Genomic DNA, 71151 nt, shown 5'->3' with positions numbered 1-71151 from the left:
TTTCTGAAATGCTAACAATAAGGTAGCCAGGTACAGGGGTGAGAAAGGGTCGACCGCTGACAGCTGAGACATCCACACAGTGAGGCCAACGCCTGGAAAACAGCAGGCTCATGTCACAAAGACTGTCTCCAAAGTGCTGAAAATACATCCAGGTTTATATAAGGAAAATGTGGGGCAAAGGTTGGTGGGTACATGCAGGTGGGCAGTGAAGGTCAGGTTGATCATTGTCTTGGGGGCAGTCACATGGGGTCTTGCTGGTGTCAGGGCAGTTGTTACTGCTTGAGGGGGTAGTCTGGGTTCCCATCACGGGATGCTTTGCACACAAGGTCATTCCTGAATTAAGAAATAAGCAGGAATGAAGAACTTCGTCAATTAGAAAGTATAGACTGTGAGGGGAGCCTGGCTGGCTCAGTCATTAAGAGTCTGCCTTCAGCTCAGGTCATCATGATCCCAGGACCCTGGGATGGAGTCCCCCGCCTCTGGCTCCCTGCTCAGTGGGAAGTCTGCTTCTCCCTCTCCCACCCTCCCTGCTTGTGTTCCTGCTCTCACTGTCTCTCTCTCTGTCACATAAATAAAGTCTTAAAAAAAAAAAAGTATAGGTTAACACAGAGGTAGCTGTCCTCTTTCAGAAATAAATATCATTCCTGTCACCTTGCCTAAGAAAAAGAGATTTACTGGGTGTCTCCAATGGAAAACCAGCCACATTTAGAGCACACTCTTATGAATTATCTGTCTTCAGAGTTTCATTGCTGTAGGGGAGGAAAACTGTTAGGTTCTGTGTCTATGCCTGTGAATTGCATGACCAATAACAGGAGAAAATCATACACATTTTATTTAATAATCTTTTGTGCACCAATGGGAGTCTTCATGAGGAAAATGAAGACCAGAGGAAGCAGTCAGGAATATACTTTTTAAATATAGAAATTATAAACTTGTGAAGAAGTGGAAAGACAAAAGGGTTTGATGTAGGGGCAGTAAATTGTGGGAAAGTCACTAGGAAATGTGTGGAGGAAACTACTAGAAGACCACGGTTATTTTTGGTAAATCTGTGTATATCCACCATTTCAACATCAGCTCCAGTCTGTGGTGACAAGAAGTCTTGCTGGTAAGGGAGGGCACCTTTCTCATGGGAAATGTTTTGACCAGCTTTTAAGTAGAAGGGGGAGTTCAGAGAGCATTTCCTGTATCTGCAGTTTCTCAAGCTTCTTCAGCTCAAAATAATCAATAGAGCAAAGCAGCTCATTTTAGGATGGCATGTTCTGAACCCCTCATTGCCCTAGAGCTACTTTGCAATTTTGTAAATTGCAAATAACTCCTAGAAATGCAAAACAATTCATTCCTATAGACATGCAAATTGACCCTGTCAAGTAGAGATTCAATTTGCTTCCCACCTCCCTGAACCTTGGAAAAAAAAGTCAGCTTATCATCCATTTGTAAATTCATTTTGACATTCCTTTACTCCATATAAATTTGTGTTTCTTTGCCTTCTCCTTTAAACTGGTTGTACTGTTCTACTGAGTCCCACATTAATAATTGGTTAAATTTTTAGCGTATGTTGTTGTTTTTTAATCTGTGGAAAAAATTTGTCTTTTTTTTTTTTTTGGATTTGTCTTTTTTTTCTTTTTTAAAAGTTAGCTTGGGGTGCCTGGGTGGCTCAGTCGTTAAGCATCTATCTTTGGCTCAAGACATGATCCCAGAGTCCTGGGATTGAGCCCCATATCCGGGTCCCTGCTCAGCAGGAAGCCTGCTTCTCCCTCTCCCGCTCCCCCTGCTTATGTTCCCTCTCTCACTATGTCTTTCTCTGTCAAATAAATAAATAAAATCTTTAAAAAATAATAATAATAGGGCGCCTGGGTGGCTCAGTGGGTTAAAGTCTCTGCCTTCGGCTCAGGTCGTGGTCTCAGGGTCCTGGGATCGAGCCCCGCAATGGGCTCTCTGCTCGGCGAGGAGCCTGCTTCCCTCTCTCTCTCTGCCTGCCTCTCTGCTTACTTGTGATCTCTGTCTGTCAAATAAATAAATAAAATCTTAAAATAATAATAATAATAATAATAATTAATAATAAATAAATAAATAAAAATAAAAGTAAGGTCTTCTCCCAAGGTGGGAGTTGAACTCACAACCCAGAGATCAAGGGTCACATGTTCTACTGACTGAGCCAGCCAGGAGCCCCAAAGTTTGTCCTTTTAAACACTTTTGCCTTTCTGTTTCTGGTTGGGCCTTTTCCCAGTGCATCACAAAACTTCCCAGCAAACTGAGAGGGTAAGCATTTACTGTTCTAAAGATTTCATCATAACATTCTTTATTTTTTAGCGATTCCTCGGTAATCACATCAAAACGAATTTGTCTAGGGATCCTAAGAGCTGACATTTACTGAGTACTGAGCCAGGCACTGTTTTAAGTACTTTACTTGCATTATCCCTATGAGCTAAGTACTAAGAACCAAAACCCTCTACTCCTATACTCAGCCTGAGCACAGAGAACCAAAACCTTCCCTTACCAGTTAGCATCACAAGACTGCAATTTCACTGTCTTTGTTGGCATTACTTACTGGGGCAGTCCTAGACTGTCCAAGCAAATGGCTCAATTGTACATCACATGAATTTCCTATCAACCCTTCGGTGGAAAGCATTGATGATGATTTGTGCACTATAATTCTTTTGAATCACATTAGTTTCCAATCAAAAGAAATTATGCACTTTTATTTCTTTGTGACAACATGGGTGGACCTGAAAACATTTTGCTAAATAAGAAAAAAAAAAACATTCCAAACGGATCACATATTATATGATTCCATTTATACGAAACAGCATGGTTATGGAGACCCACTTCAAGACCTTGGAGTTCACTTAAAGATTATTTTAAACTAAAGACTTTGAGATACAGCAGATGCAGAAAGAAGCCTTTTCAAAGGTTCCCTTATCTAACTAAAAGAAAAAGACTTCCAACAGTGAAACTGCCATAAATATCCCCCCGGGGTGCTTCACTTCTAGGAAGAAGACCGGCCACTCACAAGGGGAAACGAAATTGCATAAACAAAGTTTATTACAAACTGTCATACTTGCCCTTTGCTTCCCTAAAAGCCCATTTGTCTTTCCTGAGAACAAACAAAAAACCCCACCGCACCATTTGTTCTTCCCATAGAAACCCTTTGCCTCCCCCCATACCTCTCCCCTATTAAACTTATAGACAAACCCCTATCTCTAGCTGTTCAGAGACCCTCTTCAGCTGAATGGTCCCACATGCCTACATATAAAACTTGTTTTCTTCTGTTCCGTCTATCTATTGTTATTTCAAAGGCCCCCATTACTGAATTGAACTTGGTAGAGGAAAAGCTTTCGCTTTCAACACAGGCAAAGAGAATAGGTAAACCTATGTAGAGACAGAAAGTGCATCTGCATCTGCCTAGTGGAGGTGGGCTGGGGTGGGAACTGGGGGAAAATGGGGAACAACTGCTAATGTGCAGGGGGTTTATTTTACAGGTTGTGAAAATGTTTTAAAATTGATTGTGATGATGGTTGCAAAAACTACGCTAAAAGCCACTGAATTGTACACTGTAAACGGGCGGACTGTATAAGGTGGGAATTATATCTCAATATAGTTGTTGCATATTTTTTTAATTCTCTAAATCCTTCCTCTCATATTCTCGCCTTGCTTTTTGCACTAGTCCTAGACTGTTGTATCATGATCCTTACTCAATCTTATCTTCAATCAAGTCCCCGGTATTAACACTGAGCCAGCCAGGCACCCCCATCCAAATGTTTTAATGTAAAAGTAAAGAAATGGCAGTGTGTGGCTGAATCTTTTAGTTTTTCCGAAAATTAAAAAATCAGAAGATTTCACATGGAAATCCTTATTTCTGGCCTCTCGAAGAATTTTATCATCTAGCAACATTTTCTGCATTGCCACCAGAGAGCAGCAACTCCCCAGGGCCAAGTAAAAACTTCTTCTACCCCATCCTTACTGCTCAGTCGGCTTCTGGGGGCTTCTAGACATCTGACTTTACAAGCCATATTCGAACGGTTCCTCTGGGTCTACAGGAAAAAGTCAAGACATCCATGGGGCACCTGGGTGACTCAGTTGTTTTGTTTTGTTTTGTTTTGTTAAGATTTTATTTATTTATTTGACAGAGAGAGAGATCACAAATAGGCAGAAAGGCAGGCAGAGAGAGGGAAGGGGAAGCAGGCTCCCTGCTGAGCAGAGAGCCGGACATGGGCTCTCTGAGAGCACAACCCTGAGATCATGACCTGAGCCGAAGGCAGAGGCTTTAACCCACTGAGTGGCTCAGTTGTTGAGTGTCTGCCTTAAGCTTGGGTCATGATCCCAGCATCCTGGGATCGAGCCCCACATCGGGCTCCCTGCTTGGTGGACAGCCTGTTTCACCCTCACGCATTCCCCCTGCTTGTGTTCTCTCTTTCACTGTCTCTCTCTCTGTCAAATAAATAAATAAAATCTGAAAAAAATTAGCTAAAAAAAAGAAAAGAATCAGATGTACATATCACCTTGGTGCAATCCTCAAAAACAATGCTGAGTGAAAAAAAAAAATTAGAAGCAGGCTGCCATCTATCGCACATCATTTCTGTAAATTAAAATTATGGACATATAAAGTGATTCAGGTTTTACAAGAACATAGTCAAATAAAATGATATCAAACACACAGAATATCCGTGTAGGAAAGGATGGTGAGAGGGGAGTGGAGCTTGGTGATACAGGGGAATGCAGAAATGTAAACAAACAAGCAAGGCCTTGTTCAGACCAATGATGGCAGTGAACTGAGACGTACAATGAACTCAATTAGCTGTAACTGATTTAAAAAAAAAAAAAAGTAAAAACAAAAGTGAAAATTCCTTAGCAGTTTATTTATTTATATCTTTTCAAAGATTTTATTCATTTGTCAGAGGGAGAGAGAGAGAGTACAAGCAGGGGGAGCAGAAGAGGGAGAGGGAGACGCAAACTCTCCAGAGGAAGGAGCCTAATATGGGACTCGATCCTAGCACCCTGGGATCATGACCTGAACTGAAGGCAATGCTTAACCAACTGAGCCACCCAGGCGTCCCTGTTTATTTATTTATTTTTAAGATTTTATTTATTTATTTGTCAGAGAGAGAGATAGAGCACAAGCATGGGGAGCAGCAGGCAGAGGGAGCAGCAGGCTCCCTGCTGAGCAAGGAGCTCAATCCAGAACTCAATCCCAAAACCCTGGGATCATGACCTGAGCTGAAGACAGACCCTTAACTGAACCACCCAGGGGTCCCTCTGCTCCTCTTCCCTCTCCAGTCGTTCACTCTCTCCTGCAAATAAATAAAATCTTTTATAAAAAAGAATTTATTTTGTTCAAGTGAATAAAGTTTCTACTATTTCATTTGTAAGTTGCTGCCTGACAGGACATTATAATCTTTTATTCATAACATCTTTCAATGGCTGAAATACATACTCACTGACTTATTTGTGCAGAGAATTTTTGCCAACTGAATTTGGACTCCTTCTTATGACTATCTATGGACCCTGTGGCCAAGACTCCTAGAATACCAGATTCCAACGATGGCCAAAGTAGCATTTTTCTCATTAGATTCATACATTTAATTGGAGTGTTTAGACCATTTACACTTAATGGAATTATTGATATGACTAGATTTTAATCTAACATCTTATTTTTTATTTGTCTCCTCTGTCTCTACCCCCTCCTTCTACCTTCCTTTCAATTAATTGAATCTCTTTAATATTCCATCTTATACCCTTTGTTGGCTTGTTAACTATAATTCTTATTCCTGATTTTACAGGTTGTTTTAGGGTTTCTAGTCTACATCTTTAACTTACCACATTCAACCTTTAAGTAATATTGTATTTATGTATGTTTTAAGAAGTTTTTTTTTTTTTAAAGATTTTTATTTATTTATTTGACAGAGATCACAAGCAGGCAGAGAGGCAGACAGAGAGAGAGAGAGGAAGGGAAGCAGACTCTCTGCCGAGCAGAGAGCCCGATGCAGGGCTCGATCCCACGACCCTGAGATCATGACCTGAGCCAAAGTCTGAGGCTTTAACCCACTGGGCCATCCAGGCGCCCTGTTTTAAGAAGTTTTAAAGAATATATGTTCATTCGTCTTTTCCTGGGCTTTGTAATATTGTTATACATTTTGCTTCTATGCATGGTATGAACCTCCATTATATTATTATTTTTGCTTTAAACAGCTCATTATATTTGAAAGACAGCTAAAAAAAAATTGCGTTAAGTCTTTTGTACACATATATGCCATTCTTAGAGCTCTTCATTCCTCTGTGTAAATCTGAGTTTCTATCTGGTATAGTTTTCCTTCTTCTTAAAGAGCTTCCTTTAGAGGCACCTGGGTGGCTCAGTGGGTTAAAGCCTCTGCCTTCGGCTCAGGTCATGATTCCAGGGTCCTGGGATCGAGCCCAGCAACAGGCTCTTTGCTCAGCAGAGAGTCTGCTTCCCTTCCTCTCTCTCTTGGCCTACCTGTCTGCCCACTTGTGATCTCTGTCTGTCAAATAAATAAAATCTTCAAAAAAAAAAAACAAAACACTTCCTTTAATATTTCTTGAGTGCAGGTCTTCTGGTGATCAATCTTATACCTATTCCATCTCTGAAAAAGTTTTTATTTCACCTTTAAAAAAATGTATTGAGGTGAAATTTCCATAGCATAAAAATCATTTTTTTTTAAGATTTTATTTATTTATTTGACAGACAGAGATCACAAGTAGGCAGAGAGGCAGGCAGAGAGAGAGGGAGAAGCGGGCTCCCCGCCGAGCAGAGAGCCCGATGCGGGGCTCGATCCCAGGACCCTGAGATCATGACCTGAGCAGAAGGCAGAGGCTTTAACCCACTGAGCCACCCAGGCGCCCCCATAGCATAAAAATCATTTTAAAACAAACAGTTAAGTGACATACAATTAAGTGCACATTCACAATGTGGCATGACTACTACCTCTATATAGCTCTAAAACATTTTCATCTCTCCAAAATAAAAGACTGTACCCATAAAGTAGCTTCCCCTCATTCTCCCTTTCTCCAGCTCCTGGCAACCACCAATCTGTATTCTGTCTTTATGGATATTTCATATAAAGAGAATTATTGCAATATGTGACCTGTTGTAACTATCTTTTTTCACTTATCATAATGCTTTTGAAGTTCATCCAATTTAACATGTATCCATACTTCATTCTGTCTTATGACTGAATACATTGTATGTATATATCACACTATCTATTCATCCATTCATGCATGTTTAATCTGTTTCCACCTTTTGACTATCTTGAATAGTGCTGCTCTGAACATTTTTGTACCTGTATTTCTTTGAGTCCCTGTATCAGTTCTTTTATATCACATTTATTTCAAAATGTATTTTGCTGGGGACACCTGGGGGGCTCAGTCGGTTACGTGTCTGCCTTCTGCTCAGGTCATGATCCCAGGGTCCTAGGATTGAGCCCCGCATCGGGACTCCCTGCTCAGCCGGGAGCCTGCTTCTCCCTCTCCCTCTGCCTGCTGCTCCCTCTGCTTGTGCTCTCTCTCTCTCTGACAAATAAATAAAATAAAATCTTTTTTTTTTTTAAAGTATTTTGCTGGGCATAGAATTTCAGTTTGACAACTATTTCCTTTGAATATGTTAAAGATGTTGTTCCATTCTCATATGGCTTGCATTGTTTCTGTCATTCTTATTTTTGATCCTCTAAACATAATATTTCTTTTCTCTCTGACAGCCTTTAAGACTTTCTCTTTATCACTGGTTTTAAGCAATTGGATTATGATGCGCCTTGGTGTACGTAGTGTTCTTCCTGTTTCTTGTGATTGTCTTAGATCTGCGTGTTTATAGTTCTCATCAAATGCGGACATTTTTCAGCCGTTCTTCCCCTCCTCACTTCAGTCTCCTTTAATACTCTTTAGATCCCTTGAACATGTCCCCTGGCCCACTGATTCACATTTTCTCTCTGTTTCATTTTGGACATTCTCTATTTTTTTAAAAAAAGATTTTATTTATTTATTTGACAGAGAGGGACACAGCGAGAGAGGGAACACAAGCAGGGGAAGTAGGGGAGGGAGAAGCAGGCTTCCTGCTGAGCAGGGAGCCTGATGTGGGGCTCAATCCCAGAACCCCGGGATCAGGACCTGAGCTAAAGGCAGATGCTCAACAGATTGAGCCACCCACGTGCCCCTGGACATTTTCTATTCTTGTGTCGTTAAACTCATCATTTTTTCTTTTGTAGTGCCTAATCTGCTGTGTAATCCTATAAAATGTATTTTTCCTCTCAGACATTGTAGTTTAAATCTCTAGAAGTTTGATCTGGTTCTTTTTTAATATGTTCGTGCTGCTCTGAACATTTATGCATCTACTTGACTTGCTCCGTTTCTTCTCTACCTTCTTTTTTTTAAAGATTTTATTTATTTATTTATTTGAGAGAGAGAGTGTGTGAGTGAGCAGGGGGAGGGGCAGAAGGAGAGAGAGATTCCCAAGCAGACTCCTTGCTGAACATGGAGCCCAATGGGGAGCTTGATATCTGGACCTCGAGATCATGACCTGAGCTGAAATCAAGGGTCAGATGCTTAACCGACTGGACCATCCTGGTGTCCAAACTACCTTCTTGAATATATGGAATACAATCACAATATCTCTTTTTGGTGTTCTTATTTATTCTATCATTTGTGTCATTTAAGGATCTATTGCTATTGATTGGTTATTCTCCTCAAGATGCATTATATTTTTCTGCATCTTGGCATGCCTGGTCATTTTTTTTTTTTTTTTTAGATTTTATTTATTTATTTGTCAAAGAGAGAGAGAGCACAAGCAGGCAGGGGGGACATCAGGCAGAGGGAGAGGCAAGCAGAGGGAGAAGCAGGCTCCCTACTGAGCAAGGAGCCCAATGTGGGGCTCGATCCCAGGACCCTGGGACCATAACCTGAACAGAAGGCAGACGCTTAACCAGCTGAGCCACGCAGACATCCATGCCTGGTCATTTTTTATAAATATCAAACATTATGAATGTTTCCTTGTAGGGAGTTGGATATTTTTCTACTCTTGAGCTTTTTTCTGGGATAGAGTAAACTTACTTGGGACACATTGGTACTTTCAAGGATGAGCATCACTTTTTAAACTTTGTTAAGTGGGACTAGTGCAGCCTTTAGTAAGGGCTGGTTTTCCCCCCACTCCTGAGACAATATCTTTCCGGGCATTGTTCTACCTTATGTCCTTTAATTATCAACAATGAATCTTGGAACACTGAAAAAATAAAATAAAATAATTATCAAGTTCTTTCCCCTCTGGCTGGTGAGAACAAAGTATTCCTGGCTCTTTGTGAGGTTCAGGGATTACTTCCTTAAATCCTTTCAGGAAGCTTTTTCTCCTATTTGTGGGCTGCTGTGTGTTCAGCTGAACCCGGGAGGAGCGTCTCTACAACTCCCTAGAGCCTCTGCCCCTCTCTCTGTTCTCTTCCCTCTCTAGAGCTCTGCCCTGTGAACTCTAGTCACCTGCCTCCCAGGACCCCCAACTCCAGCTCAGGGAGACTGCTGGGTTCAACGGAGTGTCTAGTCTCTGTGTTGTTACAGCATTCATCTAGTAAGATGAATCAATAGTAGGCTCATCTCATTCATTTCCCTCGCTCTCAGGGATTACTGTCCTGCTTTGCCTGATGTCCAATATCAGAAAACCATTGTTGTGTGTATATTGTCTGTTTCTGTAACGGTTTCATATGGGAGGGTTCCTGTTACTACTTCTTGGCGAGAAGAGGAATTCTCCCTTCCACATAATTTAATTCAATTCTTAATTACTCTGCAGTAGATAATATCATTACAGATGAGGCATCTGAAGCTCACAGAAATGGAATAACCTTGCCCAGGGCTGGGACGCCTGGGTGGCTCAGTTAGCTAAGGATCTGGGTCATGATCCCAGTGTCGTGGGATGGAGCCCCAAGTCCAGCTCTCTGCTCAGCGGGGAGTCTGTTCCTCTCTCTCCCTCTCCCTCTGTCTGCTGGTCTGCCTGCTTGTGCTCTTTGTCTCTGTCAAATAAATAACAGAGATCACAAATAGGTAGAGAGGCAGGCAGAGAGAGAGTGAGTGTGGGAAGCAGGCTCCTTGCTGAGCAGAGAGCCCAATGTGGGGCTCGATCCCAGGACACTGGGATCATGACCTGACCCGAAGGCAGAGCCACCCAGGCACCCAACTGTCAAATAAATAAAATTTTTTAAAAAGAAAAAAAAAAAAAGCAAAACAACTCAGCAACTCTTTAAAAACAAAAACAAAAACCCTTGCCCAGAGGTTTGCATGGTGTATGACCTGAGGACACTAAAAACAAACAAGCAAAAGATACAAATCTCTCCCGACTGAAGGTAAAGTAGCAAATCAAGAAACCTGCAAAAATCCTCTGATCCCCTGTACTGTGCCCTTTCTGCTCTTATCCTCACCTCTGGGCAGTGATTCTCTGGGTTAAGTCCAACAAATCCTGAGCTACAAACAGCGGGAGGGCTGGTTTACATGCAAGTTTTTGGATTTTATCCCTGATACACTGAATCAAAATCTCTCATGTGACTCCTTAGAATGTATATTTCTAGTGGAATTTCTCACATCTTGCCTTAAGAAATAGACGAGACTCCACAAGAACTTTTGATTTTATCATCTCTCAAATCTCTTCAAAAATCTTTCTCTAGGGGCGCCTGGGTGGCTCAGTCAGTTAAGAGCCTGACTTCAGCTCAGCTCTTGACCATGGAGTCACAGGGTCAGGTTTGGCTCCCTGCTCAGTGGGGAGTCTACTTCTCCCTCTCCCTCCACCCCTCCTCCCCACTGCTCATGCTCACTCTCTCAAATAAACAAAACCTTATATTAAAAAAAAAAAAAAAAAAAAAAAACTTTGTGGGGCACCTGGGTGGCTTAGTGGGTTAAAGCCTCTGCCTTCAGCTCAGGTCATGATCCCAGGGTCCTGGGATCGAGCCCCACTTCGGGCTCTCTGCTCAGCAGGAAGCCTGCTTCCCCCTCTGTCTCTCTGCCTGCCTCTCTGCTTACTCGTGATCTCTGTCAAATAAACAAATAAAATCTTTAAAAAAAAAATCTTTCTATAGCTTCTCCTTCAGGTTTCTTCAACTTTCCTTTGTATCTGGCTCTTTCTCCTTATAAAAAATACTCAATTTTCTCCCAGCTTAAAAAAAAAGGCTTTTTTAGCTTTTTTTTTTTTTTTTTTAAGATTTTATCTATTTACTTGACAGAGAGAGATCACAAGTAAGCAGAGAGGCAGGCAGAGAGAGGGAGAAGCAGGCTCCCCGCTGAGTAGAGAGCCTGATGCGGGGCTTGATCCCAGGACCCCGAGATCACTACCTGAGCTGAAGGCAGAAACTTTAACCCACTGAGCCACCCAGACACTCCAGCTTTTTTAGTTCTAATTACCTGATTCTCTTTCACATTTAAGCTTTTTTAATGAAAAAAAAATTTTTTTTTTAGATTTTATTTATTTATTTGACAGACAGAGATCACAAGTAAGCAGAGAGAGAGAGGGGAAAGCAGGCTTCCTGCCGAGCAGAGAGCCCAATTCCGGGCTTGATCCCAGGACCCTGGGATCATGACCTGAGCCGAAGGCAGAGGCTTCAACCCACTGAGCCACCCAGGGACCCCTTTAATGAAAATTTTTAAACTGAAGTGTAAAATACATACAGAAAAAGCACAAATTAAGTGGGGAGCTCAATAAGTTTTCTAAGTGAACCCATCCAGGTAACTCCTGCCCAGATCAGTAAATAGAACATGACCAGCAACCCAGACATCCTCCTCCTATCCCTTCCCCACCTTCTTCCCAAATACAAGCATTAAGATGATTTCTATCACTTTGCTTAGCTTTATTTGCCTTTTGCCTTTAGATAAGTAGAACTATACAGTAGTCATCCTCTTGAGTTTGGGTTCTTCTGCCTAATTTAATATTATGAGATTGATCCATTTTCATTCATACATATAAATATGCTAAAATTTTTCATACATATAAATATGCTAAATTTTTTTTTTAATTTGACACAGAGAGAGAGAGAGAGAGATCACAAGTAGGCAGAGAGGCAGACGGGGGGGGGGGGGGGGGGCGGAGCAGGCTCTCCGCCGAGCAGAGAACCTAATGCAGGACTCAATCCCAGGACCCTGAGCTCATGACCTGAGCGGAAGGCAGAGGCTTAACCCACTGAGCCACCCAGTCACCCAATATGCTAAAATTTTTTAATCCATTTACTGTTGATGCCTGTTTTGGTTGTTTCCAGAATTTGGCAGTTGGGAACAGTGCCACTATAGAAATTCCTGTGTATGCCTTTCATTTTCACATTGGTTAACTGAAGTTACAGGGACCACAGTATATAAGAGCACCCTTATTTCTGACACCACTTTCAAGTTCAGGAGTCCCCAGGACCTCTCCTAGTTTCAATAATTTTCTAGAAGGACTTATAGAACTAATTAAAAGTTACTATACTCACAGTTTTCGTTTATGCTACTTCATTTTCTTTCTTTCTTTTTTTTTTTTTTTTAATTTTATTTTTCAGGGGATGCCTGGGGGACTCATTGGGTTGGGCATCTGCCTTTGGCTCAGGTCACGATCCCAGGGTCCTGGGATTGAATCCCTCATCAGGCTGCTTGCTCAACAGGGAGCCACCTTCTCCCTCTGCCTGCTGCTTCCCCTGTTTGTGTGAGTGCTCATGCTCTCTCTCTCTTTCTCCCCCAAACCGACAAGTAAATAAATTAAATCTTTTTTTTAATAAATAAAATCTTTTAAAAAATTTATTTTGGGGACACCTGTTTGGTTGGGTTGGGCGTCTGCGTCTGCCTTGGGCTAAGGTCGTGATCTCCAGGTCCTGGGATGGAGCCCCGCATAGGGCTTCCTTCTCAGGGGGGAGTTTGTTTCTCCCTCTCCTGCCTCTCCCCCTGCTTGCCCTCTTTCTCTCTCTCAAATGAATAATTAAAATCTTAAAAAAAAAAAAAAGATTTTAGGGGCACCTGGGCGGCTCAGTTGTTAAGCATCTGCCTTCAGCTCAAGTCATGATCCCAGGGTCCTGGGCTCAAGCCCTGCCATCAGGTTCCCTGCTCCACAGGAGGTGTGCTTCTCCCTCTCCCAATCCCCCTGCTTGTATTTCCTCTCTCACTATCTCGCTCTCTGTGAAATAAATAAATAAAATCTTTTTAAAAATAAAAATAAATAAAAGATTTTATTTTTTAAGTAATCTCTAAGACCCAACGTGGGGCTTGAACTCACAACTCAGAGACCAAGACTCACATGCTCCGCTGACTGAGCCAGCCGGGCGTCCCAGTGCTGCTTCGTTTCTGTGCATTTCCCCAGTTGATCTCTTCTGCTTCCATCACTTCAACTATCCCCTGCATGCCAAAGACTCCCAAATCTGGATTGTTACCCAGATCTCTTTTGTGAGCCCAGATCCAGTTACCTACTGAAATATCTCCACGTGTGGGTGTGGGAGGCACCTGGAATCCAACATGCATAAAACTGAATTTATCTTCCTCCATGATTCCTACCTCTCCTGCATTTCCAATTTCAGGTCATGACCTTTCTTACCCATCAGATGAGTCCCTCTAGAAACGTAAAAGCCGTTCCTGAGCCCTTCTCTCCACCTCCTGGCCCAATCACCAAGTCCTTAAGGTGCTTTTCTCTTGTCTCCAAACTGTTTTCTGCAGATTCAGGCTTTCATCATTCTGCCCTTGAATAATGGAAACAACCAGCCTCCCACCTCCCCATTCACTACTGCTAGTTTTGTTCGCTTCAAAAATCCATGTGTCGGGACGCCTGGGTGGCTCAGTTGGTTAAGCAGCTGCCTTCGGCTCAGGTCATGATCCCAGCGTTCTGGGATCGAGTCCCACATCGGGCTCCTTGCTTGGCGGGGAGCCTGCTTCTCCCTCTGCCTCTGCCTGTGCTCGCTCTCTCTCTCTCCCTCTCTCTCTGTGACAAATAAATAAATAAATAAATAAAATCTTTAAAAAAAAAAAATCCATGTGTCTTCTTGTCACCAGAGTGGTCTTTCATAAATGCCACTATGATCATTTCATCTTCCTTCAAGTTCCTCACTGGCTCCTTGCTGCCATCAAGATAGTGTCCAAAGCTCATGGGCTGACATAGAAAGCTACGATCGAACCATTTATTTTAACTTCTATTCGTTGGCTCACTTGTTCTTTCAACAAATAGTTGAGTACCTACTCCAGTGCTAGACACTGTGCTAGGCATTGGGGATTATGAAAAAGGACAAATCAATAATGGTTTTCCCCTAGTTTAATGGGGGAGACCAATAATTACATAAGTAATTATAATTTAGCAGGGTGAGTACTTTGATAAGGGAAGTCCCTGGAGTTCCTGAAGCTCAGAGGAAGAATTGGTTTCGCAGAGGATGTGATGGTGAGGAGGACTGCCTGAGGAAAGTGTGTATGCACGGAGGGTGCTGAGGGAGGCAGACAGAATGCCATATGAAGGCCTGGAAGAGAGAGAAACATTGGTGTGTTTTAGGTATTATGACTGAAATACAGAGTACAGAGAGACATGTGGTAAAAGAGATATGCAGGCACAGGTCCCCCGAGTCTTTATAAACCATAATAAAGATAAATAGTTTAGACTCTGTCCTGATGGGTATAGGAGCCCCTGAAGGGCTTTAGGCAGGAAGAAGAATAATCAGATTTCCATTTTCTAAAAGCTCTATCTGCTATGTGAGGAATGGGTTGAGGGAACTGACTAGAGGCAGGAAGACTTTTATAAGAATTTAAGTGAAAAGCAATGGTGGTGGTAGAGATACATTCAGGGGTGGATTTGAGAGATTTTTAGGGGGTAGAATCAAAACTACGGTTGACCCTTGAGCCATGTGGGTCCACTTATGTGTGGATTTTCTTTGATAAATACAGTATGTTACTGTAAATGTATTTTCTCTTCATTACTCAATGTACTTCATTACATTCTCTTCATTCTTAGAATTTTCTTTTCTCCAGCTTACTTTACTATGACGCAGTATAGAATACACATAACAAAATATGTATTAATAGACTATTCATGTGATTAGTAAGATTGCCAGTCAACAGGAGGCTATTAGGGTTAAATTCTGGGAGAATCAAAGGTTTTATGGGGATTTTGGACTGTGTGCAGGGGTGGGGTGTGCAGGGGTGGGGGAGGGCAGCAGCCTTAATGCCTGCATTGTTCAAGGTCAACTGTACTTGATGATTGATGGAATGTGGGAGGTAAAGAAGAAGAAGCCAAGTATGAGTTTGTCATATTTGCAGCCACACTGTTTTGTTTTTGTTCCTGGAACATACCACCCAAGTTTTTGCCATGAGGCTGTGTATTTGGTTTCCCTTGTTTACCCCAGATCCTTACATGGCTGTCTCCTCTGCATTCAGACCCCAACACAAAGTCAGCTCCTTAACATGCCTTCCCTTGCTACCCTTCTCATAGCCAGGAGGAGACCGCCTGCCAGCCCTCTTGAGGATGTTTCTGTGTTTTTTGTTTTGTTTTGCTTTGTTTTGTTTTTTTTTAAAATTTATTTGACAGATACAGATCAGATCAGATCAGTAGGCAGAGAGGCAGGCAGAGAGAGAGAGAGAGAGAGAGAGAGAGAGAGGAGGAAGCAGGCTCCCCGCTGAGCAGAGAGCCCGATATGGGGATCGATCCCAGGACGCTGGGATCTATGGCCTGAGCCGAAGGCAGAGGCTTTAACCAACTGAGCCACCCAGGCACCCCAAGTGTTGGGGTTTTTTTCCCATCATTTATCACAATTATCTTATTCTGTTTTATACCACCCCGTCTATTTACTCAACCCCATTAATGCAGACATCTTGTCTGTCTTGCTTATCACTAAATCCTATTATTTGAAAAGACTCTGGCAAACAGAAACCACTTGATAGGTATCAGAATATCTCTTCCATTTCTCCTCCCGTTCTAAGTTCCAGCCTTAATGAACAAATTACACCGCTCTAAATAAGCTGCTTCCTTGGTGTAGAATTCCTTCCTCATCCTTTCTTTGCTAACTCCCCATTGCCCCTCAAGACTTGCTTTTTATCACATTGCATTACTTCATCTGTTTTCCAGCTGGAGAGAAGCATGTTGAGAACAGGATATATTCCAAACACGTAGTCAAGATAGGTAGGTAGATAACAGGCACTTGATAAATGGGTGTCAAGATCACCCAGAAGCTTCTTAGAAATGCAGACTCCCAGCCCGCACCTCGAATGGACTGAATGACCATCTCTATTTAGCAAGGTCTCTAGGTGATTCCTTTTCACATTAAAATTTGAAGAACACTGCTTTAGTGATGATAATACACAGCCTAAATTTAACTAGGAGGCCTTGTAGTGATTCACAAAGGCAGGTATTGTGAAGAAAAGGGATGGCACACTGGGAATCCCGCAAACTGGCTTGGTTTTGTTTATTTGTTTGTTTTAATTTTATTAGTTACCTCACTTAAGTGGTTGCTGTGAAATAGTAAGTTTGAAAGGGTTGGTACGTGTTTGATGCTTAATAAATCACAGTATCTCTCTCCCCCAGAAGATTCTAAGACTGGTGACTGGGAGATCTAGCCTCTAGATCTGATATTGTTACCATTTCACTAAATCATGGTACATAGAGTTAGAAGGAATCTTTACATAGATACCATTTATTTTAGCAACCTTGTGAAACAGATACAGAAACTAAGGCTCACAGCTAGACTGGAAGTCAAGTTGTCCGAGTTTAGTGTTCTGCCATACAGCTTCCTCATTTGTAAAATTAGGAAAATAACACCCTCTCCTATTTGTCTCATAGGTTGCATCTAATCTTTCGTGAGTTTGTGAGAGCTCTTCAAAAGTGCAAAGTACAATTATTATCGTTTTAAAATTCTAGATCGTATTATACATGTTGGGACTTGTAAGATTTGCTTCCATCAAGCAAATTAGGGATTAATGTGTATTAAATTCTTTTTTTTTTAAATGTGTATTAAATTCTAACTTCACACTTTTGAGAAAGGATAGAGTTCAGAAGAATGGCTACTATTGTTACTGATAGTTACAATACTCAGTCTACCATTAAACCACTTCCATCTCTTTATAACATATCTAAATTTCAGAGGATGGATTGCTTACTTTAATCAAAATAAAATTCCAAAGGAAAAAAAAAGCTGTTTTATGTCATAAACAGTTTTTTTTAAGATTTTTATTTATTTATTTTGAGAGAGACACGGAATGAGAGAGAGTATGAGAGGGGAGGTCAGAGGGAGAAGCAGACTCCCCATGGAGCTGGGAGCCCAATGTGGGACTCAATCCCAGGACTCTGGGACCATGACCTGAGACAAAGGTGGTTAGTTGCTTAACCAACTGAGCCACCCAGGCGCCCTGTAATCAACAGTTTAAGATTTTTACTTGAATAGGAGCAAAAGGAGCACATAGGTATGTCTCCTCTTTGTAGGACTTCAGTGCTGGAGTAAACAAAGCAATAGGGTTGCAGGATTTCCTTTCCTTTGGTGCCTGCTGTTCTCGGTCACCACTTTGAAGAATGAAGAGGTGGGCCAGACCGAGTAGTGGGCAGCAAAGCAAAGTGTATTGAGTGATAGTACAGCGACAGCACCAAGCTCTAGAAGACGGAGGGGACCTGGGACGGTGGCCATCAGCTTTCTAAGTCTACAGGTTTTCATGGGCTTGTTGGAGGGCTGTTTTAATCTGATTAACCCTTACGATGCCTGTCATCCAACTGGGTTTTTGTCGTCTATCACATGGGATAGGGGTGGAGGGCTCCTACAAGGGGTGTAAAATCGTTTTAGGGGTGGTTTCCTCTTAGGGCCTTAGGGCCAGGGTAGCTTGCCCCTGTCCCCCTCCCCTGCCAAACCTCTCCAGGAGTTTACATATAAATCCTAGGTTGTCCCTTTACTTCAGGGCTTCTATTCTGAATGCTTCATTCCCTTCTTTGATCTTAATCATTTCTACTGATCCTCTTCCTCTAAGGGAAGGGAAGGAAGGTTTCTGCAGGCTCAAGGTTGGGGGCTGGTTTATTTTGGCTTGGGGCTGGATGTTGGGCCAGGGAGAAGAGGTCAACAACTCCTAGCCCACTTAACTGGAAGAGTCAGGAGGCCTGGACATTTGCTCTGCTAATGACCTTGAGTGAGTCACTTGACACATGGGCTTCCTGTCCCACAAATAGGAGGTTGCTCTAAGCAGCTTCTCGTGGTAAAAATCTGATCCTATAGGTGGTCCTAGCACTAGCAGTTCTAAACACAGAGGTAAAGGAAAATAGGAAGTGAAAAGTAAAGGACTGGTAAATGAGATATAAGAGCCTGGGAATAGAAAAGAAAAAGTTCTAGGGGAGACTTAATGTGGATGCTAAGGAGTTGCCATTCCTGGGCTGAAATGGATTGGTGGGGATGGAGATTAAAAGGCTTTATTTCTATTCATTTTTAGAATTTTAATCTCAACCATCACTTCGCCGGCAGAGTGCACACCTACTGCAGCCGAACTGTATGGCGGTGTATCCTGTTCTTCATGATCTTGACTTAAGCCTGTCGTTGCATAGTTCCCTTTGGTTACAGAAAATCTCCAGCCAGATAAAGCAAGGTGACCTCTGTATTTTGTTCTCCTGTTAGACTTCCTAGGGTTTTAGAAGGACATGTAATTGCAGAAGTAAACCGGCAGTGCAAACAACTGGACGAGGGCGCGGGCAAGACTAAATGAGGAAGGCGATCCGGGAAGCGCGCGGAGCGGTCCTGGGCGTCCTTGGACACGGCGTGGGAAGGGCGGGGTCGGAGCACGGACTGCATTTCCCAGGTTCCGCCGCCACTCCTGGCCCCGCCCCCTCCGCCGCTGCGATCCCGCCCCCTCCACCCCACCCAGGGCTGCGCGGCGCGCCTCGGCTCGGCTCCTCTCGGCTCGGCGCCCGCCCGACTTCCCAGCGGCCCCGTGCGGCCCGGGCATGCCCAGTGCGGGCGCAGCGGCCCCGGCCCTGGGAGCGCCCGGGCGGGAGCTGGCGGCCGGGCGCGGAGGGTCCAAGAGGAGCCCAGTGGGTCCGCGGTGGGCGAGGGGGCCGGTCGGGCCGGAGCCGCGGCGGTGGAGCGGCCGGGTAGGTGCAGGCTGGCCGAACCAAGGCCACTGGCGCCGCGCAGCCGGCGCGCGGCTGGGGCCCTGCGAGGCAGGGACGGCGAGGGCGTGCGAGGGAAGGGAGGGCCCGAGCGCGGGGGTGCGTGGTTCCGGGCAGGGTCCTCGGGAGGGGACCCCTAGCAGGAAGGTTCTGGCCCGATCCGGGCCAGGCCAGGGCGCGGGACGCAGCCCGCCGCCCCACGCGAGACGCTGCCCCAGGTGCGGCGCGTCTATGTTTAGCTCTGCGTGTGACCGGAGGTGAGCGTGCTCAGTACCTCGTGCACGGCTGGGTTGCGAGGGAGACTATATTTCCGGTCGAAATTGGCAAGGAGCTACGGCGGAGACGGGTCCCAGCTGACCCGTGGACTTGAAGCAATCCGTGAAACCCTCGAGAGAAGCGAGGATGCTCAGCCTTTCTGCACCTGGTGTGGGCTAGAACAGCTTCTTGCTTTCCGGACTTGGGTTGGGTGGCTTAGAAATGAAAGGACAGGATTGTGCCTCAGAAGATTCTTCGCGAGTTCTGATGACTATTAGGGATCTAAAGTCCACCTGTATTTCCAGGTTCAAGAGAAGTTGTCCATGGGGTGCTCGGGTTAAACAAACTCATTGCAAAGCTTGAGTAAGAAGTAGTCCTTACTGAGGGTTGGAACGCCAGGGTTTTTGAAGTTCGCAGTAGCCATTCATTTGCTGTCATCTTGGGCAAGCATTTAACTTCGGAGACTCAGTTCCTCCATCTGTAAAGTGCTGAGAACCAGATGCATCTTGTTTCCTTCCAGTTCAATAGTAAAGTTCCCCCTGTGTGGTCTTAAATGGTGGCAGGTCCTATTTTTCTCCATGCCTCAGCTCTTTGTGAAACCGGGCAATTCACCAAGTATCCGTGAAGGAAGGGTCTCTGTATAGAATTGAAGTGACTTCTCCTTAGACAGCCGCTTTAGGTCAGTAGGTAACCTGTCCCTTGTACGTTGGGAAGCCAGGTGTTAGTGGCCACGGTTCGGATAACACAGCTGTTCTCCTGGACTAGAGCTGCAGAGCGACTTGTCAGAGTCCTGTGAGAAATCCAGACCGAGTGATTGGCTTCCTCCAACTCCCAAGCTAGCTCAGTCTTTAGTGGGATTGGGTTTATATAGAAGTTACTATTTTTCAGTTATAACACCTTCTATTCAAAAGACCTGTGAAGAATTTTAATATCCTTAATTTACAGAGGAGGCAGTAGCTGGTTAAGAGTGAATCCATGATAATCTTCAGAAACTAGTGTGGTGTATTGAGTAGTTACTAGTCGCCTGATAGTGAGTTACCCTGTCACCCTGAGGTGTTTTTAAGTGGGAGTATTTACAGAAGTTTCTGAACCCTAGAAACTTCTGTATCTGAAGTAATGGGTTTTGACCTTAGGAGCAGATGGTACATAAGTGTTGTGCAAGTTGCTTTCCTACTGCTTTAGTCCCTGCTCTTCTGGTTCTGGGTGGCAGTAGTCCAGTTGGGTCAAGGTACAGTTTGAAGTGGTTAAATGTGTGAGGGAAAAGGTGCTTATGTTTTGAAATTGGGAGTTTTATACAAGATGCTTGTGAAACTCTGTCATAATTTTTGGAGCTGGGTTTCTTGTTTACCTGAGAATTACTTGAAATGAGAAAGCTGTAGTGTTTGAAGGAATGTTTATACATGAACTTTTTGGACCCAGTTTATATTCCACTGTTTTTGTATGCTTATTAAAATAGTGTGTATATGTATGTATATATTTAAAGTTGGAAAACGCGGGGAGGCCTATTTGATAGTCTAGGTGGGGTGGTTTCACATTGTACCTTAAGCTTACTTGTGTGCCAGAGGGCCCTGTGTGTGAAGTGCGTATTTAGTAATTTTTGCCAGAACTTTTGTCTTGCTCTTATATTTTCATTCAGGCGTTTGAGGTTCTACATCAAGTATAACTACCGCTTACGAGGATACTGAAATGTAATTATCACTCATTTCCAAATCCTCAAATATTTGGAATGTGTAGGAGGGATAGTTAGGGACATCAGGCCCAGAGAGCAGACTCCTGGTTCGAGAGCACATTTACCCCCATGTAAAAGTGAAACAGGGTGGGAAGTGACTTAAAAAGTGTATTGCTTTCAGGTTTCAGCAGTTATAGCTATACCTTCACTTAGTTACCTGGGTTAGTATCTGTGGAAGTGCCCGAATCTGTACCCCCCGTAGAGATGTAAGTATGTGGAAAAGGTCCTTATGTAGACATGCACGTGAAGTAACTTACCTGTGAGATACCTATTCGTTGCCCCATTATGCTCCATTTGTTTCCAGGTCCTTCATGATGAAAGATTCTGAGATGCTTCTCTCTCTGTGTAGTTGGTAGTTGGGGTGGTGAAGAGATGGCTGACAGTGTCAAAACCTTTCTCCAGGACCTTGCCAGGGTGAGTACCTCAATGTATCATCTCTTGATCTTTTTGTTGCAGGAACTGACCAGGAAATCCTTTAGGTTTTGGGGGGGAATTTTTGTTACATTTGTTGGGTCCCTCACCTACAGGTTTTCATTCTCATCCACACTACTCAGGAGATTAAGTATTTATCTTGCGTCTTCCAGAAGCTTGGGAAGGCTATCTAGTGAGTGTCTCTAGTATTGGAACGTTGGTTAGTTTGACTCCAGAGCCTTTTTTCAAAACGCTTTCTATTTTGGAATAATTTGAGACTTACAGAAAAGTTGCAGAATAGTTCAAAAGAGTTGCCCTATATCCTTCACCAGCATTATTTTATGTAACCATGACCACTAGTCAAAATTAAACAGTGAACATTGATAGACTACTATTACTTGAACTACTTTATTCCTGTTTACATTACAGAACCTACTTTCCCTCCATTCTACGTGGTGCAAATGACGATGCACTAGGAAAATGTCCCATAAAGATCTATTTAGGACCTTGTAACCCAAATTAACCAATAGCAGAAAATTCCATCATAGTGGGTGTCTGAGGCTTATGGCCTAGTTGTAGCCTCTGTAGCTGTATCCTTGGGAATAGGGTGATCCTTCCTCAATGGGAATGCTCAAAAGTTTATTACTTTCAAATAAAAGAAGGAGAATTGAAGGAGTATCTTAGAAGGGTCAAAGACACTTTGTGCAATGAGATCTACTTTTTTATTTTTTTTTTTAAGATTTTTTTTTATTTGAGAGACAGAGAGGGAATATGAGCGGGGGAGGGGAGAGGGAGAATCAGACCCCCTCTGTTGAGCAGGGAAGGGAGCCTGATGTGGGGGCTTGATCCCAGGACCCCGGCATCATGACCTGAGCCAAAGACAGATGTTTAACCAGCTGAGCCACCCCGGCGCCCCGAGATGTACTTTTAATACCTTTGCCTCATCTTGCCATTTTGATGCTAAAAAATTTCAACCCTGGATCAGTTCTACAATGTGCTGTTAATGTTAGTCTGCCCTAGTAGACTGTAAGCATCTTAGAAGTGGGGATCCTGTCGTCGTCCTAGCACATGTAAGGCCCTCAGCCATTTGAACTTCACTCCCTTAAATATTTAAACAATTTGTGGAAGATTTAGAAGTTCAAAGCAAAACAAAACTCTGCTTGTAGCTAAAAAGATCAGGTGCGCACTGTGCCAATTTATGCTGTCAGTAGTTGGTTTGTCCCCACTTGGCCCATTCTGATTTTCCTGTATCCTGGTGGTTAGCTTCAAAATTTGTTGTAGCTGGTAATAGGTAAAAATGCCATTCTTGAGTCCAGATTGGCCTTCGCATCCAGAATGTCTTTTTTCCACCTACTCTCTTTGAGACTGAATATCCCAGTGCCACCAGTCTGCTTTGGACATGAATCTGTTGTGGCACATACTTTAAACTATTTTTGTTGTTGTTGTTTGGTTGTATACTTTTCCTGGTCGGTTACATGTTCCTCGAGCATTTTCGTATGACCGATATCTAGCTTGTTGAGGATGCCTAATATGTGAATGGAGGGATGGATGAAAGTAGTTTTTGGAACTGGGCGATAGGCAATTCTGGGGTTTGTAGTACTAACTTTTCCACTGGCGGGGAAGTGCCTCTGTCACTGTCTTTATAGACTTAACCCTCTCTCTCTCCATAGAGTCTTTTTTTTTTTTTTAAAGATTTTATTTATTTTTTTGACAGAGATCACAAGTAGCCAGAGAAGCAGGCAGAGAGAGGAGGAAGCAGGTTCCCTGCTGAGCAGAGAACCCGATGAAGGGCTCGATCCCAGGACCCCTGGGATCATGACCTGAGCCGAAGGCAGAGGCTTTAACCCACTGAGCCACCCAGGCGCCCCTCTCCATAGAGTCTTTAAGGACATTCTTTCCTCCAGCACTACTACCATGTTGTTTCTGTCTTATGTGGCATGCTGTCATCCTCCAGCCATTTACATCTTACAGTGATGATTTCTTTGTCTTTCCCCAATTGTGGTCCAGCCCCTGGTCCTTTATAGAAACCAGTGTTTAATTTGTCCTTGTATCCCTGGAGTTTAGTACAGGGTATAGGGCACACTAGAGGTATTTAATTAATACGGAAAGAGTATAGCGGAGGGCAGTAACCAGACTTTCGATAGTGTTAAGTGTGGAGGGATTCAAAAACCACTGTTTTGCACCCATGTTATTGAGGCTTGGTTTGGGCAAAAATTGTAAATGGGTACTGAATCTCAGAGAGAGAAACTTAAACGAGCAGGATATTTGCCTGGTCGCAGTGGTGTCTGCCGCAGAGGGCCTACTAGTTGCAAAAGGAGAAATTTGCAAACATACAATGGGGAAGCTGGATAGCACCTTGACTGCATATGTAAAGTAACATCGCCAGCAAAGGCAGACAGATGCCTTTCTCTGCATCTAATATTTAAAAGGACACCTCAGCCCGTCTGTGATACTCCTGCCAAAAATGGGGTAGCCTGGGTCTAATCATGAGAAAATGGAAATTGAGGGAACCATGAAATAACTAGCCTCTATACTTGAAGAAGAAAGATAGGCTGAGGAGATGTGTCTAATTAAAGGAGGCTAAGGAGATATGACAGTAAATGTGGCATGTGATTCTGAACTGATTTCTGACGTTCAGGGTAAACATGCTATGGAGGGCATTGTCGGGACAACGGAGAAACTGGAATATGGACTGGGGATTAAAGTATTTCAGTATTAAATTTCTGGAATCAATGACTTGTAGTTATAGAAAAGAATGTCCCTCTTAGGAATACACATTCTGGGGGTGCCTGGGTGGCTCAGTTGGTTAAGCATCTGCCTTTGGCTCAGGTCATGATCCCAGGGTTCTGGGGTTGAGCCCCGCATTGGGCTTCCTGATCAGCTGGGAGCCTGTTTCTCCCTCTCCCTCTGCCACTCCCCTTCCTTGTGATCTTGTGATCTCTCTCTCTCAAATAAATAAAATCTTAAAAAAAAATACACCTTCTCATATGGGGAAAATGTGTGTGTGTGTGTGTGTGTGTGTGTGTGTGTATATATGTGTAAATAATAAAATTTTTTTTGTAAATAATAAATTAATTTGCCACATTTATTATTACTTGGTAAATCTGGAGAAAGGATATTTGGAAGTTCTATTCTTACAACTGCTGTAAATTTTGAATTTATATCAAACTATCAAGGCTCCGTTAAGCCACCTGGCAAAAATAAGTTCAGTGGTTTCCACTGTTATTTCACTTTACTGTATGTAACTTAGGAAAATCTTCTCTGATCCATAGTCCTCCCTCTTTAAAATAATACCCTCAGGCACTTGGGTGGCTCAGTCTTTAAGCATCTGCCTTTGGCTCAGGTCAAGATCCCAGGGTCCTGGGATGGAGCCCCACATCAGGCTCCCTGCTCAGTGGGGCTCCTGCTTCTCTCTCACACTCTCCCTGCTTGTATTCCCTCTCTCCCTGTCTCTCTCTCTGTCAACTAAATAAAATGTTTAAAAGAAAAAATAATACCCTTGTCCGTAGGGAATCAAAGACTCCATCTGGGGAATTTGTACCATCTCAAAGCTAGATGCTCGGATTCAGCAAAAGAGAGAGGAGCAGCGTCGAAGAAGGGCAAGCAGTGTCCTGGCACAGAGGAGAGCCCAAAGTATAGAAAGGAAGCAAGAGAGGTAAGGAGTGGGGGCTGATGTTGGAAAATGTCCGAGGGGGAGGGACTTTGGGAAGTGACTAGTCCTTAATATAGAATTAAGACCCTGTATAGTCACTTGGAGTTTCAGTACTCCATTATTTGCTTTTTCTGTTTTTTTCCAAAAAAAAAAAGTTACAGGGAACTTTTTTGTCCCCCACATTGAGTTAAACTAGGGTCTAGCAGTCATGCTTGCTCAGTGTCACGGTGTTTTAAAAAGACAGAATGGTGAATCGAGAACCACAAAAAAAAAAAAAATAGAAAGTCTGCTTCTCTAGAAATATTTTTAGCCTTTCCTCATTGAGACTCGGAGAACATTGGAAGAATAACAGGTGCTAGGAGAATAACGGTAATCAACAAAAGGTCTAAGGTAGGGAGGGACTGAGTTTATGGAAATAGCCCATGTACCTTATGAGCTGAATACATGTGGTCTTTTCCAGTGAGCCACGCATTGTTAGTAGAATTTTCCAGTGCTGTGCTTGGAATGGTGGAGTATTCTGGGTAAGTTCTTTTTCTCAAATGCCAGGTGCCTTATCTTCAGATTGTTGCTATTGTTAGTAGTTCTCAACCCCTGTCTTGAAACCGAGACAAGTTCACATGGTGATACATGCTTAAGACTGTAACTGAGGGGGCGCCTGGGTGGCTCAGTGGGTTAAGCCTCTGCCTTCAGCTCAGGCCATGATCTTAGGGTCCTGGGATTGAGCCCCGCATTGGGCTCTCTGCTCAGCGGGGAGCCTGCTTCCTCCTCTCTGTCTCTCTGTCTCTCTCTCTCTCTCTCTGCCTGCCTCTCTGCCTACTTGTGATCTGTCAAATAAAGAAAAAAAAAAAAAAAGACTGTAACTGAGGAGTCTGTGCCCCAGTGGTGATTTTATTCCCACACAAAGAACACTTGTATGTAAATATCAGGGATAAACCCTAAATATACACGTTTTTATTATTTTACTTTTTGAGAGAGAACACAAGTGTGGGGGTTGCAGAGAGGCAGAGGGAAAGGGAGAGAGAATCTCAAAGTAGGCTCCATGCCCATTTTGGAGCCCAACACAGGTCTTGATCCCGTGACCCTGAAATCATGACCTAAGCTGAAATCAGGAGTCAGACACTTAACTGACTGAGCCACCTAGGCACCTCTACACCTTTATTTTTAGGGTGGCTCAGTCGTTAGGCATTTGTCTTTGGCTCAGGTCATGATCCCAGGGTCCTGGGATCAAGCCCCTCATCAGCCTCCCTGCTCGGTGGGAAGCCTGCTTCTCCCTCTCCCACTCCCCCCGACTAGTGTTCCCTCTCTCTCTGTGTCTGTCTCTTGCTGTCAAATAAATAAATAGATAAGATGGATAGGTACCTCTGTCTGGAAAGTAATGACACTGAAACTTGGAGCTCTTGTTTTAAGGAAGAGCTTTTAATGTTTACTTGATTACTTCTTTCCTTTAGTTAAGTCTCCTCTTGTTCTATCGAGTGTTTATTCCTGTACTACAGTCGGTGACAGCCCAAATTATTGGTAAGTATAGGCATTGCTGCGTGCCATCTGCCTGGGTTGGGGGTAGGAGGTATATCCCTGTCTCTCTCAGTTTGTTGAACCCTTTCGTGTACTAGGAGCTTTAGATGTTTTTAAGCTCAAGCCTCTCAACAACCTTTGAGTGGGTACTGTTACAGAGAGCTTTTTTATGGGTGAGGAAATAGAAATTAGTTATTGAGGTTAAACCATTAGTAAGTGGCAGAGCTGGGATTGAAACCCAGGTAGTTTCCTGCATAGCCTCTGCTGTTGGAGCACTGTGACATCTCGGTCACCACCAGTAAGCAGCACAGATGGCTCCTCTGACTTAGAGCTGCGGCTGAAGACTGGTGTGTGTCCGAAAAGGAAAACTCCCTGAAGTCGGTATGGTGATGCACTGGCAAGAAACATAGCTGGGGGGTGAGGGAGAAGAGTCACCAACTAGGGGTTCCATATTTGGTCTTTTTTGTTTTTCATTTCTTCAGTTAAACTGACAACTCTTTTTTCCCCTTTTTTCAGGTGATCCATCACTACATGGAGATGTTTGGTCGTGGCTGGAATTCTTCCTTACGTCCATTTTCAGTGCTCTCTGGGTGCTCCCTCTGTTTGTGCTTAGCAAAGTTGTAAATGCCATTTGGTTTCAAGTAGGTCCATGGTGGAATGGAGTCTGGGTCCTGCAGCATGATGGGGTTGATGGGTGGTGGGTTGATGGGTGGCAGGTTTTAGCTTGTGGTTAGTGGCCGTGCATGGAGTACTTTCATAGCCTTAACCTTTCTCGCTGCTGATCTTTGTGCTCTTGTAAAATGGAATTAGGTCTCAGGTCACAGAAGTCTCTCATTACCAAATGTCCAGGAGCTTTTGTCACCTGGCAGATCTCATGGTAAACCAGTGGCCTTAGCTTTGGGGATGGGTGGTGAAGCCATCTTATTCATGTTTTGGTGAGCTACTTTCTCTGTTACAGGACATAGCTGACCTGGCGTTTGAGGTGTCAGGGAGGAAGCCTCACCCATTCCCTAGTGTCAGCAAAATAATTGCTGACATGCTCTTCAACCTTTTGCTGCAGGCTCTTTTCCTCATCCAGGTGAGACTGGCCTTCTGGGTACATCGGCAAGTTTTGGAAAAACGGTTGACTAAAGGGAGTGCCACAAAGCTAGGGTATTGCCTATATGCTGGGGCAGATAAGCTTTATGGGAGGTAATGATTTTTAAGTCACTCTTTCACAGAAACAACTAGAAAATTTAAAAATCGTGAAATAATAAGCAATATAAATTTACCTCCTCTTCCCTGCCCACGGGCATTCTCCACTCTCCCGCTCTTGAGAAACTTGAGGCGCATCTGTGAGGCTGTTTATACAGGTGGGGGGATGACTCATAGTGGCGGGTGAAGGGTGTTAGGTCTCTGAAGCTTTGGGATTAAGATTTTCCATATTTGTTCTTTAGGGGATGTTTGTGAGTCTCTTTCCCATCCACCTTGTTGGTCAGCTGGTTAGCCTTCTGCATATGTCCCTTCTCTACTCACTGTACTGCTTTGAATATCGTTGGTTCAATAAAGGTGAGTCCGTGTAAAGAAACTCAGAAGTAGGAGGTCCAGTTTAGAAATGCTGCCAAGCAGACTTCGTGAACTGTTCCGATATTTAGGCCCTTGGTAAACCATCTTTGGAAGGTAATAGCCTCTTTGGCAAGAGGGAATTTCCACTTGGCTTAGGGGGTTTAACCCATAACTTCGATGCTGGGGGAATACGGCAACGTAACATTACCTTCATGGTGCTTAATGTGATATAGCTCTGAATGAGTCATACAGTGGCATAAAGGAGCACACATTTTCCTAAATTTGGGAAATTAATCTGGTGTCAGTGCTTTCATATTCTCTGGGGGATATTTTAAAGACCTTGGCATCTTTGTACAGGTATCTATGGTTGGAAGAGGTTAATTGATTTCTAGAGAATGGCTGCCTTTTTATTTGATACCTTAATTTGTTTGAGACTCATCATGACAGAGCATGCTGTTGTAATTCATAATTCGTAGCAGGTTTGAAATTGTGATTATTTAATTGAAAAACTTCTCACAGAAGCCTTATATCATATTTGGACAGTTCCAGTTTACATGTTTTAACTGTTCCAAATGACAGACGTGTACCTAAAACTCAAACCTCAAATAATTTGTCTACCATGTTTAGTCATTTGATGAGAGGAAGTAAGCAATCTAATTATTAATTGTATTGGCCGTCTTGTTTTAGGAATTGAAATGCACCAGCGGTTGTCAAACATAGAAAGGAATTGGCCTTACTACTTTGGATTTGGCTTGCCCTTGGCTTTCCTCACAGCAATGCAGTCCTCATACATTATCAGGTAGTTTGGTGAGAGGGACTTGATGGGGACTAGTACAATACTCAGTTTAGAGAGCATCTTCTGTATGCCTGGTTTTACGGTAGGCATTTTCTGTTCTTATTTGGCCATCAGAAGGTCTGTAGACTTTTTTCTCCTTGACAGATAGTCAAGACATTTGTCAGTTAGCATTAAAATCTAGTCTGCATGATCCTAAATGCCTTACTCTTTTTTTTAAATGATTTTTTAAAAAGATTTTATTTATTTATTTGACAGACAGTGATCACAAGTAGACAGGCAGGCGGGGGGTGGGGGGGGGAGCAGGCTCCCCGCTGAGCAGGGAGCCTGATGTGGGGTTTGATCCCAGGACCCTGAGATTATGACCTGAGCTGAAGACAGAGGCTTAATTAACCCACTGAGCCACTCAGGTGCCCCCTAAATGCCTTATTCTTTTATGTTGCCTCCCGGGGCAGTGTTTACCATAGCCAGTGCTTAGGAAAACAACATTTTTTTGAAGATGTGTTTGATAGATTATGGTTTCATCAAGCCATGATGTTAGCTCTGGGGACTCTGGGTTTCCAATCTCTTTTCCAAAGTCATGGCTGTCATGAAGGTGATTATTTCTCTTCTGTTTACAGTGGCTGCCTTTTCTCTATCCTATTTCCTCTATTCATTATCAGCGCCAATGAAGCAAAGACCCCTGGCAAAGCATAGTAAGTACTAGCCAATATCAGCTAAAGTGTAGTAAGCTGTCTCTGTGTAAAGGATCATGGCTATAACCTCACTATTACAGGAATGAGACTTAAAAAAAAAAAAAATCTTTTACATTGTAGGAAAGCGTTAATATACACTATGGTGAGAGAAAAACACTTGGAATATATCCCCTAATTTTTCCCAGGCATATATGCACATATATTTTTAAAAATTATGCTGTTATACATATTATTAAAATTTAACAATTCACTGAAGATAAGGCACTGTAAACACTTGTAGTGAAACCCATTTTTATAAGAATGGCCAACTTTCCATAGTAGATCATGTGATCTGGCTGCATGAGTTTATGGATACTGATAGTAAAACAAAGTATTTCTTTCTTTTCTTTAACAAAGTATTTCTTAATATTTATTTGAGCAAGAGCATGAGCCGGGAGGAAGAGGCAAAGGGAAAGGGAGAAGCAGATTCCCTTCTGAGCAGGAAGCCCGATATGGGACTTGATCCCAGGACCCTGAGATCATGACCTGAGCCAAAGGCAGACGCTTAACCAACTGGGCCACCCACGTGCCCCAAAACAAAGTATTTTAAAATAAATCTTTAGTGGGGTGCTTGGGTGGCACAGCCTGATCTCAGTGTCGTGAGATCGGGCCTCATGCTGAGCACAGAGCCTTCTTGAGATTCTCTCTCCCTTTTCCTCTGACCTTCCCCTGCCACTCGAGCATTCGTTCATTTGTGTGTACATGCTCTCTCTCTAGAAACAATGAAAAATTGTAAAAAATGAAGTGAATCTTTAGCAATAATAATAGCACTCCTAAAGCTTTGCCATTTAAAAAAAAGTTTAATCTTTGATCAATTTTGGTTAAGTCAGTGAGGATACATGTATTAGACATTTCAGGTCTGTTTCAGGTGTTCGCTTGCTCTTGCTACCCAGCAGTGCTTAGTGTAATGGCAGTCTCTGGTGTAATTGGCTTTCCCTTGAAACTCTTGAAAACTAAGCACATATAGTATATGATATCTTCAGACACAGCTTGAGGTTTATAAACAGCCATAGAAAAGTATTTCTCGAGGTGGGAATGCAAGTTGGTGCAGCCACTCTGGAAAATGGTATGGAGGTTCCTCAAAAAGTTGAAAATAGAGCTATCCTGTGGCCCAGCAATTGCATTACTGGCTATTTACCCCAAAGATAAAAATGTAGTGATCTAAATGGACACGTGCACCCCAATGTTTATAGCAGCAATGTCCACAATAGAGAAACTATCGAAAAGAGCCTAGATATCCATCAACAGATGAATGGATAAAGAGGATGTGGTGTATATGTGTGTGTGTATACACACAACACACACACACAACACACACACACTGGAATATTAAGCAGCCATCAAAAATGAAATCTTGCCATTTGCGGCGACGTGGATGGAACTAGAGGATATTAGGCTAAGCGAAATAAGTCAGAAAGACAGTTATAATATGATCTCACTGATACGAGGAATTTGAGAAACAAGACAGAGGATCATAGGGGAAGAGAGGAAGAAATGAAAGATAAAACCAGAGAGGCATACAAACCATAAGAGACTCTTAATCTCAGGAAACAGACTGAGGGTTGCTGGAGGGGAGGGGGATGGAAGGGATAGGGTGGCTCGGGTGGTGGACATTGGGGAGGGTATGTGCTATGGTGAGTGCTGTGAATTGTGTAAGACTGATGAATCACAGACCTGTACCCCTGCAACAAATAATACATTATATGTTTGTTAAAAAATAATAAAGTACCTCTCCAGTCAGAATCAATGTTAATGTAACTTCATTTCCTCTGAGCCTTCATACTTCAAATAGTGATTCCATTGCACTCATAACAGCAGCCGGACCCAGCGCCTTTTTTAGCGGCTGCCTGTTAACCCATGTGTTTAATATCTGTATGGTGCTTCCTTGATCAAATTTCAGTTGTCTCGTTTTCCCCTGTGTCATTTTAAGTTTAATGTAGTCAAGTATGTTGTCAAGTAATTAAAACATTAGGTTTGATCAACTGGGGATCTAACAAGTCGGGTCTCTTGCCTTTCAGCCTTTTCCAGCTGCGCCTCTTCTCCTTGGTGGTTTTCTTAAGCAACAGACTTTTCCACAAGACGGTCTACCTGCAGTCCGCACTGAGTAGCTCAACGTCTGCAGAGAAATTCCCTTCACCGCATCCATCTCCTGCCAAACTGAAGGCTGCTGCAGGCCACTGAGTCGCCTGCCATCCAGAGGGGATGGGTGGGATTGGAAGGAGGCCGTAGGAGCTCTTTTCCTTGTCCCGTCCTCTACCAGGGAAGGCAGGACCCGTTCTGCCAAGGGCCCTCTGCGTATTCCCTTCTCTCTGAGGAATTGGGATTTTTGTCTGGTGCGCTTAAGGCAGAATCTTCCTGACACCAGTGTGTGGATTTTTAACACCGGTGAGTCTGAACGGACCACAGGTTTTTCTGTAGCTCTTTTCTAGCACTTGCCAGCCCCCGTGCCTGGACTGATTGGAATACTATTTTCGTCCCTGTGCCATTGACCCTTCCAGCTCCCCATCCTGCCTTCCACCACCCTCGGATGAATGGATTTTGTAATCCTAGCTGTCGTATTTTGTGGACCTGTTTTTGTTTTTTGTTTTTCTGTGAAGCACATATATTGGATGTGGGAGGTAAAGGAGTATCTCATTTGCTCCCGATCACTCCCTTTATAGCCATCACTGTCTGTTGTTTCTTGTAACTCAGGTTAGATTTTGGTCTCTCTTGCTCCACTGCAAAAAAACAAGCCTGAAGAGATGGGACAGGAGGAAAGACCTCACAGCCAGATCTGCTGGGTTTTGAGGAGTGATTTTCTTTCTTCCCCTTGAAGGGGAAAAAGCTTTTTTCACTGGTACATTTAAAGTTCCCCAGCTAAAGGGAGGTACCAGTTCTGGACAAGTGCCACTGCAACACCGAGTGCTCAGAGAACCTGAACTTGGAACTCTGAAGGTCGGAAGTGTACTGCTGGCCACTGCCGGGTCTGTCTCGTATTTCAGAGGAATATCGGGTGTTGCAAATAGGAACTGAAGGGGTAAACTTATTACACCCATTAAGCCTGCGATTGGTTGGTGTTTTCCTGTCACTTTAAAGAGACTAAATATGGGGGGGGGGCAGATGTCAAAACACTTGTCCAATTTTAAAATGTCACAATTAAATGTGAGCTGGTTTCCGACAAGCGTGTAATGGTTGAATTTTCAAAAATCAGAACCCCGTGAAATGTTATAAAGGTTAAGTGGAACACACGACTTTGGCTTGGACAATTTGATTGTAGTTTTGAGAGATTAGTCCTGAAAAATGTTCCCTGAGGAAGTATGGATTATTTGATTATAGTCATGTTTACATCTTACAATAGAATTGGGAATTGTTTTAAAGTCCATATGTATGTCCCCTGTGTATTCACGAAGGGGGAGAGATCTTTCAGGTTTCAGTGTACTGAACATTTGCATGAGGGAAGAGATTAGACATATGGTTAACAGAAACCCATTCTTAGCTGCCTGAAATTTGCATTTGTACCAACTAAGCTGGTTTCAGTTTAGAAGGGTGAGGGGTTAAGTGGATAAAGACCCATGATTTTTATCCTGTGCTGTGCCTAGCTATAGAAAAATGCTTGGGGCGCCTGGGTGGCTCAGTGGGTTGAAGCCTCTGCCTTCGGCTCAGGTCACGATCCCAGGGTCCTGGGATGGAGCCCCGAATCGGGAATCTCTGCTCAGCGGGGAGCCTGCTTCCCTTCCTCTCTCTCTGCCTGCCTCTCTGCCTACTTGTAATCTCTGTCTCTCAAATGAAAAAAAAGGAAAAAAAAAACCTTTAAAAAATGCTCAAAGTTGGAAGTGAGGAATCTGCAAAATTTTTTGAGTGTAATGGAAAGACGAGGCCTGTACGAAGGATGGATTAGGCATATCTACAGTAGAAATCAGGCAATCATTTCAGATCATTTCAGATGAGATGTCCACAAAAGCACTAGGGCGGTGGGTTGGAAATTAGGAGCAAAGGGAGAGCAGGCTCTATTTTTGCTGAGTTCAGACTGGCAATTGGAGGCAATTGGGAGATTGTATTGCTAAACATGAGAGAGCTTGAGTTTTAACCATGCAACCAGTAGGGTCTAAGGTAGCCTGTTCATAAAAGTTCTTTTCAGGGAGAGGCATCAGCTTGAACAGGCATATGGGATTCAAAACACTGCCCTTGTATCCCACCTAGAGCTCAGTTGTCCATGACAGCAATCGAAAAACTGGAAAGTGGATACTTCAGACCCAATTATGTTTGCTGAGTCTGTTGGAAACTTTTAAGTGGAGAGATTCACGTACTGACTTGTTAATTGCTCTACACTTAGGAGCCAAGATAAAGTTGAAGAGGAATTGTGACAGACGAGCAAACCCAGAAGAGGACAGCCAGTGGCTAGAGGTTTTTGAACTGCCTTAAAAGAATTACAGGTGTGGGAATAAAAAGGCAACTACAGTTGTCTGTTCACTGTCCATTCATTTTCCATCCTCTTGTATTTTCTGATTACCTCCCATCAAGACTGCTCTGGTAAAGGTTATCAGCTCAGTAGTATGGTGGAATAGACCTTTCCCTCCTCCCCTGTTAACATTCCTCCTATGCTATATGACCCACAGAAGTTAAAAGGAAGCTGACTACAGGTCGGTGTAACATGCCTTTTAAACAATGACAGCCGTGCATCAGTGAAGTATTTTGGATGGACCTAAAGTGAGTCCATAGAGTGAGTCAGGGATCAAGTAGGGGAATGGATGACTTCATTGTGTAACATTTAAGTGCCTTCTCTGTTGGGCACTTTGCAAAAGATTGGGAATTCAAAGGTGAACCAGAAAGATGATGAGTGTCCTCTTAGACTTAACAGCACAGTGAGGGAGAGTGGCAAGTGATCAAGCAAATTTTTTAAAATAACACAGAAAATAGCTACTAGTTTCCATTTCCATTTCCATTCCCACTACTTTTCAAAGCAAGATAAAACATTGGATTTCAGGGAATCTCAGCAGGGTGGGAGGTTAGGCCACTGTACATTCAGCTTCCCATTCTTGCACTCATTCTCTGATTTCAAGTTTTAATGTTTTTTAGTCCTTTCAAACCGGTGGGGAAAATAGTGCCCATTTGATCGAGAGAAATCTTATTTCAATAAGTTGTGGATCAGCAGCATCAGAATCACCTCTGGAGCATTTCTCCAAATGCACATACCACCTGACACTGGAGGAAATTTAATTTCAGAAAAAAAGGTAACTTTAAAAATTCTAATAACTGCTTTCATAGAAATTTGTGGACAATTACTGCATCCATAAAGTAAGAACAGATTGTTATGAAAACGGGACAGAAGGGAAAGCTCTTGGAACGTAAAGCAGTTGTGGAAGTAAATGAAATGGCTTATAAAAGTGACAGGTGTGCACAGACATTTCTCCAAAGAAGACCTACAGATGGCCAACAGACACATGAAAAGATGCTCAACATCACTCAACATCAGGGAAATGCAAATCAAAACTACAGTGAGATTCCACCTCACACTCGGCAGAATGGCTAATATAAAAAACACAAGAAGTGTTGGTGAGGATGGAGAGAAAAAGGAACCCTCATGCACTGTTGGTGGGAATGTAAACTGGTGTGGCTACTGTGGAAAACAGCGTGGAGGCTCCTCAAAAAATTAAAAATAGAACCACCCAATGATCCAGGAATTGCACTACTGGGAATTTATCCAAAAAGTACAAAGATACTAATTGAAAGGGATGCATGCACCCTTATGTTTATTGCAGCATTGTTTACATTAGCCAAACTGGAAGGCTTTGAAAGGTGAGTGGATAAAGAAGGCATGTGTGTGTGTATACATAAAAAGTGAAAAACGTGAAATCTTGCCATTTGCAATGACATAGATGGAGCTAGAAAATACGATGCTAAGTGAAATAAGTCAGAGAAAGACGAATACTATATGATCTCACTCATGTGGAATTTAAGAAACAAATGAGCATAGAAAAAGGACAAACCAAGAAACACTCTTTAACTATAGAGAACAAATGGTTACCAGAGAGGAGGTGCTTGGGGGGCTGGCAGGAAATAGGGGAAGGGGATTAAGGAATATACATCATGAAGAAAAAACATAAAATGATAAAGTATGTAAGTGACATTGAGGAGCCTAAATTAGAGAATTGCAATATAAAATCAAGGAAGTTTCCCAGAACATAGAGCAGAATGATCAAGACATGGAAAAAGTTAATCATGGAAATGTCCAAGAATCAGGAGGTCTGACATTCATCTAAATAGCACCTCCAGAAATGAGAACAGGAACACGGAGACAGGAATAAAACCCAAGAAAGTTTCCTGGACTGATGATGACATTGGTGTATTCAGATAGAGCCTGCAGAGAATAAAGATGAAAATGAGAGCAAAAATGAAAACACACCTAGATGGGATCTCTAAGGAAAAGTCATTTATCAGAGAGAAAAATGGGCTACTTACAAAGACTGTGATTCACATGGGCATTAGATTTCTCAAGAACAACTCCAGATAACAGAACATAAAGTCATAATGCCTTAAAAAGGATGCTTTTTTTTAAACTTTAATTTTTTAAACTATTTTTTTTAGAAGATTTTATTTATTTGACAGAGAGCACAAGTAGGCAGAGAGGCAGGCAGAGAGAGAGAGGGAAGCAGGCTCCCCGCTGAGCAGAGAGCCTGATGTGGGGCTCGATCCCAGGACCCTGGGATTACGACCTGGGCCAAAGGCAGAGGCTTAACCCACTGAGCCACCCAGGCGCCCCTAAACTTTAATTTTTTAAAAAAAGGATTCTTATTTGAGAGAGAGAGAGATCACAAGTAGGCAGAGAGGCAGGCAGAGTGGGTGGGAGAAGCAGGCTCCTTGCCGAGCAGAGAGCCGGATGTGATGTGGGGCTGGATCCGAGGACCCTGAGATCATGACCTGACCCGAAAGCAGAGGCTCAACCCACTAAGCCACCCAGGCACGTCCCAAAAAGGATACTTTTTTTGTGTGGTCATGTGTATAGGGGACGTGTGGGTCCCCATTTTGTTCTCATAATTCTAGCCATGTTATAAAGGGCAAAAACAAAGGGCATTGTTTGCTTTCCATTCAGCTTTTCTGAAAAAGTTACTTGAAAAATCTACCAAAGGGAAAAATAAATCCAAGAAATAGATGGCTAATTAAAACAAAAAGCACCCTACCAAACATGAAATAGTGAAATAAGTGCATTAAAAAGAAATCTTGGTAACATGACTTTGCAGCACACTTGGAAAGGTAGATGCTGGGGAGAGAATCTTCAAGAAGAAAATACATACTGTTTCTCTGGTGTGCCTCAGATGAGATGAAGGTATGTGTTCTTTTGATTAATGATGTAAAAGAGCTAAGTAGCCACTCAGGAAAGACCAAGAGCTCCACAGTAATGACCTGATTCCTATAAAGCGAGCAAAACCAGCATTATTCTAAGCAATTGGTGGAATAGTAAAAATAGTCTTTCTGAAGGAACCAACTCAAAACATTTGGTCCAGTAAAGCAGGAGGGAGAAGGATTAACTAATATGTTGAAATCATGTATAATCTCTGGGTTTACAGTAATTTCCCCCATGACTTTGCTGTCCCAACTTTCATTATAGATAAGACTTTCCCTATCAACTGGTAGTAAAGAATCAGCCTTAAAAAAAAAAAAAAAAATCAGCCTAAAAATCAGCTTCAAGGAGTGCCTAGGGGGCTCGGTCCGGTAAGGATCTGCCTTTAGCTCAGGTCATGATCCCAGGGTCCTGGGATAGAGCCCCACCACAGGCTCTCTGCTCAGCTGGGGAGCCTGCTTCTCCCTCTCCTTCTGCAGCTCCCCCTTGCTGGTGTGTTTGTTCTCTGTCAAATAAATAAACGCAATCATTAAAAAATTAGCTTGTTTTTAAACTTTGTTCTTTAGTAGTATATTTTGACTTTTGAAAAAGTTGACTTAGTTTTACCACCGGAAACTTAAAAGGATTCCCTTTAAGAAACATGTTCAATCATTTTTTAAAAATTAATGAAAACCCAAGATCTTCTGTTCTTCAAACAGTATCTCTCTCTCTCTCTCTTTTTTTAACTTTAAAGGAATCTAATTTTAATTCCTTTTTCTTTTTTGACAGAATCCACCGTTCCCATTCTTGTTTTCCAGAAGCATTTATTTCAAGCTCCGCCATTCCTTTAGGTTCAGCTTTAGTTTCCGTGCGTTAATAAAATTAGATTGAACACGTTGTAAAAACAAAACAAAAAAAAGCAGACAGCTGTTGAATCATAACGTTCCAGGGTCAACCTGGTCATGTGAATTGTGAAAAGCACTGATTTTGAAGCACAGATTCAAATGCGCTTTCTTTCTGTTCGGTCGGCTGCATTCATAGCAGCGTCATTAGTAAGATAAGTGAGTGGCATTGGCGCTGAGTTACCAACGCTCCCATTTTCTCTAGCGGAGCTTTTGCCCACTGCAGTGTGTGTGTGTACGTGAGTGTTTGAGGGGCGATGGAATTGGCTGCCGAACTTCGCCCCTCGCCCCCTTCCCTACCCTCAGCATTGCTTTTTGGGGGGAGGCGGGTGTGGTTGAGCGGGAGAAAGTGAGGAAAGTGGTTACGGCAGCTTTCCCTGGCAGGTATCTCACAAACGGGCGAGCTGACAAGGCACAGCAAGGCTGCGTGCCGGGTGTCCCGAGAAAGCCTGTCTACCGCTTGGGAGGGCTGCCTCTGCGGCAGTGGCTGACTACTAGTCAGGCAGCGGAGACCCTGCCAGCTTATCCCCCACGATCCCTTTAGGCCTTGGGATGCCTTGGGATGCTCGCTCACGTAGTCCGGGGCTTAAGAAAGGGATATGCTTCGAGAAATGTGGCCGGGCTCTCTCGTCTATCGCAGTTTACGGGAGCACTGCCAAAAACAACTCTTGAGCGAATTCTCATTCTGTACAAGACGTAGCGGTCTGGACCAGAAACCGTTTGAGTTTTCATCGAGGATAGGTAGAAGAGTCTTCCCTCCTCTCCTTTAACCTTATGTTAGGTAACGGTCGATTTCTGCACTTTTCTCCCAAACTGAGACGAGAAGCCTCCTGTCCCGGTTTTCTGGGATTTGTAGATTCGGTTTATTGCTTCGCGTAGATTCCGCTTCTGGTCACATGACTGGGGTAAACCCGCCACACCTTCACCCCGCGACTCCTCGGTCTGCAGACCGACACGTCACTCCTCTGCTCTCAACCAAACTGTTTCGAGCACGTTCTTTCCGCGCTCTCGCTCTCACGAGCGAGCCTATCACAGCTCGGCGGGAGCACGAAGTCCCGCCTCCTGGCTGCTAAGTGATATCTGTATTGTCCAGTTAAGAAGTGGGAGCGCGGCTTTGTTCGCGCCTCTGTCTCTGACAGACAGTTCCGCAATCCTATCTCTCTTTCGACGTGTGGTAGCGAGCCTGAGCCCTCCAATGGGAAAAGGTCCAGGAGGCGGACCAAGCCGCTACCAGGGTTGGGTGCGCCGCTGAACGGATGGCAGAGGGAGCAGAGCGGATTCTTGAGGAACGCTGGCCAGGTGAGAAGGCCTTAGGCTATAACTTGAGAATTAGCTGCAGATGCAGTCCAGGTTGTTGGTGGCGCTGAACGAAGAGCAGGAGGTGGGGCTCTAATGGCGGCGGGTGGCGTGTGCGAAGCGGAGTCTAGGGCCTTGCAGGGGAGGGGGCGTGGGATGTGGGATGGACATATCCTGGAAGGGAAAGATGTGAAGGTCCGGGATGGGGCGTGCGCTTAGAGCCAGAAGGGCGTGCGAAAGATCGGATCCTGGGACTAGTCCCGGAGAGGAAAGCGCTGAGGATGCTGAGGGGGTGGGGTGCCCGCGGTGGCTAGTGTCAGAGGTGTTGAGTTCTGTGAAGGTGGGAGGCAGGGAGTTGGGAGCTGCTAGAGTGAGCAGAAGAGGGGCGCGAGACGGGGAGTACAAGAGTGAGAGGGTACGAGAAAGTGTGTGGGCAAACTGGGCTGGGGAAGTTGCAGCCCTGGAAACTAGAACGAGGGTGGGACTAGGACGCCACAGCTCCCAGGCACCGTTGGGGAGAGCAGATGCTAAGTGTATAAAAGTGTCTCTGCTCTTACTTACTTTAGCGATATGCTAAAATGACCAGAGAGCACACTAGGAAAACTCGGTTAATGTCCGGACTTAAATTACCAGTTCCCGTACTCAGTTTTCGGGTAGAAGTTCTAGTCCTCTCATTTCCTCCGCTGACTCTTCTGGGCGTGTGGCTCATATCAGCTCAGTGGTGTAACCATTTTTCTGTTTCAGGCATTCCAGAAAAGCATACAAACCTGCGGGTTGTGGCAGGTTTATTGACTTCCTAAAGTTAGATGTTTATTTTTGATTGCAAGATAGGGTGAAACGTTGGGGTTTTAATTTAAAAACACATATAAAACTGCTCCTCTGGGACAGTTAATTATGGAAAAGATGTTGTTGGAGCTAGGAATGTATGATTCTTTATGCCTTCCACCTAGTTCCGTGTTATTTTTTCCCGTCTTTTCCTCCAGTAATAGTGAGAAAAAGATTGGGAAGGATGCAGCTTCCTTTTTTCCCCTGCAGTCTTGAACAATATTGCATATCCTTTATTACTATATTCTTAATCGTTTGGCCCTTGATCAGCTTATGGTTTAAGAAGGTAGTACTATGGCTCAGTCGGTTAAGCATCTGCCTTCAGCTCAGGTGATCTTGGGTTCCTCAGATCGAGCCCCAGGTCAGGCTCCCTGCTCAGCAGGGCAGTCTGCTTCTCCCCCTCCCCCACTTATGCTCTCTCTCTCTCTCTCTCTCTCTCTCACTCTCTCTCTTTCAAATAAATAAATAAAATTTTTAAAAAAAGAAAAAGAAGGTAGCACTATCTTAAACAGAAATAGCTAACCTCCTTCCTTCAACATTTTATTTTAATCTAATTTTTTTTCTTCCCTGTGCTTTTCTTGCTTCAGTAGGAAAAATTCATTTTCTTTTGCCTTTAGATTGTCATCTAGTTCCATGAGCTGTCACTGAGATCAGTGGCTTAAATCAGCAGTGTCAATTACAGACAAGTCTTGAGACAGGCAGCTGGCATTGGCTGTAGATCTGAGCAGTAGTTGCAGTGTGATATATGGAATTGAAAGTGCAGTCATTTGTGTATGCGTATCTCTCCCTCTTGAGTGCATCACTACCTGCATTAGCGAACAGTCATGCTCTTTAGTTGATCCTGTGACCCCACTGGGATTTGGGACAGAAAGAAGCTTGTAGCCAGTCAGTTGCTGCTGAAATGTAGGGCGGCCACAAATCAGGGATATTCAGTCATGACTTATTTCTCTGATTTCTGCTTTCACCTCTGTACTTTATTCATTTCCTGCTTTCTTTCGTACATTTCTGCTTTTTTCTAGAATGCTCTCTTTCTTCATTTAATTATTTTTTTCTCTATTTCTAATATTTCCAGTTTTCTTTGCATCTCTTCCCCAACCACCTTTTTTCTATTCCCCTGTTTGCTCTTTACTCCTGTTGTACCACACTATTGCCAGTAGTGATTCTGTACTTGTTAGCTGTGAGGGAGTGGGAAGCAGAATTATGGTGATAGAGTCCAGTCACTCCTTTTGAGTCTTGGCACATAGACCTGACTTATGCCTACTTCCTTGCCAGTCAGCCATACCTCAGGCAAGGCTTGGGTGTTAGTATTAGCTCTGACCCTCTCTGGCATGTTCATTAGCCCCTGTCTCATTTATGGATTTTTGCCAACATAAATTATGAAAATGAATTAGATAAGTTGAAGGTGTTTAATATCCTATACTGTTGACTTTTCCATTTCAGCTATTTGAGTGTCATCTGCTGCTACCCATTGATGTCAAGATGACTAAGCTGGGATTTTTGCGGTTGTCCTATGAGAAGCAGGACACACTTCTGAAGCTTCTCATTCTGTCAATGGCAGCTGTGTTATGTGAGTGTGCATGTGGACCTCGCTTTCTCTGGGGATGGAAAAGGGAAAATCTTGAAAAAAAAAATCAAGAATGGCTTTCTTAAATGCCTGGTTCTTTTCAGTAGATTGTGATGTGTTCTTTTTACTGTTATCCATCAGTATAATTTTTTGAAGACAAGATATAAGAAACACAGGATTATAGAAGTCAGAACTAGAGATCATCTGAGAAAGAATGGGAAACATGCTGTGCTTATTCTCTTTTCTTTTAGGACTGAAAGGTATACTGGGGACCCTTGGATACTGAATTTTGTAAAAGACAATTGTCTTCAGTCTAGTTGCCTACTTTAGTATTTCTGAAAATCTCTTCTGAACTTATTCTGTTGTTGTTGTTTTTTTAGATTTTCTAACTCTTGATGAGTCATAAGTATAGTCTTGATTTGCTTTACCTCTTAGTTTGCTCCAAAGTAAAGGTTAGTTGTGGGGAGGGGAGGTCAACATATAGAAAAAATGACCATGTAAGTTGAGTGCAGTATTAATAGGTGAATGCATTGTTCAGCGCCTTAATAATAAGGAGTTAAATGTGTCCTGCCTTTGTGGTAGGTGTCACTGTCAGGGGATAGTGAAATTCTTTTTTTCCCCTATGTGGGAGAGATGGATAAATAATTTATTCGGGGGTCTCTCTTTCTCTCTCTCTTCTTTTTTTTTTTTGTTTAAAGTAAACTCAACCCCCAACATGGGGTTCAGCCTGTGACCCCAAGATCAAGATTCACATGCTATATTGACTGAACCAGCCAGGAACCCCCTATTTAGAATCAGTTTATATTTCCTGTGACTTCTTTGCTTGATAATACTGTTATCCTTATGATACATTAATCTACTATTTTTCATGGCAGACTACCATTAAAATATTAACTCTCTTGGTTTTGCAGCATTCTCCACTCGTCTATTTGCTGTCCTGAGATTTGAAAGTGTTATCCATGAGTTTGATCCGTGAGTACTTTTGCTTGGTCTGATGTTTGCTTTGGAAAGCTTTCAGGTTCATGGGTTTCAGATTTCACATTCTAATCAGCTCTTGGTGTTGGGGATGTGCTCCCTATATACTTAGAGCAAAAAACCCTCAAGTTTTCTAAAGGAGATAATTGCTTCCTTTTGAGACATTTTTGTTAGAATTAACCAAGTAAGTCTCTCGAACTCATTAGGTGGCTAGGCTAAGAGAAGTCTGGCTGCTCAGTGTGGTCCACAGTTAGTGATACAAATTGAGGAAAAGGGGCCTGGTGTGTGTTTAAGGCTCAAAAGAAAAATCACAGGTCTTGAACTTGAGATTTATGACTTTTTGTTTAACAATTTATATGATAGGAATTGGGTCTATTGGTTAAGTTCTACGATATTGGAGAGAATTTAAAGCCATGAATTTGATTAGGGATTTTAGGGGAGTATTCATTTTGTTTCAAGCACTGTTTCACAGATTATTTCTAAGTCCTTACAACCCTGTGAGATGGAGGTGCTGTTTTCTCCTTTATATAAATGAGGAGACTGAGGCTGGGAGAGGCTGTTGAAGGTTACATGTTTGGAGGAGCCAAGATTTGAATCTAGGTTTGTCCATCTCTAGACACTAGAGTCACTATGTTGTATTGCCTTAAGTTTAGGCCTGAATAAAAATTTGGAAAGCCAGAATCATAGGTTCTTCAAGTGTTGTTGATATTTTAAAAATAGCATCTATCAGCTTATGGAACATTGATAAAAGTTAATTTACGAATTTGTTATTTTGTGTAGGTATTTGAAAGCACTTTGGTGGCACGCAAGTACTTTCTTTGGGGCCTCTCAAATCAATTTATATATTTTTTCTCATGAATGAGAAAACACATCCTTTTGTTTCTTGATCACCAGTCTGTTACAGCTTTTTCTCTGTAACATTGAGGCAAGATGGTCAGGGAAAATGAGACTGTCTGCTTTGTAGCCAGAGACCTACAAGGAACTATAAAGATCTTGTGATTTGATGCTTTCTTTTGTGGAGCAGGAAACTGAGGCCTGTCTTGTGACCACAGTCCAGACCTCTTCCCACTAATTTATACTTTCTCTGGCTTGTCCTGCCTGCCCTTAGGTAAAGAACATAGTTCTCACGTATGTTGACTGCCTGCTACCCTCATCCCTGTGTTTCTCTGACAGTTACCAAAATAACATTCATCAGCAACAAATAGAAGGATAGAGATTTCTGCCATCTGCTACTTCTGCTTACTTCAGCTGCTAAAACTTGACTGACCAAGAAGGAAACAGGGTTAGAGGGGTGGGCAGGAAAGGTGGTTAGTCATCATTACCTTTAGTAATTAAAAATTCCTTTTATTTATTTATATTTTTATTTATTTTTTTTTCCTTTCTTTAAACTTCTTTTTACTTTTTTAATTAAATTTTTATTTGAATGTAGTTGGTACACAGTGTTCCATTAGTTTCAGGTGTACAGCATAGTGATTGGACAGGTTTATACATTATGGTGTGTTCAGCACAAATGTAGCTATCATCTGTCACCATAACAATATTATTATAGTATCATTGAATATATTCCTTATCCCGTGGCTTTTACTCTCGTGACTTACTCATTCTATAATTGGAAGCCTGTGTTTCCCATGCTTTTTCATCCATTTAGCCCATCCCCCCAACCTCCGCCCCTCTGGTAAGCATCAGTTTGTTTTCTGTTTTTACAGGTCTGATTCTGCTTTTTGTTTTTTATTGTGAGGTCATATGGTATTTGTCTTTGTCATCCGGTCTTTCTTTTAGCCTAGTACCCTCTAGGTCTATCCATTTTGCTGTAAATGGCATAATCTCATCTTTTTATGGTTGTATAATATTCCATCATGTGTATATGTGTATATGTGTGTGTATATATACGCCATATCATCCTTAATCCAGTCATATATTGATGGATTCTTAGGTGGTTTCTGTGTCTTGGCTACTGTAGACATATGGGTGCATATATCTTTTCAAATTAGTGTTTTCATTTTCTTTTTTTTTGAAGATATTTATTTATTTGACAGAAAGAAAGATAGCAAGAGAGGTAACACAAGCAGGGGGAATGGGAGAGGGAGAAGCAGGCTTCCCGCTGAGCAGGGAGCCCAGCGTGGGGCTTGATTCCAGGACCCTGGGATCATGACCTGAGCCAAAGGCAGATGCTTAACGCCTGAGCCACCCAGGTGCCCCTGTTTTCATTTTCTTTAGGTAAATTCTCAGTAGAGGAATTACTGGGTCATATAGTATTTCTGTTTTTAATTTTTTGAGAAAGCTCTGTACTGTTTTCCACAGTGGTTGTACCAATTTACACTCCCACCAGCAGTGCATGAGAGTTCCTTTTTCTCCACATCCTCACCAGTACTTGCTATTTCTTGTCTTTTTTATTTTCGCCATTCTGACAGGTGTAAGGTGATATCTCATTGTGGTTTTGACTTGCATTTCCCTGATGATGAGTGATGTTGACCATCTTTTCATTGTCTGTTGGCCATTCTTTTTTTTTTTTTTTTTTAAAAGATTTTATTTATTTATTTGACAGACAGAGATCACAAGTAGGCAGAGAGGCAGGCAGAGAGAGAGGAGGAAGCAGGCTCCCTGCGGAGCAGAGAGCCCGATACGGGGCTCGATCCCTGGACCCTGGGATCATGACCTGAGCCCAAGGCAGAGGCTTTAACCCGCTGAGCCACCCAGGCGCCCCAGTCTGTTGGCCATTCTTATTTTTATTCTATTTTTTTTTTTTAAAGATTTTATTTATTTGTCAGAGAGAGTGAGCACAGGCAGACAGAGAGGCAGGCAGAGGCAGAGGGAGAAGCAGGCTCCCCACGGAGCAAGGAGCCCGATGTGGGACTCGATCCCAGGACGCTGGGATCATGACCTGAGCCGAAGGCAGCCGCTTAACCCACTGAGCCACCCAGGTGTCCCATTATTCTATTTTTTTAAAATATTTTTTTCTCTTCTTTCTTTTTTTTTTTTTAATTAATTATTTATTTATTTGACAGACAGAGATTACAAGTAGGCAGAGAGGCAGGCAGATAGAGAGAGGAGGAAGCAGGCTCCCTGCTGAGCAGAGAGCCCGATGCGGGGCTCGATTCCAGGACCCTGGGATCATGACCCGAGCCGAAGACAGGCTTTAACCCCACTGAGCCACCCAAGCGCCCCTCTCTTATTTCTTTTAAAATAAGAAACTTAAGAGGTTATGTACCTTAGCCCTAAAGAATTGTGTCTTTCCATGTATAACTCCAAGCATTTTATATCAAATATTCTTTTTAGAGATCTTATTTTTAAGTAATCTCTACACCCAGTGTGGGGCTCAAACTTACAATGCTGAGATTGAGTCATGTGCTGACCAACTGTGCCAGACAGGCATTCCTCACATATTTTTGTGTAATTTATATTTTTATGTTATTATGTGGGCGACGTACAGAACTATTTTAGATAACATGAGTAGGACTTGTTGTAAGTTTAAGCACTCATTGAGAAGTTTTTGTTACGGGGTGCCTGGGTGGCTCAGTCGTTAACCATCTGCCTTTGGATTGGGTTATGATCCCAACGTCCTGGGATCGAGCCTCATATCGGGCTCCCTGCTCAGCAGGAAGCCTGCTTCTTCCTCTCCCACTCCTCCTGCTTGTATTCCCTCTCTCGCTGTGTCTCTCTCTGTCAAATAAATACATAAAATCTTAAAAAAAAAAAGTTTTGTTACTAAATAAAGAAGTTTGTGTTACTTAGTTGATTAAAAAAATTGTAAGGTGTGTGGGTGTTATATCAACATCTTCAGAGATGCTGATCACTTGAAGTTATCCTTGTGTACTCCTATGTGGCATCAAAATGTTCTTTTGTATGTTCCTGTCTCTTGGAAAGGGCCAAATTTATTGGTGCCTGCATCTCAGGTGTTTTGAGTTTGGTGCTTGAATTCTCTGACTGGTGCTTATGCCTACTAATTGTCAGGCTAGTGAAGAAGTATCCTGTTTGAGGGTGCCTGGGTGGCTCAGTGGGTTAAAGCCTCTGTCTTCGGCTCAGATCATGATCTCGGGGTCCAGGGATTGAGCTCCACATCGGGCGCTCTGCTCAGCGGGGAGCCTGCCTCCCTCTCTCTCTGCCTGCCTCTCTGCCTACTTGTGATCCCTGTCTGTCAAATAAATAAATAAAAATTAAAAAAAAAAAAGGAGTATCCTGCTTGAGTTAGGCTCCAGTTGCATTTCCTTCTTAGAGAAGCAGTGCGTTAGTTGAGACAAGGATAGAGCTAGAATTGAGGGGACTTAGGGTAATGTAAAATGATTTTCATTCTTGGCATAATTTTTGGTACCAAATTGATTTTTATTAGAGTAATGGTTAAGTTCCTCAGTGGTGAAACCTGAGGAACAAAATTCTCTTTAAATTGGTACAAGTATTTGAGTATGAAGGGGAGGAGACACACATCATTTCTTTCTTGCCATAGATACTTTAATTATCGGACTACCCGGTTCCTGGCTGAAGAGGGATTTTATAAATTCCATAACTGGTTTGATGACCGGGCCTGGTACCCTTTGGGACGAATCATTGGAGGAACAATTTATCCAGGTGAGAGGAACAGGATTTTTTAAAAAAATTTTTAAGAGAAGGCATTTCTGTATTATGGAACAGTTTTCCTTATTTTTAAAATATCTTCGTTTTGTGACGACTGTAAATTCATTCTGATTACAGATTCCTAAAAATGGATCTTATGTATACAGGAGAACATGTATGGGAGTTGGGGATGGCTGGATTTTCATAAATTCTGGAATTTATAGGCCTACCACAGTTTCTGTGTTAGTACTTCTGATGGTTTGTCCGGATCTATGTTACCACTTTATTGATACTTTGGTTTTTTCTTTCTCTTTCCCTTAAATTTATTGTCTCACTAAGATAACCTAATGGGTTTTCTTCTTCCTGTTACAGGCTTAATGATCACTTCTGCTGCAATCTACCATGTACTCCATTTTTTCCACATCACCATCGACATTCGGAATGTCTGTGTGTTCCTGGCCCCTCTCTTCTCTTCCTTCACCACTATCGTCACGTACCACCTTACGAAAGAGCTCAAGGTGAAGGATTTGGGGTAATAGGCTTGGGAATGAATGTTGAACGGCTCTACTAGATGCTGGAGGGTGGGGGACCAAGGGCCAGAGAAGGGCAGGGAGCCAGAGACTAAAGGCTGAATTACTGGGTTCACTCCAGCCCCTTCCTAGAAGATATGTGGTTTCTCTGTTTTAACAACTGTTCGTCCTTATAGAGAACATTTGAAGGTCAAATGTAAATTTCTACATAAGGAAAAGAAAAACATTTAAAATGTGAAGTGTGAGCTTTAGATTTTGAAGTTCTTACAACCTAAGGGACAGGAAAAACACAGGAAGTGTTCCAAAATGGTTAATATTTCCTACTGGCAGTGCACATTTAGCAGTTATTTGTTGATTTTTTTAAACATTATTTAAAAATTATTAAACCACTGTTGTAGTAGGCTTCACAGTACTGACTCTCTATTTCTAGGTTCCACATTGCTGATCCTGGCTTCTTGGATGCTATTCTTAGTTTGTGGCTATGGTGTCAGGGAGATACCTGAGAGGTGATAAACTAGTAGGAGGTCTTGGGACACTTGAGTTTAGTTTGGAAACCTTTTCATCCTTCTCTTTGCTGCCCTTCTTCCAAATCTGACTCTTTCAACAGACAAGTCCTTACTTGCTTTTGGAGTGATGAGTTATATTTTGTTGTTCCTCTCTTCTGAGCTCACAGATTGCCTTGTGATATTCCAACTTTATTATCCAAGCTCCTGTCAGCTTTAGTCCAGATAAATGATCACCTTTTGGCTTTTTAACTTAGGTAATAATTGTCTTCCTTTGATTATCCTTGCATGCCTTTTAAGAGGTGTGACTCTTCGGCATTGTGGAGATATTGTTAGGGATAGTACTCATAAGCGTGGGAATCCTCCTGCCAAACAGCCCATTCTGGGGCAGTGTCTGATGTCTGACAGCTTACATGATTTGTCTGTCCTTAGCAGATGTGTATTCCGTTTCCGAGAAACTGGTCTTATCATTGGGAATTGCTTGTGAAGTTTTTAGCTTTCTCGTGCTGCGAACATTTCTAGCACTTCTAGCATCACTTCTACCTTGGAAACTGTTGGACTGTTCTCTTGATCCATTTTAAGTAGAATGGACTAGTGGATCCTCGTCTATCAGGAGTGAATGATGTTAACTTCCTGTTACCCCTCTTTTCTTAAAGGATGCAGGGGCTGGGCTTCTTGCTGCTGCTATGATTGCTGTAGTTCCTGGGTATATCTCCAGATCTGTGGCTGGCTCCTACGATAATGAAGGTAAGACTTAAAATGCTGAAGATGATCTGTTCATCTCATTATTCAGTAGATCTTGAGGAAGTGCAGTAGAATCTGAGTTCGTATCTGATGTTTAGCAGTAGCAAAAATGGTATCTGGGTGAGAATATTACAAATGGGAGGAAGGGACCTCAGACAAATTTATAATCTCTCTTTCTGTCATTTCCTCCAGAAAGGTAGCTGGTAATTTTCCTTATGTAAAGCCTTTTGCTCTTCTCTGGATTCATAAAAGTAGAGTTAGTTTAGTGTTGAATGTTACTAATATTTTAACGTTGTAATCATTTGCTTTGTTTTCTAAATAAGAGAAATGAATAGTCTTTTTTAAAAAGATTTTATTATTATACATTTTTATTTTTTTAAATTAATTTTTCTTAAGATTTTATTTATTTATTTATCAGAAAGAGAGAGACAGCACTCAAGCAGGCAGAGTGTCAGGCAGAGGCAGAGAGAGAAGCAGGCTCCCCGCTGAGCAAGGAGCCTGTTGTGGGACTCGGTCCCAGGACCCTAGGATCATGACCTGAGCTGAAGGCAGCGGCTCAACGAACTAAGCCACCCAGGTGTCCCTATTATATATTTTTAAAATGATTTTATTATTTATTTGAGAGAGTGAGAGAGAACATGAGTGGTGGGGAGGCACAGAGGAAAAGGGAGAAGCAGACTGCCTGACGCAGGGCTTGATCCCAGTACTCTGGGATCATGACCAGAGCCAAAGGCAGATGCTTAACTAACTGAGCTAGCCAGGTGCCCTAAGAAATGGATATTCTTTTTTTTTTTTTTTAAGATTTTATTTATTTATTTGATACATAGAGAACGGACAAGCAAGGGGGAGGGTCAGAGGGTGTAGGTGCCTGATGCGGGGCTCGATCCCAGGACCCTGGGATCATGACCTGAGCCGAGGCAGACCCTTAACCACCTGAGCCACCTAGGCACCGCCAGAATAGTATTCTTAAACATTGTGCCAGTATGGCCTTTTATTGAATTGTCACTCTGTTCTTTCTGCAGGGATTGCCATCTTTTGCATGCTACTCACCTACTACATGTGGATCAAAGCAGTAAAGACTGGTTCCATCTATTGGGCAGCCAAGTGTGCCCTGGCTTATTTCTACATGGTAACTTTTCACTCCTTTCTTCCACGAGTGTCTCTGTTGGGATCAACTGATAGAAACTGGAAATAGCTCTTGGGCTTTGAGACCATGGATTGGAGGCTAGAAGTCTTTATTGTCTCTTGTGTCCCTACAAAGCCTAGTCCAGTGCAGGTGTGGATATCCATCCATTGTGTAATAGCAAGGTAGAGATAATGTTTTTAATTTTTAAAGTTCTCCAGATACCATAGGTCCTATGGGTACATATTGGTTATATTTTTTCCTGTTCAGTCTTATGTGTTCACTTAGACTTCTCTTAACTGCTTCTACTTGTTATGAATCCTTAAATCCTCCCTATAACATTATAATCTATTGCATCTGGATTAACCCTGAGGGTTAGGTACTTCTTTCGTGATCATGATGGCAGGAGGCATAGAGAATAGGGGATTGAGTTACAGTAATAGGTGTGAATTTGATTTTCCTATTTAAAGAAGTCAGTTATTTAAACTCTTTAAGCCACTTGGCATAAATGAAGTTTATAGTTACTGTAAAGAGATGTTCTTTGTAAGGTCGCAGGTAATATCCGAAGTTATAGCGGGGGCCCGAGGAGGAGTACTGAGAGCAACTGTTCTTTTTTATCCTGTCATAGGTCTCTTCATGGGGAGGTTATGTGTTCTTGATCAACTTGATCCCTCTTCACGTACTGGTGCTGATGCTCACAGGACGTTTCTCCCATCGGATCTACGTGGCCTACTGTACTGTTTACTGCCTGGGCACCATTCTTTCCATGCAGATCTCCTTTGTGGGTTTTCAGGTGAGCCCGAGACTGAGTAGAGGTTTTTTGGGTTTTTTTTTGAAGATTTTATTTATTTGACAGACAAAAATTGCAAGTAGGTAGAGAGGCAGGCAGAGAGGGAGGAGGAAGCAGGCTCCCTGCTGAGCAGAGCGCCCGATGCGGGGCTCGATCCCAGGACCCTGAGATCATGACCTTAGCCGAAGGCAGAGGCTTTAACCCACTGAGCCACCCAGGCGCCCCAAGTAGAGTTTTATCTTCTTCTATGTTCTCTAGACAGCTCCAACTAGCTTGATTTATCTTGGATTTTGATGAAGAGAGTAAGACTTATTCATAGTCTAACCTGGGACTGTCGTGTTAACTGAAGCAACAGAATCATTGGTCATTAAAGTCTGCTTCCAGGGTGCATTAAGATTTGTTGCATGAAGTTAGAATTGAATGACTGTTAATTTGGCTTAGGTTTGTTGGAGGAGAGACATTTTGAGCTGAGTTGATACAAATGCAAAGTTATTTCCAGTCCTTTTTAATGTTGATGAGTCCCTGTATTAGTAATGACCCCTGAACTTCTTGGTGGGGCCTGTGTGAAAGTCCTTTAGGAAGCAGAACACAAACGTTTAAACCACATTACTCATAGTGTTAAGACACAACTGTGAAACCAAAGAATTAAGTGGTGTGTTTGATTTCCCATGTAAAATTCTGATAGAAATGGGACTCTTATTCAGAGGTCAGCAGTGTTTTCCTTACTGATCACCTGTGTGTAATTTGCTAATCAGTGAATTATAAAAATTAAAAATATAGTTTTGGTCCTTAAGGGAATTATAGTCTTGCAGGGAAGGAAATACAGGCAGATGTCTATATTTGATAATATAACAATTCTGGAAATGTAATTCCTGGACCAGCAGTGTCTGGGAACTTGTTAGAAATGCAAATTCTGGGGGCAGCTGGCTGACTCAGTAGAGCATGCCCCTTGAAGATCTTGGGATTGTGAGTTTGAGCCCCATGTTGGGTATAGAGATTACAAAAAATAATAATAAAAATTTCAGTATTCTGAAGAAGCAAATTAACACCAAATTTTTTATTAAAAAAAAAAATTCTGGGGCTGTATCAGAGACCCACTGAATCAAACTCTAGGTGAGGACTCCACAACCTGTCTTAACACTGTGTCTTCTTTGCTCTCCCCATGGTTATGGTGCTCACTAGTTTGAGAACAATTGATCTAAGCAAAGAAAGAATTATAACTAATGGAAGAGATCTAAAGTGCTTTGAACATACGGGGAATAATGGATTTCAGTTTGGCAGATTAGGAGGAAGTGGTATTTGCATTGGGCCTTGAGTGGTGAGAATTTCTGTGAACGCAAATTGTGGAAAAATGAGAAAATTGCTATCTAGGCTAAAGAAATAGCCCGAGCAAAGTCCAGAGGTATGATAATGATAACGTATGGCATGCTTTGGAGGACTCCAAGTACTCCTTGGAAAATGCAATGGGCGAATTAGACCCTTCCCTCCATTGGCTAAATCCTCTGAGCCTCAGAACTCATTTGACCCTTTGTTTGGTCCGAACTAGGTCAGGATAATTCAGGTCTAGGCTGGATCCAGTGCTTTTCAGCATTGTCATATGTACGCTTTTACCTACAGCCCGTCCTTTCATCAGAGCACATGGCGGCCTTTGGGGTCTTTGGTCTCTGCCAGATCCATGCCTTCGTGGATTATCTGCGCAGCAAGTTGAATCCACAGCAGTTTGAAGTTCTTTTCCGAAGTGTCATCTCCCTGGTAGGCTTTGTCCTTCTCACCGTGGGAGCTCTCCTCATGCTAACAGGTAGGGAAGGCTCACAGTTTGTGTGAATGGGTATGGAACATGTAGTAAACTTCAAAAATATGGGTTATTTCTTGACCACAGAAAGATTCATTCTTTTCCTCCCAAGATTATAAAGTTCTGCTTCCTCACATTCAGTCCACTTGTCAGCCCAGTGTTTGGATTCTATGTAGAATGTCTTGTTAGAGTAGCTCTTAATGTCAGAAACACACTTGGTAAAAGGACTGTGTCTCACCTTGCTGGTTTTTCTCCTCTTTTTTTTTTTCTTTCTTCTTGGTAGGGTGGGAAAAATCAACACTGCTGGCCATATCCTACAAACATGGCCTTGTCTAATCCCATATGCACTAACCCATGGCTGTTTAGCATGCCACATTTTCCTCACTTCTGAGCTGATCTGATACTGCCCATGTCTCTGTGTACTGTCTACTTCAGAGCAGCACTGGAGGATGGAGCTGACTTAGTTTATGGAGTTGGCCATGGTTGCCAAATTTGACCTAAAACCCTTGGAGGAAGCACTTTTGCTTCCCATCTGTGAGTTTATGTACAGCCTGATTTTACTTTGCTAGCTGTGCTGACAAAAAGTACTCTCAACTTTGAAAGAAAGGATGGGGTGAAATTCTGAAAGTAATGACGGCATTTTAACAAAAACCTAATCCTTCTCTGTCTCAGAGACGCTTATTAAAATGGAAAATTGTGATTAGTTAGGATCAGAGGTTATTTTGTTTCAGGAATGATTGTGAAACGTTTGTTGCTTCTTTGCTGCCAGGAAAAATATCTCCCTGGACGGGGCGTTTCTACTCCCTGCTGGATCCTTCTTATGCTAAGAACAACATCCCCATCATTGCTTCTGTGTCTGAACACCAGCCCACGACCTGGTCCTCATACTATTTTGATCTGCAGCTTCTGGTCTTCATGTTTCCAGGTCTGTCTGCCTTGTTCTGAGGTGGCCTTCTTTTGTAAGAAACACCATTTGATTTAAATACGTAAATTACCCTCATCCTTGTGTTTTGTTGTTTCTGTTTATTCCCCTTTACCCTATGCCATGCAAAGGATGACTAAGCATTTTTCTAATATTTGAGGCAGAGTAGAAGTCAGAAGTTGAACTCTGAACTCTAGCAAGTTCAGAGCCTCATAGTTTCCCGTTCATTTGTGTTTTAAGTTAAAATTAATTTGGATTTGGTTGTGGTTTTGAGTACTTTCAGTTTACCTCTCTCTCCCATCCCCTATCCATGACTCTTCCCTGTTTATTCCTTAGCAGTATTGAAGTTTGAGAATAGGCATGGCTGACTGTAAAGACTAAGCTACTTATCTTCTAGCCAATCCAGATATGTTTTTGGATTTACTGGAAGTGGGGTGCTTCCTTCCTTTTTTTTTTTTTTTTTAAGTAATATAACTTCTTTTTTTCTTCCTTATGAAATTAAGTCGTCTATTGTAAAAAATACAGACAAGTTTAAAAACAATAAAAATTTCAGTTCTCACCACATACCTGTTAACATTTTGATGTATATTCATCCAGTTATTTATTTATTTTAGGGTTGGTTTTTTTTTTTTTTTTTTTTCCTGTAAGATTTTATTTGAGAGAGAGTGAGAGAGCACAAGCAAGGTGAGGGGCAAAGAGAGAAGCAGACTCCCAGCTGAGGAGGGAGCGTAGTTATGCAAGGCTTGATCCTGGGACCCTGGGATCATGACCTTAACCGATTGAGCTGTCCAGGCACCCCTTAGTTATTTTTTTTAATTAAAAAATTTTTTTTAGTAATCTCTGCACACAGCATGGGGCTCAAACTCATGACCCCGAGATCCCATGTCACATGCTCTTCTGACTGAGCCAGCCAGGCCCCTCTCATCCAGTTAATTTATTGAATAAAAATGAGATGATAGTTTTTCCCCAATTTTTTTCACTTTATAAAGATTCATAATTTCTGTTATTAGTATTATTTTAGAGATATAATATTTAAATATATTATTTGTTTTTTTAAGTACAGAGATATGTAAGAAGGCAAATGGTCCATAATATCTTGCAGCAATATTTTAATTGCTGTATTGTATTCTATTATATAAATATACTATAAGAATTAGATCTTTATGTTGGATATTAGGTGTTTTCTGACTTTTTGGTATTTTAAAGAGCTCTGTAGTAAACATCTTTGCATGTATCTATGATTATTTATTGTAGCTGCTTACTTCTTTTTATTTTTACTTTTGTAGTTGGTCTCTATTACTGCTTTAGCAACCTATCTGATGCCCGGATTTTCATCATCATGTATGGTGTGACCAGCATGTACTTTTCGGCTGTCATGGTGAGGAATGCCCTCAGTCTTAACAACATCTGTGCCCCTGACTCTGAGGGGCATGGCAGGATTCAGAATGTACTGATGACTGTGCACATGCTTCCCTCGGAGCATTTGAGGGGCTGAGTTATAAAGCTGCTCGCTGTTGCTGCTCCTTCTCAAGGGTGTATAATGGACTGATACATTCTGGTTGTGGGGTCCAGTGTTCTTGGCTTCATAACCTTGTGTCAGGAAGGGGTACATATACTGTGCTGAAGAAAGTGACTGTGGGCAGGTTTGTTCCCCTCTCTTTCTGTGTGTCTTAAGAAAAGAGTTGACATTTTCCCCTTAAAGCCTTGGGAAGATTGTCAAGTGTTAGATTATTGAAAGCGGAGAGATTTTATATATGGTAGTAAAACAGTGCTTCTTAAACCATAGTTAAATACATTCTTTAACATACCGTTATTTGGGACATATATACATATATAACTGAAAACAGTTTAAGAAATACATACTTCTACTATAGATATATCAAGTATTTTCTCATATTCTTTTTTTATTGAGAAAAAATATTTGTTTATTTATTTGTTTATTTATTTATTTATTTGTTGAAAACCACTGAACTGATGTCATGATGTACTAATAGGTTGAAATCTGTAATTTGTAAAACTCTGATTAGACTGTTTTTGTTTGCTTCCTGTTTCTTGTAGGTGCGTCTTATGCTAGTGTTGGCACCGGTTATGTGCATTCTTTCTGGCATTGGAGTCTCTCAAGTGCTGTCCACTTACATGAAGAATTTGGACATAAGTCGTCCAGACAAGAAGAGCAAGAAGCAACAGGATTCCACTTACCCTATTAAGAATGAAGTGAGAATTAAGCAACACTAAGAGCAGGCGTGGGAAATTCTGTGTGTGTGTGTGTATGTATTTTTTGAGTGAGGGAATAGAGTATTGTCATAGTGGTCAGAGTGAACTTGTATAGCCCCTGACTTGTTTTGCTTCATCTCATCTATATTGCGTGTAAGAAGCTGTTCTGAGTTGTTTAAATCTAATTTGCTTTACAACACAATTCTTCCTTGTTTAGGTGGCAAGTGGGATGATACTGGTCATGGCTTTCTTTCTCATTACTTACACCTTTCATTCAACCTGGGTGACCAGTGAGGCCTACTCTTCTCCCTCCATTGTGCTGTCTGCCCGTGGTGGGGATGGCAGTAGGATCATCTTTGATGACTTTCGAGAAGCTTACTATTGGCTTCGTCACAATACTCCAGAGGTAAAAATTTGGGAGGAGTTGGATTGAGGGGAATGGGGAAGTGGGAGACATTTACTGTCATAGTGAATTGTATAGCTTTTAGATGGGTAGAAAACCTGGAGAAATTCAAACTATAGAACCTTGCTGTTGAATGAACCCTGACGGTCAGCCTCCATTCAATTTAGGACTTTTTCTGTATCCTTACTGGTGTAATCATCTACACTCTGACAGCGAGGTGATTTTATCATGAAGTAGACCACCCTAATTATTAAAAAAAACAGAAAATAGAAGCAAGAAAAAAAGGTAACAAATTTTCCATAAAGTCATCACCTGATGATAAGCACTTTTAACATTTTGGTTTATACCGTTTGAATATCTGAAGTGATTTTCTTTGCAGAGCTATTGGGAATAACCCTTCTGAGTTAGACTGTTAATCAAAGCTATAAGAATTTTTTAACTCTTGTCCATTATATTCTATGGTTTATATTCCCCCCATCTTGATATTAACTGCTTTTTGTGTATTTTAAAGATCATTTATTTAATTACCTCATGACACCAGATTATTTGGAAATACTACGCAGTCCCCTATACCTTCCATCCTATTATGCTTTTTTACATAAGGTGATCTGAGATGAAAGTATTGGGAATGTTGGATTATATAATTTGTGCAGAGATTTCATGATTATATTATAAATGTTGGACCAAGTGCCAAGATTTATTTTCTGGCTAGGCATTGCTTTACTTACTATCAAGTGCCCTTCCAGGTCTTCTCTTGTATTTGATTTTTGGAGGCAGCAAGCTTATTTTAATTTCCCATTCTTTTTTCAGGATGCGAAGGTCATGTCATGGTGGGATTATGGCTACCAAATTACGGCTATGGCGAATCGGACAATTTTAGTGGACAATAACACATGGAATAATACCCATATTTCTCGAGTAGGGCAGGTAAGATGAAGCAATCAGTTGAGTGTTTGGCGCACAGGGTCTAGTTGGGAATATTTCTCTCTGAGGGATTATATGACTTGGAATTTTGCTGTGAGAAATGTGCATCTATTTTTCTAGGCAATGGCATCCACAGAAGAAAAAGCCTATGAGATCATGAGGGAGCTTGATGTTAGCTATGTGCTAGTCATTTTTGGAGGCCTTACTGGGTATTCCTCTGATGGTATGTACTTGATTCCATTTCTAACTACAGGTCATAGATCTAAGAAAACTAGATGAATCTTCAATTTTTCTGCTTGTTCTGTTTTGTTTTGTTTTACTAATATCAACATATTGGTTGGGGAAGTTCCTAAGTATTTGCAGCTTTAGGGTTTATATGTTTTGTTTGTGGTTTTTTTTTTTTTTGCAACAAGTAAGAGGTAAAAGTAAAAATTCTCATATAGCTATGGCATGCTGTAATTGTCTAAAGACCTAGGAATAGTTTCACAACCAGTAAACAAAGAACATAAAGCTTAATTAGCTCAACTTTTTGTGGTGTTCATTTCACAGTCTGTATAAATCAAATAAAAAGTAATAGCAAAGCAAAATACAATGTGGAAAAAAAAAGAAGGCATCTGACAATGAACTTAAGAATTAGCATTTTTAATGGGTTTAAGCCATAGATTTCATATGCCAGTTTAAAATGTTTTTTATGTTTATATGTGTGTGTGTGTGTGTGTGTGTGGCATATATTACCGTGTTCTCTATGATTAATAGTAAAGCCATATTTTTAGAAGACTTGTCAAAGTGTTGTTCTCTCCCTTAAAACAACTTTAAAAAAACTAAAGCAATACCTTATTTTATACTTAAAAGTGTTGAACACTTTTGAAGGTTTATAATGAAAAGTGGTAGCTACTACCCAGTCCCCAAACCTAAACTCCCTATGATATCAGTTTCCAGAAGCAATGATTTCTTCAGTTGTTTCTTCTCGTACTTATGTTCCTATTTCTGAAAATATGTATGTTTCTCTATTCATTGATTATTTTAGATATGCTATATCCACTTAGAATTTTAGAGAAGAAATTTCCTTCTTTTTATTACTCCCATTTCCTCCTTTTCCACTTGATTCTTCTTAGTGGGGTCAATTTTTAATTTCTGCTTAAATCCAGATAAAGTATTTTCAAAATTGTGACTATGTAAACACTCATTGCTGAGTCAACCATACCATGGTTACATTCTTTTTTTTTTTTTTTTAAGATTTTATTTATTTATTTGACAGACAGAGATCATAAGTAGGCAGAGAGGCAGGCAGAGAGAGAGGGGGGAAGCAGGCTTCCTGCTGAGCAGAGAACCCGACGCAGGGCTTGATCCCAGGACCCTGAGATCATGACCTGAGCCGAAGGCAGAGGCTTTAACCCACTGCGCCACCCAGGCGCCCCCCCCATGGTTACATTCTTACCTAAAAGAATGCATTTTGTTTTCTTGCGTTTAATAACTACCTCATATTTTTATCTTAATTTTCTTTGAATGCTGCTTCTTAGAGATGTTTAAATTTTAGATTATATGTCTCTATATATACTACATATAAAGTGCCAAGTATAATGTTTAAAGACTGATCTCCATGTGTGTCTTGTATAAGCACAGAAAAAATGATGATAGCAGGGACATGTGTACACAGACTTGAACTTTAATAATTGTACCAGCACTGTTTGTGTGTAATCATTTATAGGTTTTCTAATAATCACAATATAGCCAAATACTACAGGAAATATTTGTTTATGTATATATGTATATGTATATATACACATATATACACATATATATGTGTATATGTGTGTATGTATATGTGTATATGTATTTTTATATATGTGAACGTATACATTATATGTGGTAGAAAGAGGTAATTTCTCAAAATACTACCACTAACCACTGTTAAATAACTGCTTTCAGTCAGTCAGCGTTTTATTGCCTATAGAGTTGCACAGAAGAATGTTTAATGCTGGCAGAAAAATGAATGTCATTATTTGGATTATATTGTAAATTTTTCCTATGAAATTAAGGAAGGTAGCACATGAGACACTTGACAAAGTAACTTAAAGTGAAAAGAAAGTGCTAAGATGAAGAGGTTTCAATTATACAAATTTTAAAGTGAACTTTGCATTGAACATTTTAAAAAATGCAAATATTGTAAATATATAGCATGATCAGTTTTCACAAGGGAAACATACCCATGTAACTAGTGCCTAGAATTCTTCTTACATCATGCATCTGTCTACCCCCACAATCCAATCTTCTAAGGATGACCACTATCTTGGCTTCTAATGCCATTTGTTTGTTTTTTAAACAGATTTATTGAAGCATTTTAACATATTGTACACTGCATATATTTAAATCTGTAATTTGGTAAGTTTTGACATAAATATATACATATTTGGGTAGTTTTGCCCGTTTTTGAACTTTATAAATGGGGTAGTACAGTATATACTCTTTGTTTCTGGCTTTTTTGGTCGGTGTTGTGTTTGTAAGTTTCATTCATGTTGCAGGTCATAATAATTTCTTAATTCTCAGGGCTCAGTTAATTCTTAACCAATTGAGTGGCTCAGTTGGTTAGATGTTTGCCTTTTGCTTAGGTCATGATTCTGGAATCCCGGGATTGAGTCCCGGATTGGGCTCTGTGCTTGGCAGGGAGTCTGCTGCTCCCTCTGCCCTTCATCCCGCTCTCTCTCAAGTAAATAAATAAGATCTTTTAAAAAAAAATTCTTAATCCTCATTCCTGTGTATATATTGTGTATCTATCTGTGTATCTGTGTATATATCTGTGTATCTGTTGTGTGAGTATAGCATAATATATGCATTTTACTTTTTATTTTTAAAAAGAATTTATTTATTTATTTGAGAGAGAGAGTGCATGCGTGTGTTGCGCAAGGGAGTGGGGGCAGAAGCAGAGGGAGAAGGAGACTCGCCACTGAGTAAGGAGCCCAGTATGGGACTCCATCCCAGGATGCTGGGTTTACGACCTAAGCCAAAGGCAGATGCTAAACTAACTGAGCCACCCAAGTGCCCCATTGTATGCATTTTAGTGTTGATGGGTTCAGTTTGGCACTGTCACAAATGATGCTTTATGAACATTATAGTGCTTGCCTTCTGGTGAACATATACATAATGTTAATAAAGAATGGAATTGCTAGTTGAGAAGGAATGTATGTTTTCAGCTTTAATAGGTACTGGCAAAGAGATGTCTAAAGTGGTAATACCAATTTACATTCCTACCAACAGTGTCTGAAATTCTTGGTTGCTTTGCATTCTTACCGAACACTCAATATTACGAGTAAATCTTTTTCATTTGCGCCTGTATGTGATGGTAATACTGATGTTCTAATGAAGATGGAGAAACTTTTCCTTCATAATCACTTGGTTATGAGGACTATAAAAATGTGATGATTGGAGATTTAGTTAGGTCAAATTGATGTATAATTGTGAGAATGATAGTATTGGTTAAGTTTATGTAAAGAAAGACTCAGAAAGAAAACCTTAACAGAGAAAAGCTTTCTGTGGACATTATGTTTTTGAATTGTTGAAAGAGTAGTGATCTGACAATTTCTCTGATATATATATGGAAGCTAGACTTAAAAAAAATTAGATAAAAAAGAACACTGTCTTTATCTAAATTTGTGAAAACATCCATGTGAAAATCATGAAAGAATTACTGTTTTATTTTCTCATACTGAATTTATTTCTCAAGCTTAAATTCTTGGGCTGCATTAGTTGGAATTCTGAAAAACTCAAGAGCTTTTGTATGTTGAAAAGGAGTGAACCCAAAATCCAAAGATTGTTGCTATTATTGTTATTATTTAAACATGGTAATAACATTCCAGTTCATGCCTTCTGTGAGTACTTTTTAACTTTTTTTTTCTTTTAAGGATTTTATTTATTTATTTGACAGACAGAGATCACAAGTAGGCAGAGAGGCAGGCAGAGAGAGGAGGAAGCAGGCTTCCTGCTGAGCACAGAGCCTGATGCGGGGCTTGATCCCAGGACTCTGGGATCATGACCTGAGCTGAAGGCAGAGGCTTTAACCCACTGAGCCACCCAGGCACCCCAGTAAAGTGTTTTTTTGTTTTGTTTTGTTTTTTAAAGATTATTTATTTATTTGACAGAGATCACAACTAGGCAGAGAGGCAGGCAGAGAGAGAGGAGGAAGCAGGCTCCCTGCTGAGCAGAGAGCCCGATGCGGGGCTCAATCCCAGGACCCAGAGATCATGACCTGAGCCGAAGGCAGAACTTAACCCACTGAGCCACCCAGGCGCCCCGTAAAGTGGTTTTTTAAAAAGCATACAAAACTTGGGCCCTCAAGTTGATTCTAAAATGTTTTGAGCATTTTTTTAAAAAGATTTTATTCATCTATTTGAGAGAGAGACAGAGCGAGCACAAGCAGGAAGAGGGGCAGAGGGAGACAAACAAGCAGACTCTGGCTGAGCAGGAAGCCCCAGTCGCAGGACCCTGAGATCATGCCAGCCAAGTTAGTTGCTTAACTGACTGAGCCACCCAGACACCCCTCTTTGGAGCATTTTTATGCTATGTGATACCAGTTCCAAAAACAACATTTTCTAAAGGGATTAACAGGCATTTGGGTATAAAAATTGTATTGCATTTATTTGTTTTTTTAAACAAAGATTTTATTTATTCATTTGAGAGAGAGCGAAAGAGAGCACAAGCAGGGGAGTGGCAGAGGGAGAGGAAGAAGCAGGCTCCCCACTGAGCAAGGAGCCTGATGTAGGGGTTGATCACAGGACCCTGGGATCATGACCTGAGCCAAAGGCAGACGCTTAACGACTGAGCCACCCAGGCACCCCTAATTTTTTTTTCCCTTGTGATGAGAATTTTTAAAATCTCTTAGCAACTTCAAATATATAATGCAGTATTCTTAACTATAATCATCATGTTGTATATTATATGCCTAGAACTTATTAATCTTATAACTAGAAGTTTATCACCTTTGACCACCTCACCCAGTTTCCCCTACCCCCCCACCCCCAGCCTGTGGAAACCACAATTCTGGTTTCTGTTTCTGCGTTTGTTTTTTTTTTAAATTCCACATATAAATGAGATCGTACAGTATTTGTCTTTCACTATTTGATTAATTTCACTTAGCATAGTGCTCTCAAGACCCATCCACAGGTTGTTGCAAATGGCTGGATTTCCTTTTTATTTTTTTTCTATGGCTGAATGGTATTCCATGTTACATATGTGAGGTAAATTTATATTGTAGTTGTAATTTTAAATTTTTGAAGAACCTGTATACTGTTTTCTATAGTGGTTGTATCAGTTTATGTGCCCATCAGCAGTGTACAAGGTTTCCCCTTTTTCCACATCCTTGGCAGCATTTGCTATCTCTTGTTTTTTCTAGCAGGTATGAGGTGATGTCTTACTGTGATTTTGATTTGTCTTTCCCTAATGATTAGTGATGCTGAGTGCTTTTTCATGTACATGTTGGCCATCTGAATATCTCTGAGAAAATATCTATTAAGGTCCTTTGCCCATTTTTAATCAGATTATTTGGGGGTATTGTTATTGGGTTGTAGGAGTTCTTATATATGTTGGCTATTAATCCCCTGTGTTAATACATGGTTTGCAAATATTTTCTCCCATTTCATATGTTGCCTTTTCATGTTGCTGATGGTTTCTTTTGCTATATACTCTTCCATTCTTACAGCTTGTCAGGTTTTTGCTTCAGACATAACTTTTAGGAAACTGCAATCTCAGTACTCCAGGATAGTTCAGTTGATGTTCTCTGGTGTTTTGTTTTTGGTTCTTTTTCTCTGTGTGATCTAGGTAAATCTCTGTGCCTCTGTTTTCCATTAGTAAGATGGAGGTAAGAATGCAGACACTACACTACATGAGGAAAGCAATATTATATATGGAACGCTTACTTTGTGACAAATGATATACTAATTGTACATGCTCTTACTCATTACCCTTTTGTTGTACGTACTCTTATTTCTCTATCTCAAGTTCAAGAGAGGTTAAGTAACTTGTTCAAGGTCACCCACCTAGAATTGGTAGTGCTAAAATTCAAACCCAGGCTGTTTAGATCCCGAGTCTGTTCTTAAGCACTGAGATATCCCCTGGAACCCTTTGCAGTGGAACCTTTCTTCCTACAGATCAATTATACTTTTTATACTAACCTTCCATTTCCCTAAGGCTTGTGGAGAAGATTCAGAGAGTGACATTCTAAGAGAGATAACCTGAATTGCTGGTGGTGTCAGTATTTATGGACCCTGGTAGTGTGGTTGACATAGAAATGTTGACTTCTCATAGATATGTTTTAGAGGTTTGTAATTTTGCAACTGTAGGTCAAGAAGGTAGCATGTTAGTTCTGATAAAGTTGCTACTTTCTAGGTCTGTGCTGTCTGATAGAAATATAATGGGAGCCACATACGTTGTCTTAAATTTCTATTAGTCACATCAAAATAAGAAGAAACTAAGAAATTAATTCTAATAATTCAACTGAATATATCTAAAACATCATTATTTAACCAAGATATTTTACTTACTTTGTCTTGTTTTGGGACTAAGTTTTTAGAAATCCAGTGTGTACTTTATACTTAACAGCTCATCTTAACTTGGATTAGCCACCCCTTTTTTTTTTTTTTTAAAGATTTTTATTTATTTATTTGAGAGAGAGGGAGGAAAGGAGACAGAGCACAAGCAGGGACAGGGCAGCGGGAGAGGGAGAAGCAGACTCCCCACTGAGCAGGGAGCCCGATATGGGGCTCAGTCCCAGGATTTCAGGATCGTGACCTGAGCAGAAGGCAGATGCTTAACTGAGCCACCTAGGTGCTCCCGGACTGGCCATCTTTCAAGTTTCAGTAGCTACATGTGGCTGATATATAAAGTTACTCTATTGGACAGCTCAGACCAACTAATACCAGGGAATAATTTCTAGTGTGACTTAAGTCTGGACCAATAGCTTTCAGAACTCTTAATAATCTATAGGAAATGTAAATTTTGAGGGAAGAATTTTACCCCCACATTGTATTTCCTATTTTAAAAGACTAGCCATTTCTCCTTATAAAAATATTTTGAGGGATTTTCTTGGAAATAGTGGCTTTTTCAAATGTCACATCATTATGCTGTACACGTAAAACTAATATTGTATGTCAACTGTACTTTAAAAAGGAAGGAAAGAAATAATAGCTTTCATTAGATGATTTAGCTCCAGCAAACTCTGTGACATAGCCGTTCTCTTTCTGCTTTTTTTGTAGACATCAATAAGTTTCTGTGGATGGTCCGGATTGGAGGGAGCACAGACACAGGCAAACATATTAAGGAACACGATTATTATACTCCAACTGGGGAATTCCGTGTGGACCGTGAGGGTTCTCCAGTGCTGCTCAACTGCCTTATGTACAAGATGTGTTACTACCGCTTTGGACAGGTCTACACAGAAGCCAGTGAGTGATGCATAATAACATTAGTAAGAACAGTAGGAACAGTAATGTTAGTATGTATAGTTTTTTTCATATGCCAGGCACTGCTCTGAGTGCTTTACATCTGTTAACTTGTTTGGTCCTTACAACAACCCAAAACATAGATACTAATATCATTTCCATTTTATGTATGAGGAATTTGAGGTACAAAGAAGGAACTTACTAACCTGCCCCAAATCATGAAACTAGTGGCAAAGTTAGGTTAAACTTAGGCAGTCTGGCTCTAGATTCTGTGATTTTTACCCATTATATTTCACTGTCTCTCAGTAAAAGGTATTGTAGTGGAGAGAGGAATGAAGGGGGATACAGTGATATAAAGGACTTTTCATTTCTTTCAATAAATGCCCAGAGAGTAATCTAATTAGGTTAAGTCTTTGCTTCTGATTTTAATTTCTTGGTTCTGTACTAGGGACAATGCCTGAAGTGGATGCAGGCCTTTGACTTCTGATGGGTTCTTCTCTGATCCATGGAAGGGTTACTAGTTTAACAGAGGCTTCTGGGTAGCAGTCCTCAGGAATGGAAGGGCTGGAAATCAGCCCCCTGTCTTTTTTTTTTGGAAGAATTTTTTTTTTTTAAGGTTTTATTTATTCATTTAACAGAGAGGGAGAGTACAAGCAGGGGGAGCAGCAGGCAGAGTGGGAGGGAGAAGCAAGCTCTCCGTTGAGCCAGGAGCCGGATGTGGGACTCGATCCTAGGACCTTGGGATCATGACCCGAGCCGAAGGCAGCTGCTTAATGAACTGAGCCACCCAGGCATTCCAGTTGTTTTTTTTTAAACAATTTTATTTATTTGACAGAGATCAGAAGTAGGTGGCGGGGGGGTGGGGGTGCAGTGGGAAGCAGGCTCCCTGCTGAGCAGAGAGCCCGATGTGGGGCTTGATCCCAGGACCCTGAGATCATGACCTGAGCCGAAGGCAGAGGCTTAACCCACTGACCAACCCAGGTGCCCCAACTCCCTGTCTTAGAAAACGTAGCTTCCATGGACTTTTTCAAGCATCAGTTTGGAGAGGACTTGAGTCAGGGTAACACTTGATTTGTTCTAACTACCTGGGGTCTTTCTATGTAGGCCCTACTCTCTAAACAAACTCCAGGCTGAGAAATAACATTCCAGTTAGTAGATGATTTACCAAATTGATTTATTCTTTCCTTAGGAAATCAGCACTGTAGAAAGAAGTGTTTCTCCTTATATTTGTCCCTTTCTAGAGCGTCCACCAGGCTTTGACCGTGTCCGGAATGCTGAGATTGGGAATAAAGACTTTGAACTTGATGTCCTGGAGGAAGCATATACCACAGAACACTGGCTAGTCAGGATATATAAGGTGAGCAGATGCTACACTGAAAAAGCAACTCATGTTTGTGGATTGGTTCTAGTCTTAAAAATGGGCCACATATTTTTAATATAGGGACATTTCTAAAATCAGAAAAGTAGCTTACAACTCAGAATGTTACTATTTTAATTTTAGATTGTTCTTCAAGAGTAGATACCCTAATCTGCTATCATTTTAGCTGTGGTTACAGTGATATTTTTCTAGTTGGGGCTATACTGCTGCACTTGATCTGTTTTTGTGATTATCAGGCCTGGTGGGAGGAGGAAGTGTGTGTGTGTTGTGTGTGTATACATGCATGCGTATGTGTATGTATGTGCATACACTACATTTTCTTCTCTCCCACTGAATAATTATGGCATAGAGTCACCCCGAAGTGTGTTATATCTCTTACATAAGATTGAGAACCCTTGATGTATTTGGCAGGTAGATCATTTAAACTGCTCCTCAGAGGTACTCCAAAAGGCTAAGCATGAGAGTAGCTGGTTTCAAACCAGCACTCACTCAGTCACAAAGCCAAATCAGGCAGCAGAACCCAACTCAGGGACACTCTTCCAATTTGACTTGATTTTAAATATAAAAATGACATCTTTATATTGCAGGTAAAGGACCTGGATAATCGAGGCTTGTCACGGACATAACTGTTACGTCCACCTCTGTCTGATATGCTTCGCACTGAGCGTCACATTTAGGACGCTGAAGATGTTTTTTTAAGTATGCAGCTTATAACAACAGAGCACGATGGGATTAGTATTGTCTGAAAGTTTTGCCCTGGGCAGTATGGGCTGGGCCAAATGGAGTGATTTTTATAATTCTGAGCAGGTTACCAAATGAAATGTCATGGCTTTACTTTGGTCAATTAAAGGGGGGACCTTTTTTTTAAAAATGTGCCTTATTTGTTTTGACTTATGACTGATTTGAGAAAGGCAGAAATTTGTGCTGGGCTGGTAGAAGGACAGAAAGTAAACCTCATCCATGCTTTTCAGCTCCCTGAATGAGCCATATGAGGGCATTCTGTCTCTGTCAAATCAGGAACACTATCAAAGAGTAGCTCAGATCCCACTTGTACAAACAGTTTTGTCATTTTAAAAATTGCAGCACCTAACACAATGTCTTGCATATAGTGGGTGTTCAGTAAACTTATTAAATGAATAAATGTTTGTGGAACAGAGGAGTACAATTTTTGGGCAGGAAAGTCAGCTGTGTTGCCATCTTGTCTCTGTTTGAATATCTCTTGTCCTTAGAGGCTCTTTGCTTTTATGAGGGACAGAAGGTGGCTAGCCACATCTGATCTCACCAGTATTCTTTGGGACTGGCTAGGTTTTTTTTGTTTCTGTTTTGTTTTTGAGCAAGGATAAATCAAGTGAGACCAATCACTTGGTGTTCTGAAGACTCAAGGCAGACAGTGAAATTGTTCTCAATGGAGAAGATGAAACTCCTCCAATATTATGTATAGAATTTGATGGTCAGGTGCTTTTGAATCCGCTGAAATATAATCATACATTTCTATTTGAAATCCAGCTTTTCAGACTCTTATCCACGATACAGTAAACACCTCTTTGCTCATTTGCTTTAGCTTATACACTAAAAAACTCCTGTGATTATTTAAAGGTGAGCTTCTCTCTTAGTCTCAGCTAAATATGTGGCCTATGTTGTTATTATATACCACTAATAAATTTAATGGTCTGGTTTTGAAGCCCTTGCAAATAAGCTACAAATTAGGGGGAGGAATTGCTATTACCAAGTACCTGGAGATAGTGCTAGCCTTACTTCAGTAAAGGGGAAGAGAAACTTTAAAACATTTTAACTCAAAGCATAGTAGTTCCATCAATATTCAATGTCCGGACAAATAGCCTTATATTCATTACAGCAGGGCACTGTATGTATTTTACAATATAAGACATGTATCAGTGATGTATATAAACCCTAAGTCATTAAAAATATAAGGTAACTATTGAGTGTTACCTGTTTAAAAAACAGGAGCAATTACATGACTTTTAGATAAGTCATAATGGTGCCCCTAAAGGGTATGCTCAGGTGTTCTTGTATACCCAGGAAACTTAAGCTTCCAAATCAATTTATGTATGAAGTGTTTGACCTGTGGGTGAGATTTAGATTGGTGTAAGATTTAATTTACTATACGTAAATATATTACTTGTTTATTATATATAGAGTTTCTCCCTTGTGGAAGAGGTTATTCTGAGCTTGTTTTGTTTTAACCAATATAGCAATATCAGGTAAAAACTGTTAAGTGATTTCCTCTGAAGCATATATGGGATAATCACTACAGTTGTTAGTCTTATGATTTTAATATTGTTGCCTTCTAGGCTACATGAAGCTGTGGTTTTTAAAAATTTACTTTTCATTTTCATTGTTCTAGTGCATTTAGTGTAAGAAAAATTACATAGTTCTAAAAAAGCAACACTTTTTTCCACCCCGCCCAGAGACAACCACTTTGAACTCTGCTGATTTTCATATTACTTACCTCCATATCATTAACTAACTTACTTTATTTTGCTATGTGTTGGTTTTTCAGTTTGAGGTATCATCTGGTGGTGTGGAAATTGAGGGTGTCGCTCTTTGACCAGTCTGTGATTCCTGTGGACACACATATTCTTTTTTTTTTTTTTTTTAAGATTTTATTTATTTATTTGACACACAGAGAGAGATCACAAGTAGGCAGAGCAGCAGGCAGAGACAGGGGAAGCAGGCTCCCTGCTGAGCAGAGAGCCTGATGTGGGGCTCGATCCCAGGACCCTGAGATCACGACCTGAGCCCAAGGCAGAGGCTTTAACCCACTGAGCCACCCAGGCGCCCGGACACACATATTCTTAACATCTTACGCTTCTATCACAGTTACGATTTAGATTAGATCAGTATTTCTTACTTTATGGGTTTCCACAACTAGGCCATGTGGTTATTCCTTTTTTTTTTTGTCAGGCATTACTTTTTGGGGGAAGGTTTTTTTTTTTTTTATTTGTGTTTTGTACTTGACGCTTATTTCTCCCCAAACTCTCCTTAATTTGTACCATCATCCTTTCAATGTGTTCAGACTTGTTAGGTGTTCATTCTTAGAGGGTCTTCTGTTTTGATATATTCCAGTCTGGACTGGTTTACATTCTAGATTTGCTACCTAACCTGTTAGGTTGGTGTATCCTTTCACTGTCATATTGTGTTAATCTTCTAACTTCGTTCTTATCATCTCTATTTACCTTCCTGAGAAAAAAAACATGTGGGAGATAAATTTCTTGAGATCCTGCATATCTCTTGTCATACTCAGTTGATAGGTTAGCTATGTACAGAGTTCCAGGTTGGGAATACCTTTTTCTTAGAATTAAAGATACTGGTCCCTTGTTTTCTGTCTTCTAAATGTTGTTGAGAATTGCAGTGCTATTCTTTCTTTTTAAAAATATTTATTTAATTGAAATAGAGAGCGAGAGCATGGAGCCATGGAGCCAGGGGACAGGGAGAGGGAAAAGCAGGCTCCCAACTGAGCAGGGAGCCTGATATGAGGCTCTATCCCAGGACCCTGGGATCATGACCTGAGCTAAAGGCAGACCAACTAAGCCACCCTGGCACCCCTGCAGTGTTATTCTGATTCTTAAATTTTTTTGTATGTATACATTCCTCTAACTCCCATCCCAGACCTGTTAAGATCCTCTCTATGTAATGTTTTGGAAATTTTACCAATGATGCACTTGGGAATGGGTCATCCATTGTGCTGGGTACTTTAAATTATGGCAAATCAAGTTCTTCAGTTCTGGGAAATTTCTTAATTGTGTATTCCCACAACTTCTCCTTCTGAAAATTAAGTTACTTGGATGTTGGACTTACTGGGTTAGTCTCCTGATAGTCTATATTTACTCTTCTGTTTTCCACCTTTATCCTTCCTTCTGGGATATTTTCTAAACTTTTTTCTAACCTATTTAGTTTCCTTTTTTTCTGCTGTCACTTTTTTATGTCCAAAAGCTTTTTTAAAAAATTCCTTTGTTTTAATATCTGTCATATTAAAGACCTTTTCAAATTCTTGGTTGTCTGCTCTTCTTAGACAGTGGAACCCAAAAAGTGGATTGGAAGTTCTGTTTGGGGTGGGGCTCACTACATGTGGGCCTCTCTCCTGTGATCTGGCTGAGTTTCATATTGTTACATAGGAATATATTTCTGTTGTTATATAATTGTTTACATAGGAAATCACTGATACTGGTATTTTTTAGATCTGCTATATAGGTAAGATTTCCTCAAGAAGACTTGTATATCCTCTTAGGAATATAAGCCCAGCTAGCAGGTTTCTGGGAGTACGGTGGGGCAAGAAGGCTTTGTGGTTCAGCCTTCAGCACCTAAACTTAATACCTTTGTTTTCAGTAAGGTAATTAAGCCTTTAACTATGCCTGATGCTCTCCAGTTAGGATAGGGTTTACCCTCTCAAGTCTTATACCAGCTTTGGGGAGGAGCAGTTCCTTGGGTGCACAAAGGAAGGAGGGGTTCCCAGGTTCCTTACTTTAGACTTCTTAGTCTTTCAACCTATCCTCTTTTTAGCCCCACCTTCACCTCCACATTCAGTTACCTAGAGTCACTAATCCAGCATGAGCCTTTTGGGAGTTCTGTGATGTAAATCAAGTTGCTTTCCTTTCCTATTGCTGGCTTTAAGATTCATCTTTTAAGTTATCATTCATCTGAAACTTCTCAATTTCCAAAATTTCATTTTTCATACTCCATTCTTGTGGGTTATTGCCTTTTACAAATTTACTATTTTTATTAAATTGCTTTTTTAAAAAAAATATTTTATTTATTTATTTGACAGAGAGAGATCACAGGTAGGCAGAGAGGCAGGCAGAGAGGGAGGAAGCAGGCTCCCCGCCGAGCAGAGAAGCCCAATGTGGGGCTTGATCCCAGGACCCCGGGATCATGACCCGAGCTGAAGGCAGAGGCTTAAACCACTGAGCCACCCAGGTGCCCCTATTAAATTGCTTTTTAAATATTTACTATTCTCTAGTTAAGGTTTGAGAAGGGAAGAGAGGCTATTGTGTGCACTGATTCTCTCACATGCTATCTTTTTATTGGTGTTCTGCCCGAAATCTGTATACATTATTCTTTTTTCAGGCTAAGATACCTTCATTCTACTCAGACACAGGAACTGTGCAGGTCCTTCTCTTCCTTTCTTTATATTCTTGTAGCACACAGTATGAAAATGAGAGAAAACAGAGTAAATGACCTGGAAAATTTACTTTATTTCATGAAGCCTAGTGTTGACATCATGGTTGAAAACCTCTCCAGTAAGCACTCTGAAGAGCTCTGGCCTTGCTTTTTTTGTCCCTGACTTTGCTTCAAAACAAATGTGT

At 41.4% G+C, this 71151-nt stretch overlaps 2 protein-coding genes across 3 annotated transcripts; both read left to right on the top strand.

The window, feature by feature from the left end:
- The first annotated feature begins 18880 nt into the window (after positions 1–18880).
- On the top strand, positions 18881–34123 carry EI24 (EI24 autophagy associated transmembrane protein). Of its 2 annotated transcripts, XR_013967516.1 has the most exons (12): positions 18881–19018; positions 21325–21434; positions 24941–25086; positions 25544–25604; positions 26532–26598; positions 27112–27236; positions 27554–27673; positions 28032–28143; positions 28828–28939; positions 29554–29628; positions 31686–32052; positions 33980–34123. XR_013967516.1 is itself a non-coding variant. In XM_080815515.1 (11 exons), exons 2-11 carry the CDS (start codon positions 21393–21395, stop codon positions 31846–31848), a joined length of 1023 nt encoding a protein of 340 aa, XP_080671641.1. In that variant the 5' UTR covers positions 18881–19018; positions 21325–21392; the 3' UTR covers positions 31849–32897. The 2 variants fall into 2 exon arrangements, 1 of the variants encoding a protein (XP_080671641.1); XM_080815515.1 differs by lacking the exon at positions 33980–34123 and having other exon boundaries at positions 31686–32897.
- A 4958-nt stretch (positions 34124–39081) lies between these two features.
- STT3A (STT3 oligosaccharyltransferase complex catalytic subunit A) lies at positions 39082–66698 on the top strand. Its single transcript, XM_080817837.1, has 18 exons — positions 39082–39165; positions 41428–41554; positions 42463–42523; positions 46968–47089; positions 47447–47592; positions 48764–48854; positions 49874–49980; positions 50603–50767; positions 52382–52562; positions 53326–53481; positions 54765–54856; positions 55537–55692; positions 55910–56098; positions 56906–57022; positions 57140–57242; positions 64264–64452; positions 65691–65806; positions 66415–66698. Exons 2-18 carry the CDS (start codon positions 41467–41469, stop codon positions 66451–66453), a joined length of 2118 nt encoding a protein of 705 aa, XP_080673963.1. The 5' UTR covers positions 39082–39165; positions 41428–41466; the 3' UTR covers positions 66454–66698.
- Positions 66699–71151: the final 4453 nt, after the last annotated feature.

The sequence above is a fragment of the Martes martes genome (genome assembly GCF_963455335.1).
Source record: "Martes martes genome assembly, chromosome: 10".
Taxonomy (NCBI): Eukaryota; Metazoa; Chordata; class Mammalia; order Carnivora; family Mustelidae; genus Martes; species Martes martes.
The sequence above is the reverse complement of the archived record's forward strand: the minus strand, read 5'-3'. Positions and strand labels throughout refer to the sequence as shown.

Coding starts and splice junctions, on each gene's coding strand:
- EI24 (XM_080815515.1), top strand. CDS start 21,393: ATGGCTGACAGTGTCAAAACCTTTCTCCAGGACCTTGCCAGG. Junction 27,674..28,031: donor AGGCTCTTTTCCTCATCCAG/GTGAGACTGGCC, acceptor TTTGTTCTTTAG/GGGATGTTTGTGAGTCTCTT. Junction 29,629..31,685: donor AAGACCCCTGGCAAAGCATA/GTAAGTACTAGC, acceptor CTTGCCTTTCAG/CCTTTTCCAGCTGCGCCTCT.
- STT3A (XM_080817837.1), top strand. CDS start 41,467: ATGACTAAGCTGGGATTTTTGCGGTTGTCCTATGAGAAGCAGGACACA. Junction 41,555..42,462: donor GTCAATGGCAGCTGTGTTAT/GTGAGTGTGCAT, acceptor TTGGTTTTGCAG/CATTCTCCACTCGTCTATTT. Junction 50,768..52,381: donor TCTCCTTTGTGGGTTTTCAG/GTGAGCCCGAGA, acceptor TTTTACCTACAG/CCCGTCCTTTCATCAGAGCA.